This window comes from Melopsittacus undulatus, chromosome 6 (assembly GCF_012275295.1).
Source record: "Melopsittacus undulatus isolate bMelUnd1 chromosome 6, bMelUnd1.mat.Z, whole genome shotgun sequence".
NCBI classification, from domain to species: Eukaryota; Metazoa; Chordata; class Aves; order Psittaciformes; family Psittaculidae; genus Melopsittacus; species Melopsittacus undulatus.
The window spans coordinates 2,385,897-2,457,483 of record NC_047532.1 but is presented as its reverse complement, the minus strand read 5'-3'; the positions used below and the strand labels follow the sequence as shown (position 1 = coordinate 2,457,483).

At 44.0% G+C, this 71,587-nt stretch overlaps 2 protein-coding genes across 2 annotated transcripts; one reads left to right on the top strand and one right to left on the bottom strand.

Annotated features, from left to right (window-relative positions):
* Positions 1-18,941: 18,941 nt before the first annotated feature.
* LOC101872172 (charged multivesicular body protein 1b) lies at positions 18,942-30,000 on the top strand. Its single transcript, XM_034064083.1, has 8 exons — positions 18,942-18,957; positions 21,394-21,491; positions 22,181-22,327; positions 22,976-23,044; positions 23,386-23,493; positions 24,450-24,493; positions 25,289-25,361; positions 26,406-30,000. The coding sequence occupies exons 1-8, from the start codon at positions 18,942-18,944 to the stop codon at positions 26,448-26,450; spliced, it is 600 nt and encodes a 199-aa protein (XP_033919974.1). The 3' UTR covers positions 26,451-30,000.
* Positions 30,001-50,370: 20,370 nt separating this feature from the next.
* Positions 50,371-55,503, bottom strand: TBX22 (T-box transcription factor 22). The gene is made up of 8 exons (XM_034064247.1): positions 55,371-55,503; positions 55,126-55,255; positions 54,725-54,826; positions 54,361-54,535; positions 54,075-54,239; positions 53,885-53,949; positions 53,717-53,802; positions 50,371-50,981 (listed from the first exon to the last, which is right to left on the bottom strand). The coding sequence occupies exons 1-8, from the start codon at positions 55,501-55,503 to the stop codon at positions 50,371-50,373; spliced, it is 1,467 nt and encodes a 488-aa protein (XP_033920138.1).
* Positions 55,504-71,587: the final 16,084 nt, after the last annotated feature.

Genomic DNA, 71,587 nt, shown 5'->3' with positions numbered 1-71,587 from the left:
TAGGAGACACATTCCATACTTTTCTTTATGGGATGTCACAGACGCTGGTTTTGTGGAGCTGATGGAGTGTGGGCACACAAATTATGAGGGGCTGAATAATCCCTGGCTTTGACTCTTATGAAGGCTTGCCCAACCCAGGCTTGAAACTGAGTGAATGACATTGAACTGTTGTTCATAACCACGACACTAGTGATAGAGCAATTGCAGAAATTACAAAGCACTTCACAATTAAGGAATCTCACTCATGAGCCACCTTCAGTTTATGTCATAGACACCGAGGTAGTTTATATTATTTTATATTTCTAGTTGTGAAAAGTATTTGTTTTTAAGTTAATTTATATTACAATACTAGTTTCTTATTTCTTTTCTTAGTTTAGTACTTATTTTCTTAGTTTATTATTATTAATTTATATTCCTAATTGTCAAAACAGAAGAAAAAGAGTGATGAAACTTCTGTACCTTGCAAACCCTCACAAACTCCCAACAGAACCCATCTCAGCTACAGTAAGTGTATTTTCCAGCTGTCTGGTTCCAGGACAGCACCCCGAACAAGCAGCATGCTGGACAGCATGGGAGTGTGCACGCTTGGCCTGTGCCACAATGAATCCCACAGCTCTGCCCAACCATTGTATGTAGCTATTGAGTGATTAACTGGGCAAATGAATTAGTTAATGGCTCGACTGCACTTTCAAAACAGTGATTGCAAAAGCTACATCTCTATCTTCTTTTTATTACCAACACCATGACACAACTGGGTAAGGGAACAGTGTTTCATGTACAGAGAAAAGCTTATGTTTGATGACTGATAAACCTAATTTAATGTCAGGCAGGGAGAGCTGGATTTTCTTGGAATTGTGCCTTTACCTCTCTGCGTATTTTTGAGGAGGCAGATGTAAATCTGTGCCATCATGATGTCACCAGGCTGCTGTGAATGACCACAGGCAGGAAGGCCAGGGACACGGTCACAGGGCTGGCAGCAATCTGTTCTTCAATAAGTCAAAAAGTGGCAGGAGCCTGAATGAAGGAGAAGGATGTCTGTATCCTGGGGCCATCCTGGGGCCACTGAGCTTGCTGGGCTCTTGCTACTCAGTTCAGTAAAGCTGGGATTTCACCCACAGCAGTGTGTTTGTTTTGGAAATGAAGATTTTAAAGGTAACCCTGGAGATCGTGTCTCCTCTTCTGATGTGATGTACAAGAAACACTCTCTAAAGCCTGGATTCTTGCTCCCTCCTCCTACTTTGGCCCTAATTCAAGAAAGCATTTAACATATACATAAATACATTTCTCATCAGCAAAGCTTTTGGGCAAACACCTACTTTAAAGATTCACTTATCTCTGATTCACAGGTTAAGAAGTAAGGTAATACTCAATAGGAGTCAAAAGTAGGATAATCTAGCTGTAAATCTTTATCATTTATATCACTTACAACCACAGCTTAGTCATCTTTTGACCAGTGACGCACAGCACTGATTTCTTGCTGAATAAAATTTTAGACACACAGCCAATTTCTCACAGAAGCTTGGAACTGTGCCCTTTATTGGGTTTTATGAATGCAAAGCTCAATGGCCAGAGCACGTGGTGGATAACCAAATGCAAGGTCATATTTTGCTAGAATAACAGCACCTAAATCTTCACCTGTGATGATGGGGTCCAGCCGTACTTTCAGATTATATAAAGTTTCACAGGGATTTGGATGTGCAGAACAAGTTCTGACAATGATAGCAATAAAGAAAGCTGCAAAATGTTGAAGATTACCAGGCTGGAAACTGTAAAGGTCAGATCCTGATCTACACTTTCTCAATTCTCACGTGTATTTAGATCTGAGATATCCTGCACATTTGGCTCTCTGCTCTGCAGTTCAGCCAGGTGGAAGAAAATAATCTTTACTGTTGGAAATTTCCATCGCAGGATTACATTTTCCTTCCAAAACTCTAGAATTTCATGTCACAAATGATGCATACACTGTCTCAAAGGAAAACATCTGAGGAAACAAAAAATCCTCATGGCCTTGATTTTAAATGCATGCTTCTGAAACAACATGAAGGGGGGGAAGTGCACTTTCCAGGTTAACTGGGTGTTCACTTTTACACACTTTACACACACACACAAAAGGAGAAATACAGCTATAAGAAATACTCCTTTCCAGCCTGCCAGGGTGAACCCAGCAGATCACACACCTGACTGTCAGGGCATGGTAAGCTCTTCTCATCACCAGGCACTTTGGACTGAGAGCTCAGCCAGGTTTCAGAAGGAACTTATTGTGTCTCTGCCTGTTTTTACAATGTAGTAGGCATAGTGGGAAAATCAGATCTGAGTAAAAGTACTGAGAACAACTTGATATGCAAATGTCTCTTAGAGGAAGTGGAAGGAGAGAAGTCCACTGAGGTCAGAGCTTTTATAGCTCCTGCTGAGCTTCATGGAGTTTTATTTTTTAACGTGAAGTTTATGTATTGCCTGAACCTAGAAGTGTAGAACATTTTCATTCACCCAAAAAGGTCTCTCTGAAGACAGAATGTAATTCACCTTCTGCCATTGGTGCTCAGAATGAAAATAAATTAAAACAATCAAACACAAGAGATTAGTCAGAATTAGCTTTTTTCCTGTACTGATGCCCAAGCTCTGGTCTGTATGCAATAATTTCTTGACCTTTGGCCAGAGAGGAAAAAGTTAAAAAGCACAAAATAAGCTATAAAAGTAACCATTAAAACATTTCCTCAGGAAATCTATTTAAATGCTGATCTCATTTTCAACCATAACTACTTCAATTTCGAATAGCTTCTTTTAACTGTAGGAAACTAGAAAGGCACCATCAGAATCATAAGGAGAAGAAGGTTTGCTGATACACTGACAGAGATGTAATGCACATGCAAGGTCCCATGTGAAAGGGATGTGATAAAGATCATGCTCCAAGATGAATAAGGAATCTGAGGAAAGAGGCATCTCCCTCCTCTGCAATTTGAAGTGGATCCTTGGACATTCAGCAAACTTTGCTCCAGTTTTGGATAAGCTCACATAAGCATGGGATTTAAATGGCTATTTAATAGTCCAGTAGGTGAGAGGTTGCAGAAAATCCACTTGATATCATGACTATACATAATGGAGTGGAGAAGAGGCTTCTAATTCAAGACATGGAGTGGTGAATGTCAGTTTACTGAGAAGCCAAAGGAAACAGGACAAGAGGTGTCCTCAAAAACCTGGTTATACATCCAAAAATACAGCGTAGGAACAGTAGATGCTACTGACAACACACATAGTAGGGCTAAGTGCTCAGTGAAGCATCCTAACCTAATTTCATCATTACATGAAAGAAAAAAATCCTGACTCATATTTTATGAAAATGGTTATGGTGAATCAGCAAATTACTTCTGGTTATCTCCTCCAGCGTCAGCACACTGAAGTCTGGAGCAACTTGAGCTGATCTCAGGGTACTTGTAAATAGCATATATTCAGACCAGTTGAAGCTGGGCTAAATGGAATCAAGCAGTAATTGGTCATTGACAGGCAGCTGGGGAGCTCAGAAAAATGCTATTTCTTGACTGTCCTGTCGGAAGAAAAGACAAGCTCTGTGTGTGCCTTTCACCTCCGATTTCCTTATCAGATCCCAAATTAAAATGTTTACACTTAAGAAATGTGTGGCCATTGCAACAAGATCTCCCCATTTGGCAAATGCTGGTGGTTTTATAGATACGATAATTTATATGTATCCCTGTGGCAGCAGGAAGAAAATAAAACTGCACAAGAATCGTATAACCTGATCTGGCTTGTTCAGCCACTAATCCAATCTCCTCTCCTAGTAAAGCTCAAATGATTTGATTGTGTGTGTAGGACATTCTGAAGTACCTGAGGGATGAGAATGAAATCCTGCCTAAATACTGTAGATGATCAGAGAAGCTATTGAAACATCTTCCTGCATCGGTACTCAAACTAAGTGGTAAAACTGAGGTGCTGGGCACCATCTGACCCTGGTGGTGATGGTGTAGGGCTTTTCCAGCCATCCTGGAGACTTTGAGACAACTGCACAAAGCACAACAGCACTACGTCCCTCCACACAGGCTGCTTCTGTGCCGGGGACCCTTCTGCAACCTGAACCATTCCCTTCAGCTACCAGCTGAAAGCAGGAAACATCCCCAGATGTGGTCAACCCTGGCTGCACATCTTGCTGTAGATTCCTTGAACTTGTTGGTGCTGTTGTAACAGCATTAACTGGTGATGTTGTAACAGCATTAACTGGCTGTAAATTCACATTATCCACTGTGAGATTTCTCCTGCGAAAAACAGATCCTTGGGCATCGTGGGATGTCATACTGTCTCAGCCTTTGTCAGTCTTTGACACAAAGATTAGAAGCAAGATTAAAAGTCCCACAGAAGTGCCTCAAGGACCATTCTGAAGCACTGATGGTGACTTCACAGGACCTCTGGGCTCATGACTCTGGAGTCAAGCAGCCTCTTAAACCTTGTATTTCTTGAGAAGGACAGAGGAGGAGAACAGCACACGGTCCTAAAGAGTACCTGTGCAAAGAGGCTGCAGTAAAAGCAGGCAGACAGCTTAGTAAGGCATAGAATTAAATTAGAGGGAGTGAATAGTAAGGAAGGGTTTGCTGATTTAGAAAATGACTTGGAGCAAGATCTCTTCCTCTCTGAGTAATGCAGTCCTAACTGCTGCTTTGTGAGGAAAGGGGAAAAAACATAAAGCCAGTCCTACCCAGCTCTTCACACAGGTAGCATGGGAGCAGGGCAGAGGCCAGGGTCTAGCCCATGTCCCAGCCCCAGAGCAGAGGCTATGTGTGACAGTGGCACTTACAACAAGAGTCCGTGCTATGATGGAGCCAGCAATGGTCAATGGGAGGTGACAGGTATGCAGCTGGGCTGCACGCACTGACTGCAGGGCTGAGCTGCCGCTTCGGAGCATGACGCCAGCAGCGCATGAGTCACCCGGGGTAGACAGGAGCAGCGTTAGTACTTTCCACATTTACAAAGTGGAAAAAGCTTAGATTTGATTTCATGGTATTTTTAACAGGGAAATGGCTTAGCAGAGCTCTTTAGTAATATTCATGTGCTATAAAGGATCCTTTCATGGGCTTTGTATGGAAAGAGTTATATTGGAGCTTCATTTTATTGTTTACTATGTTGTGCAGTATTGTAGCAATCAAAAAGAATGGCAAATATGAGCAAAAGCAATTCCTGTAGAGAATATACCATCCTGACAAACACTGTACAGAGAGCAAAGATTTGGTTTGATCATCATCAAGAAAACATCTTAAATACTCAGTAAAACACAAGCAGGCCTGGTAGCAAAACTCCCTTAATCCGTGGAGCAAGAGAGCAGTCACACAGGCTTCCTAGAGGTACCCTGCCACAGCATCTACACTTACAAACTGCCATCTCCCCTCGGCATCAGAGCTGCAGTGCCAATCACAGCTGTGCCAGCTGTGGCGAGACTCGTTGTGGGACAATGAAAATGCCAGATCAGTCCTAAACTGGGGGGAAGTTTGGTAGCTTCTGCTGAGATCTAAAACATACTGTATGGAGCAGTAAGGATCATATCTGCTGTGCCCTACTGCTCTGCTGGGGAAGCTGGAAGAGGAGAAGGTGAGACTTTTCTAGTCCTCTTGCTTCCCATTGGCTTTTCTCTGCCACAGATGATAATGAAATGAAGGAAAGGGTCTCCTCCCTCCTTGCAGAGATACAACAAGCCTTTTTCTGAGGCTCACATTTATCTCCTCCTTGCACATGAGAGGACCAGGGAACTCAGATCTCTTGCACTGGGGCCAGCCCCTACATAACGCCTTGGGGAGTTATCTCTTTGACAGTTTGGATCATAGAAACTTGGCACTAGGCTAAAAGGGCTGCAAACATTAACTCACACCCCAAAGCAGTGGGGAATAGCTGGGGTTGTCTCTAGCTCAGTGGACCACTCTGAGCTGCAGTACAGGGCAGCTCCAGCACCAATCAGGGTATCCCTTTTTCTTCACTTTCCCTCTCTGCTCTTTCCCAAACCATGACAGGTCTAAGCAGGGTGTCCTGCTCACCACGGCCTCCACATCTGAAATGAATATATCGCACTGTGCAGAAAGGAGAGATGTGTTATATCTGCCAGCCACTTTCACAGCTCTTTCCTTACAGACTGCAACCTGTTGCAGTGAAGCTGACAGAACTGTGAAATAGGTTTATTGCTTCACCCAGTAAGAAAGAATTCAACCATCAAAGAGCTTGAGAGAAGAAAAAAAGTCCACATGCTCTAGCCTTTCATTGCAAGAATTCCTGTATGGTTTCTTAGACTGATCACACTGTAATTGCTTTATGGGGAGCTGGTAAGTTGGTTCAGGATGTTCTCATTTGATTTATCCATGAAGATTCATCGATCCCCACTGATGGCTGTTGGCACACAACAGAAATCTGCAGCTTCTTTTAATAAACAGAAAGATCCTACAAAGAGGCTACAGCAGAAATCTGGGATCAGTAAAAAGAGGATTAACTGACTGTTAAGCCATAATGTTTATTTCTAATGGAAAACGCTGATCATAACCACAAAACCATCATGCCATCTGTGAGGAATTTTAGGAGGTGCTGGCACAAGCCAGGTTGACCTATGCTGTTTTGTTAAGTGGATGTTGTGTGAATCATCACTGATCGGTCAGAATTGCAGTATCACCATGTGCCCCGAGCAGTTCCTGAGCAATATACTGTGTTCTGGTGAGGGGCGTATTTGTTCATTTACTCTTTATTGCTTTCACCCCCATGTTTTCAGAAACTCTTGCAAAAAAACAAGCTCCTTTGGAAGAAAATTACTTTCATCAAAGGAGATGACGGCAGATGATGTGGGCTACATGGTATGAAATACCTGCTTGACTTTTTAATAGCAGTTTTAGTAGCTTGGAGAGTCCAAACAACCTCACAAAGTTCAAGAGGCACAATTGCAATACAACCACATAATCCTTAGGCCATTGAGAAATGGTGATATTTTCTTCTTGCACTGGCTTGTTGAGAGCTTGCACTGGAGGCACCTACCTTGCTAAATCCTGTTCTTGTATCTTTCTCTCCAGCCACAGCTGTGTAACATCTCTGTGCTGTTCCCCAGAGGAGAGAATACAATCATCTACTGAACTCATTTGTTACCTTGTAGTACCACCTTCCAGTTAGAAACCAGATGACCATCGGAAAATGCTTCATAGAAGGCTGAAGCCCTTGGAGTACTGGTTAGGAACCACTTGAAATCAAGGTTTTAAAAACTGTTCTTCAAAAACTAGTAGTAAACACCATCTGGCACATAACTTTATATATAAAAATACATTTGCTTTTTTATTGCCACCATGTATTGGTTTTCAGCTGTAGAGGAAGCAAACATAAAAGTTGCTTAAAAAACAGTCCCACTAAATAGTGCTACATTTATCATAAATCTGCAAAAAGCAGGCTTGGGATTTCTGATGAGTTTATGGTTAGAAATCTCCAGCATTGTTTGAAACTACTCAGTATTTGATAATGGAAGGAACCACTAATATTAACACCAGTCAACATTGTCAAAGCATACCAAGAAGACGGATCACAGTATCACAGAATCATGCTTCATTTTTACACATAGCTATTTTCTTCTATCAGGGAGCTGAAAACAGAAAGGCTGATGAAAGCAGAGATCAAAAGCTTATGCAAACTGGATACGTTGATTTGTTCTATTAGTGTGACAGCAAAGGAAATCTCGTGTGTCACCAGTGTTTTGGGCCATCAGCAATTCTCACTGTTTCAGAGTCCATCTGCTCTAATGGATCTTGCTGCACGTAGAAGAGCAAAGTAGAGAGTGGGCAATGTGTGCAAGTTCCTGTGCCAGTGTTCCTCTATCAGGAAGGATGGAGGATCACCCCAATGGCTAACGCCAGTGAGCTTCCTGTAGCCAATTGCTTTTGCTTCAGAGATGTATAAACGCATCAGGTAGCCAACATCCCATGTTCTGTCATGTCTTTATCGCTTTAATTTCTTCCTGCTATATGTAGACTTTAAATACATGAGTCAAATCCTTGTATGGCTTTTACTTGACATTTGCTAAGAAAACTGCATTTTAATTGCAACAGTGCTCTTCACAGCATTGCTTCTACAGTTCTCAGTGGTGTTTGTATCATAGATGATTTGCTTGTGCCATTATATATCCCCTCACTGTCTTTTTAACATTTACCTTCTTTGCACATCATGTGTGACTGACATTAGGAATGACTAAGGATACAGATCAATTATTGTGATTAAAATTGATCCTCACTACAATGCACTCCTGGCATTAGAGTTCACAAACCAATGCACGTGAGCTCATTTGGTTCAGCCTTACAACCATTACTACAGTGAGAATTTCACTGAGCAGAGCAGAATTATTGCTATGTCGAAATTCCAGTATTTGATCATCAGGAGAAGTAAAAGCAAGACATGTTTATCTACTTTGCACCTAGTGGTAAAGTTGTATTTGGTTCTGAATGCGTTATAAAAATGAGGCATTTTGAAGCAAGAGCCAACGTTTGAGAGGTTTATGCAGTATGGGACCTCAGGTATCAAGAAAATAAGATGTACCTTTGTTTCCTCTTACACAACATGAAGAATAGCACCTTTTTCTGTGGGCTGAGCTGAAAGGCATCAAACAAATTCTACTTGTAACACACTGCACCGATGAGCTCATTATAAGTAACCAATGTGTGACAGGTACTATATTGGTCTACACCTGCACATTAAAGCACATAGGAAAGGGAAAAAAGAGAAAAGGGACACAAGGAAGAGTAAGAACAGCAGAGAGACTGAGCTGAAACACTATGGCCAGAGAAGGAAAACATTGTTTATGTAATGAGTGCTTTAAACCTCATTGCCTCACCCCTATCCTAAAAGCTGTCACCACCTTTAAGTGCATACATTAAAATGGCAAATCCATGTACCTCCAACTGAGTCAGGAAACTGAATTCTACTGTAGTTTTTCAGCACTCTTAGTTAATAATTCTGAATATTTTTTTCCATATTTTCAGTTCACTTCTTTTCTAATTCATCTTCTTGTTTGTCAGTTTTATTTCTCCAAAGTGCTGTGGACGGAGTGACACACAAATCACAAGTCAATAAAATGTAAGGAAAAATAAATGGTTGCTGTATCAAAGATAAGATGGAGATTGTGTGGGAGGGAAGGTGAAGTGAAGAGGCAGAAGGTAGACTTTAAATTGCATCTTTTGGAAGATGTTTGTGAATTGAGAGTTCGTGACTTGGAGTACAAAATGGCTGAGGCTCTAAAATGAACATATCAAAAATTGAAATGCAAAAAGCAGAAGGAAAGCATTTGGAAATAGTGGCTGTGCAGAGGGATTTCAGCCTAAGGAGAAGCAGACAGTACTAGAAAATCATGGGTTGTAGAATCAGAATAGTTAGGGTTGGAAGGGACCTTAAGATAGAATCAGAATAGTTAGTGTTGGGAAGGACCTTAAGTAAGATCATCTAGGTCCAACCCCCCTGCCATGGGCAGGGACACCTCACACTAAACGATGGCACCCAAGGCTTCATCCAACATGGCCTTGAACACTGCCAGGGATGGAGCACTCACTACCTCCCTGGGCAACCCATTCCAGTGCCTCACCACCCTAACAGTAAAGAATTTCTTCCTTATATCCAATCTAAACCTCTGCTGTTTAAGTTTCAACCCATTACCCCTTGTCCTGTCACTACAGTCCCTAATGAACAGTCCCTCCCCAGCATCCCTGTAGCCCCCTTCAGATACTGGAAGGCTGCTATGAGGTCTCCACTCAGCCTTCTCTTCTCCAGGCTGAACAGCCCCAACTTTCTCAGCCTGTCTTCATACAGGAGGTGCTCCAGTCCCTGATCATCCTCATGGCCTCCTCTGGACTTGTTCCAACAGTTCCATGTCCTTTTTATGTTGAGAGCACCAGAACTGCACACAATGCTCCAGGTGAGGTCTCACAAGAGCAGAGCAGAGGGGCAGGATCACCTTCTTTGACCTGCTGGTCACGCTCCTCTTGATGCAGCCCAGGATACAGTTGCTTTCTGGGCTGTAAGCGCACACTGAAGCCGCCTCATGTTCATTTTCTCATTGACCAACACCCCCAAGTCCTTCTCCTTGGGCTGCTCTGAATCTCTTCTCTGCCCAACCTGTAGCTGTGCCTGGGATTGCTCTGACCCAGGTGTAGGACCTTGCACTTGTCATGGTTAAACTTCATGATGTTGGCATCAGCCCACCTCACAAGTGTGTCAAGGTCCCTCTGGATGGCATTTCTTCCCTCCAGCGTATCAACTGAACCACACAGCTTGGTGTCATCGACAAACTTGCTGAGGGCACAAGTAAGGTAAACCAATGTGGTAACAACTTTACTGGCTGAGAAAAGCCAACAATTGCATCTTCATCTTTCAAAAGCACAGATACAGAAAACTCCTCATTTCACAGAGGCAGAAAGTCTGCACTGATAGTTCAGAGATTAGTCAGCAGCTATATTAATTTCCAACAGGAGGTCATTCAGATGCCAAATAACAGTGACTCAAATGTCAAAATTATCACTCTTCCTTTTCCCTAGATGAGACAGGCTAGAGGGTCTTCACATTGAGTTACTGTAAGTAGTGTCTCATCCTGCCTCCAAAATACAGCTTCTGGCCAACTGAGGAGTTACTGAAACAGCCAAACTGGAAAAGCCTGAAGGCAACACTGCTGCAGAGACCAGATATTTTGTTTTGCTATGTTATATACAAGGCATTTACACTGGGCTGGGGGGATGGAGGGGCATTTTCCTTCTATGTCTGTGACAGGACAACAGCTTTGCAGTCAGAAGCAGGCAGAGATTTGCCCTCACATGCTGTGGTTCCAGGGTCCAGCCATAGTTGGTACTCCTGGCATCAGGGATGCTGCTGAGGGAAAAAGGATGGAAGAGAAGCTGCACGTCCTCTTGCAGCAGCCTGCAGTGCAAGCTGCCTGTGCCAAGGGAATAAACTGAACCAAAGTGATAAACCAAGTAAAGGAGTTTGCATTCAAGTAAAGGAGTCTTTCAAGGAAGATGGGGCATTTAAGACACAGTTGCTTCTTCCAGTCCCCTTCCAACCTTTTAATCTGGAAAAGCAGCACCACACTGCTATCCTACAACAAAAAGGTTTTAAATGTCTTCTAAGGACTGGGTTTTTACTTCAATCTCCAATTAATTAAAACCAAAGCAAAATAATTAAAACCTGAAATGGTTACAAAATTCAGAAGCAAATTCTCAGCTCTAGCTTTTGTCCAACCACTCCAACTGCAGTGGCATCGCCTGTGAGTGATAGCACTGCAGGGAGAAACAAAAGTTGTCCCATTTTGGATGTATCCATCTGAGCAGACTGAACCTGGATGGGGATCCCTCCATGTGAGCCAAGAAGGAGCAGAGAAGCAACAGCAGCTGCTGGCAAGAACTCACACCAATCCCTGCACTTGGACCTTTGAAGCATTGGATCAAAATGGTTCAAACTCTGCCTCTCCCCTGGGCAACTTCATGCAGCAGTGCCCAGGTAGAACAGAGGTTGGGGTTATCCCCATGCTCCTAGCAATAGCACTGGGCTGTGTACCTGCAGGTTCCCCTGAGTCAGGGGATCAGCATTTCAAGAGGTTCTGGTCAGTATAATTTGCACTGCAATATTTATTCCCTTCACATAAAATAATAAATTTCAAATGAAAGCATGCAGAGAATATACAGTTTATATATTTTATTGTACTTTCAGTATGCTAAATGAAACAATTACATATATATAAAATACATAAGTTTAATTTCAATCTTTTCTTGGCATGTCTCTACATCAGCACCCACAGCAGACAAAATATTTAACTTAGGTTGCTGAATTACACTTGATACAGTGCTGATTCCAAATTTCTCTGTGTTACGTTTCTCTTTTAGTTATGAAGATTCAGTGATGTTTGCCAGAGAAAAAACCCCAATAAACTGCATTTCCCTAGTAGGGATGCTTGTCTCTTGATCACTGCAATACTGATAGGATTTGATAATAAACAGGTCCATAATCCTTAAAATCTTCTCTTTATCTGTTTAATCTTCTTAAAAGCGACAGGACTTTGTAGAGAATAATCTGCACCTTCTGTCTGCAGATAGGATAAAAGAAAAGAGGTGGATGAAACAGTGAAGACCACCTAAAGCATTCAGTTACATGCTGTGCTCCAGCATAACCGTACTTGAACAAGGTGATGCTTGGGGTGAAATCCATCTCCTGTTGAACGAACAGACATTCTAGCACTTCACGTAATGCCTACAGATATTCAGCCAACCATGCAACTGCAAAGCAATAATATCTATTTTCCTCATGACACAACCGCAACCCCAGTGTTGCCATGGCAATGATTGAGCTTCATTGGCCATATTTCATTTACAATCTTCCAGCCATTTAAATGTTGTTTCTTAAAAAAAAAATAAATATTTAATAGTGTCAGTAAAAAGGAACATTTACTATTTTAATACCCAAAAGCAATAATTTGCACGTTTCCATAGTTTAGCTGGTTAAGCTTATTTGTCAGACTGTTCAACTGACCAGCCCTCTGAACTTGAGAGGTTAAATTTCCCTTGAAGTCACCTCCAGCTCTTAAAGAACCTCTTCTCTATTGGTAATGTCATGCTACCAACATGTTTCTCTGTGAGGATTTCATAGCTTGATTATGTCTTTCTATACTTCCTTTGACTCTTCACCAGGAGCAGCCAGCAATGAAGACAGAGAACAGAATGACTTCCTGGCAGCATACTTAGTCCTCTCCCTCCTGCCTCTGCTTTACCTTCCAATGCCCAGGCAAGACATTAGACAAAGGACATGAAACGGTGCCCATGTTATCTCTGCTGCTGTGAGTAATGTAAGAGAAAATGAAGGAAAGCAGTCACTGTGCATTGGATTGTAACTGCTCAGCTGTGCAGGAGGGTCATGTTCTCAAGAAAATGGGAAAGATGGAAAGGAGTCCATCACCAGAAAGTGTTTTTTCAGCAGCGGAGAAGGAAGAGGGATTGAAACTTAAACAGCAGAGGTTTAGATTGGATATAAAGAAGAAATTCTTTACTGTTAGGGTGGTGAGGTACTGGAATGGGTTGCCCAGGGAGGTTGTGAATGCTCCACCCCTGGCAGTGTTCATGGCCAGGTTGGATGAAGCCTTGGGTGATATGGTTTAGTGTGAGGTGTCCCTGCCCATGGCAGGGGGGTTGGAACTGGATGATCTTAAGGTCCTTTCCAACCCTAACTATTCTATGATTCTATACGTTGGAATTTGGTTCTGTTGGCTTGAGTCCAGTGAGGAGGCTGCAGCCCAGCTGGCTCCCTCCTGTGTCAGCAGCGTGAATCTAATTTGTGCTTTTCCAGGTTTGATTGAGGTAAAACATTCTATGCTCCTATTTCTGAGCAGTGTTTGCTGCTTTCCTCTCCACCGTTGTTGTGGATAAGTAGGTCAGTTTTACTTCTCTTTGACATCACTGAAGTGAATAATTTTTTCCCAGAGTAGATAGTCACTCTAATAGTTCTTATCTAATGTTGCTGCCACCTCCAAATCATGTCCCAGTTAAAGAGTTCCAGTAATATTATAGGAAAAGAAATGTGGATATTCAATGATCTAGAGTCTGTTTCTGATGCTGGAAATCCTTATTCATTTAACTAAGTATTAATCACTAGGATTATTGCACAAGCTTCTAGGAGGCTGGTTTCCTTTGGACTGTTCATGCAGGAGCAGTCTGATCACACTTAGCTCTCTATTAAATCTGTTAAATCTCTGCTACGTCTCTCCACAGATTTGGTTTTAAAACTAGAGGCAGTAATAGTTGCTTCTGGGAACTAGTAATACTGAGAATTATCCATCAACCTGGATCAGATCCAGACAATCACATACTGTAGCTCCATCTTTTCCCACTTCTGAAAAGGTCCTTCCCATAGAGCTCTCCTGTTAAAAGCAGAGTGGTGACACTACTCATCACCCACAGGTATGTCAAAGCTTTTACAGTCAGGGCTCAGCAATCTTTATCCTTATGAATTCAGACTCCTGAGACACAAGATAGAATAATTACTGTTACTAGGTTTGCTCAAACGTGCCTTCTGCCACACTTCCTATAGTTAATTTACTACAAGTTCTACATTATTCCCTTATATGTATGAGACTGTTCATACAGGAATTTCACACAGTGGGGATAAATGAGGAAGCTGCCAGATCAGGTTTATTTATCACTTTATTGGCAAGGTTTTGCCTGAGATGCTTCAGCAGAACACATTAAAAATGCAAGAAGCGAGCTCCCTTCCCAGCTCTGCTGAGCCCTTGCCCCGTCCATGGGGCCACTGCTTTTATGTTGCCATCCTCATGAAGAAGATAACTCAGGGAAGTCCTCTGGACTCTCTGACTCAGTCTCAAGCCTGGTGTTCTGGCCCAAGCACCAGGTAGGAAAGGTTCTCATTTATAACTGCTTTTATATGGAGTTTTCACAAGTAACAAAATGATTTATTCCTGCTGTCTTCCCATAAAAAGCCACAGCTACATAACACAGGCATATCTATGAAATCCTATTCACGACATCAAGAATTTAAAAGGCACAGATTGATCCTAATAAATAAATGCAAACTTGAATTACCATAAAGCAGGATTAAACTTCCCACACTAACACCTTTTCTGACACCCTATTATTAAGAATACAGATGCCCCTGTTTAGGAACTGATAGATATATTCATTCTCATGAAGAAAAAATGTGATTTCAAGTCTGAAAGCCTAGCTAGCTATGAAGTAATACATCAGCATATTTACAGAGCATTCTGGTATCTGAATAAAGCCTCCTCTGATGAACATAGCAAAGATCAATCTTCTTAGCACTGACCAATTTCAACTGCTTCTAACAGCTTCCAATTACCAGCCCTAAGACATTAAAAGACTCTACTCAGTTTGGAAGAAAAATCAGAATCTTAGTATCAATTTGTGTAACAAACAGATGACTTTGCATTAACAAGGACTATTTGTACATTAGAAAGAGTTTTATACATTCAATTCAAGAAATGCAGTTTCTTCCCTATTCTAAAGTCTAATGGCACTCAAAGTGGATCAGTCAATAAATCAGCAAGGATGTTTTTCAGGTTTTAGCAGGATTAATCTGGTTATGTGAGCTAGAATGAGTTGTTCAAGGAAAAAAAGCCCTAGTCTGATGGCTTATTTCACCTAAATGAAATGATGAATGAAACCTAAAACAGAAGAACCGAAACCTCTACAGAAGAATAGGTCTTGAAGAGAAATATATCTTGGCCTAAGCCTATCTGCAAACTATACCCCTCTAAAACATGGTGCATTTAACTCTGGGAACCATCGTTACAGTTACCCTGCAGCAAGCATAGTCTGACCACAAGAATGTGAGGGTCTGTACTGAGCAGAAGGTGTCCATATGAGTAGCAGTGCCTTCAGCTTTTAGGTTGAGTAGCTGTCCCTTTTGGGTATGTCAAGTGTTATCAGAAATTAAGTTTATGACACTTCTCTAATGGGAGATGTCAAGACTGTATCATTTTCAATTGACAGAGAGCTGATTTTTTTCCCTTTGATGCTGCCAGATGAGATGATAGTTGAACTGTAGTGTTGGCAGCTGTTCTTCTGGGGATGGATCCAAGAGGATTATTAACTGCCCCAGTGTTCTTCTGGAACAGAGACAGTCATGGAGGTTTAGCTTATGGTTAGTTCAATTGACTCAACAGAGCTTTGGGTGATATGATCTAGTGTGAGGCATCCTGCCCATGGCAGGGGATTGGAATTAGATGGTCTTAAGGGACTTTCCAACCCAAAACATTCTATGATTTTATGATTCTATGATTCATTTTACCTCATCCTGTTCAAAATAGTTATTTAATAAAAAGTTGGAGGCAATCAGAAATACATTGTCTGACAGTGATGTGAAGGGTGAAGAAAGCCCTTCAGCTAACGATATGCCTGTGGACTTTATCTTTGAAGTTCTGTTCCTATAATTACATTCTATCTTGCAGCAAATTCAAAGGCAGAAGACCTTCTTTTTCCACTCTTTTCTGGGTTTTGAATGCTTTATTAGATATGATGAATACTGCTGACATTTTGTTCTTTCTTGTTTGGAGAGATAGGGTTTGGGGGGGTCGGTTCTCAGAAGGGGTCTGGGCATAAAGTCACGCTGTTGTTAATGTGCAATGCAGTAAATGAGAGTCCTCCTTAGTTCTTTCAGAATTACTGGTTCAGACTCTCAATCTCCTAATAATTATAACATCGCAGCACTTCTGTTAACAGCTCCTGTCTGCGAGATACAGCAATAAGGAAAAACCTGCATCTGGAGATATCAGAGTGACTCAGCAAGGTGACTCAAGAAACCAATTCAACTTGCTGGAGGAATTACCAATTATGAAAGCGACTGTCACGAGCTTCTGAGATGACAGCTCCAGCAATTCAACAGTGAACACAACCCTTGTTTGGTCTTTGTTTCTACGTGACCTGAAGAGAAACGCAGAAATGCTGCACACTTAGTGGGTAAGTTTTACTTCAGTGTACTGAAATATGGGCAATAAATTGCAGAATTTCTCAACTCATCTATAAATATGGTAAAAATACAGTCTGATAACAAATGTTTGCACCAAAGGTTTCATATAGGTCATCCTCAGCTCTCTGAAGAAGATTGAGGTCTCTGATCTTGTTTCTGTGACCATTTGCACTAACTTCAAGCATGTGAAAATTCTTCTAGCAACTGCAGTGGATGTTAAATCACTATCTTCTTTTTTCAGGTTAAATCTCTCTTTTCCCAATGTATTAAAATTCTGCAACTTAGTCCAGTTCTATCTGTCCAGCCTCAAAGGGAAGAGCTGAGATTTCCATGTCCCAGAGCAGCCCTCAGCTGTGGGTAGGACACACTCCATCAAGACACCCTTCCAGTGAAGGGAAACCAACCATGCAGAAATATTGTGTGGGGTTTATAGTTCATTTAATCAGCTTCATGCAATAGCATTCTGCTTCCTTTGAAAGGTAATTCCACTGGTTTCCTACTGGCAGGAAAGAAAGAGTAGCAAGAGAAAAATTGGATGTGACAAGTTATCAAGGCTTTCCTCCGTGAATCAGAATTTGATGTTATTGCTTGTCAAGTTTAAAATGTTTCATCACTTTAAAAAGTCTGACAGTGTATTAATATTGTATTTCTTTATATTTGAAATGAAACTTAACACCGTAACCTGAGAGGGGATCATCTTAAAAACAGAACAGAATGTTTAAACAGAAGTATAAAGGAATTCTAGGAAAGGCCTATAAATAACTTATAGGTAAGGCCAATACAATGTTATCTTTGTGCTATACACATGAAGATTTCATGTATGTTTGTGCATGTATAGAAACAAATACATATATGACCTGTCGTATAATAATTATTCTGTTAATTAGTATATTATTATATAACAATATATACATTTTAATAGAATTAATTTTATATGGTTAACATAATAATTATATTATTCTGTAATTATATATGATTATACTAAATAAGCAGCTGAGGGGCTGAGGCTGCAGCTGCACACCTTGAGCCAGGAGAGGCACCAAGGGAGACCCCCCTGCAGCTCTGCTCCAGCTCTGGGGCAGCAGCACAAGAGGGACCTGGAGCTGTTGGAGTGAGTGCACAGGAGGCCATGGAGCTGCTGCGAGGGCTGGAGCAGCTCTGCTCTGGAGCCAGGCTGAGAGAGCTGGGCTGGGGCAGCCTGGACAAGAGAAGGCTCCTGAAGGGGAGACCTGAGAGTGATACGCGGATAGACTCCACAACTAGTTAAAGGTGTAAAGTAGGTATGCTCTTATTCAGCACTGAGGTGCATGGGGATAGCTCCTGCAAACCATGCACCCCTCAGGGTTGTTCTCCCTTTACATTTATTCTCTTAAGGTATACATAGACATGAGGTTGCTCAATTCGCCTATACATATTTAGTATCTATCCCCGCTTCGTATTATAGTGAGACAGAAGGTCCTTTGCACCTGCGCAGTGCCCCTTCTGGTCATGGGCAGGGGTCTCAGGATGAAGTAAATGAGTCTTCCTCTTGTAGGTAGAGGTCTTCAAGATGAAGTAAATGAGTCTTCCTCTTCTTAAACTTTACACCTTTTAACCTTCAGACATGGCCTTAGGGTCTGGTCGGTGCCCAGTCTGCTTCTCCCCCACTTCTCAGTAGGACCAAACACCTGTGCTTTTGTCATGGTCTTATGGCTTGGTCACCCAGTCTGCCTCCCCCAGGCTTATCAGCAGGACCAATCATCTGCTTTTGTCAGTAGAACTGCATCTGTTTCTCCCCCTCCAGCAGTAATCAATGCCTTGGCAAGGTGGCAATGGCAGGTACTTAGGACAGACAATACTTTTGTTTAAGCAAAGGAATTCCTTTAACTCCCTTGTACAACTTCTCTGTATTACCCCCCTGTACATTGGTTACCCGTGTATCAAGAGCAGCTCCAGTACCTAAAGGGGCTGCAGGAAACCTGGAGAGGGGCTTGGAACAAGGGATGGAGACACGGGACAAGGGGAATGGCTTGAACCTGCCCAAGAGAGGGGAGACTGAGCTGAGCTCTGAGGCAGAAGCTGTTCCCTGTGAGGGTGCTGAGGTGCTGGCACAGGGTGCCCAGAGAAGCTGTGGCTGCCCCATCCCTGGCAGTGCTCAAGGCCAGGTTGGACACAGGGGCTTGGAGCAGCTGCTCCAGTGGAAGGGGTCCCTGGGTTGGAACTGGATGAGCTTTGCAGTCCCTTCCATAGAACACCATTCTCACCCCACCGCTGCAGCACTAACCCCCCCGCGCAGGCGCCTCCGTCCCTATGACCCGCACGTGTTCCCTCACGCAGGCGCCGCCGGGGCCCAGCCCAGCGCGGCTGCGCAGAGCGGGGCGGGGCAGGCGGAAGCAGGAGCCGGGACAGCACCGACCGAGGGCCGTGCTCCGCCGCCGTTTACCCTCTCATCCACCGGGCTACCGGAGCGCCGTGGAGCCGCCATGTCCAACATGGAGAGTATCCTCTGGTCGGAGCCCCCTCAGGGTCCGTACCGCAGCTGGGGCCGGTCCCTGTTGGCCCCCGGCGGCCCTCGGGGAGTAGGGACCGGTGCTTGGGCCCGGCGGAGCGGAGCCGGGAGCCGGCGGCACTGGGCCGGTGCTCACTGTGGAGCGAGCGGTAGAGCAGTGCGAGGCCGGTCCGTCCGGGGAGGAGCCCCCGACATGCGATGGGGAGGGGTGGGAGTGGGGAAACGCTCCTTGTCGGTCATGGGGGCGGTGGGTGTGGGAGTGGGAAGGCCCGATGGGGCCTGGGACCGCCTCAGAGGGGCCTTGGTGGGAGGAGAAGGAGGGTCTGGGCTGTGCCTCGGAACCTCCCTGCTGTAGGGAGAGGCGAAGGGGAGGCTTACCTTGGTTTGGCAAGGCAAGGTCCGCAGGCTTTAGTGGGGGCGAGGAGGCGGTGGCATCTTTCCTAGGCAGCACCAAATGACAGCCCGGTCCCTGTGGCAGAAAAGCGATTTATAGGGCATAGTTGTGCAAATTGTGTACTGGGGCACCTGATTGCTGTAGTGTGTGTATACAGACAGGATAGATGTCTGCTCTAGACAACAGCTGCTGTCGGCTGAACAAATCCTACTGTGCTTCCTGGTGTTGGGAATGAACACACAGGGGAAATCCTTGAGGGTAAATTTAAACGTGCTTGCTGTATAAAACTGGCTTAATGCACAGGGGTTAAAAAAGCTTTAAGGGTTACAGAGGCCTGGTGGGGTTGAGATATGCTGGCAAGTGCTCAGTGTTGCTGTTGTGTTAGGGCCTGATGGAGGCCAGGAGCAGGTGACTGTGAGTCATGGTTAATGGAAGTTAAAGTTCTGTTTCACTTTGGTTATGGCACATTGAGAAAGATGCTTCAAGGAGTGTGCTCTTGTGGGAGGGGGTTTCTGTGGAGGTGACAGGGTGAGCCAAAGCCAAAGGTTGATGGCTCAAGTGAGTAACCAGGAAAGTTATTTGCAGATAAACTGCTCTGAAATGGTGTTTCAGTGTAATCGGTGTAAATAGGTGGTGTCATGTTTTACCTGGTTGTTCCAGTCTCTGACCTGAAGTATGCTTCAATGAACAACCTAAAGATGTTTTCCTGTTTGGTAAATGACTCAATCCATGGCTCAGTGCAGTACATTTACTGCTGCTGAAAGGGGTGGAGACCGAGGTTTTAAAGCAAAGAAACTGAAATGCAAGCAGCAATTCTGGTGCTCCGGGCAGCTACCTTAACAGGTATCCTCAGTGTATGGGCACAGCTGTTACTTTCTGTAGCCTGCTTATGATGTTTATAGGGTAGCAAATACATTCCTAATATATTGCTGTCAGAGCTCCAAGATATGTGGCTGGGCTTTAAAGGGAAAAAACAGTTCTGGATAATTTATATACTTGAAATATTAAAGAAATTGCAAGTATTTCACAATGTTTAGCTTTATGTGCTTCCTCTTAGCTGTTAAGCATTTGATACTTGCTGCATCTTTCAATATATCAAAAGATGGCATGAAAGGAGCCTATAAGGCTTTGTACTTCCTTTTTGTTTGAGGAAAACTGACCTTATTTAGAAGCTTTCAGCAGTAGTATTTCAAGAGTATAGTGTTGTTTATTGTTTTTACAGGAAATAAATTATTCCCTGTCAGCAACAGTTTCATGCTGTCCTTCTAAGACACTAAGAAGTTTTGTTCTATTGTTGTTTTAGACCTTTAAGATTAAGCAGGACCTGAACTTTTTAAAAAGAGAAGTTTCTCTTGCTTTGGTATTCTTTCTTTCCCCAAAAGCCAGATGCCAGAGCTGCTGGGTCCCTGGAATTGCTCACATGACCCATGGCTGGGAGGCTGCTCTGTGAAGGAGCTGCATGAGCAATTTAAACCCGAGATCATACTGTGGCTTCAAAGGGCAGCCCTTCCTCCTGCTTTGTACTTGGGCATGGGTAGCCACCCCAGTTTGTTCTTGCACAGCTATTTTATCTTCTTGTTCCTCAATGGCTTGCTCTTTCAGGTGGGGGTGTTCCAGGCAGGCCAGTGAACTGCAGTTTCATATCTCTGAGAGTCCAGGACTCCAGGTGTGTGAGTGAAAGTACCTTGCAGAGCAAGACTTTCAGTTCCTCTTGTGGGATGTTTGGTTTGTTGTATTGATCAGTAGATTTGACTGTTAAATGGAGCCAGTTGGAGATCTGAACTTACGTTTTATGGCCTTACATTTTAGAACCTAGATGATAAGTGGCATTATAATTGTAAAATAAGTGGCATTATAATTGTAAAATAACTGTGTGAATTTCAGGGGCTTATTTAAGTAATATTTTCCAAGTTCTAATATCACTAACAGTGAAAGACACCATACACTAGGTTTGGTAGCACTTCAAACGTGAGAGCAAAATACCGCGATGAAAGTGTTGATCCTGTTCTTGAACCCTTAACTTGCACTTCAGAGCATCTGTTTAATTTGAAGTTTGCTGCAAAGGAACTCAACAGGAACTCTAAAAAATGTGACAAAGAAGAAAAGGCTGAGAAAGCTAAAATTAAAAAGGTAAGCAGTGAGTCTGAAACAACTCTTTCGATCTGTTTACAGGTTATGGCAGATTTTACCACTTTCCTGGCACACACACTAATAATACCTTGGTAGATGTTTGTGATTTAAAATACATGATTATTAATCTTCCCATACTTAAGAAATATGAGGATACATTCTTGTGTGTCCTCTTGCACAGCTTGTGGCGTTTTCTTCCCGAGAAGATTGTTGTATGTATTTTGTTAGAGACTGTTGTTCTCAAGGTTAAAAATAATCTTATTGTTTATTATCTTGTACTGAAAAGGATTATGAAGAAGAGCTTCAAAATAGTTTTTGAGTCCTTGGAAGTAGTAAAGAGAGAGACTAAACTGTTTTTGACTATTTTTGTCCATGAGGTACAGCTGTGCCAACTGTATATGTGTTTGGGTCTTGATACTGAAAACGTTCTTAGGAATGAGCAAATCATGTTTCTGTAGCTCTGTAAAGCCTCCTACTTGAAGGGCATCCCAGGTGCCATCCTTGAAAAGAAGTTAGGTGTTCACATCTTGGAAAGTTTGAGAACTTACGGGGAGGAAGGAGGGGTTTATTTCCTTTTTTAGTAGAAAAGACACTGTAATGAATTGATGCTTATTTCAAAACTAATATGGTACTCAGGAATCATGCTTACAGGAGCAGGGAAGGTTAAAATGCTTTTTTCTCTTTTCCAGGCAATTCAGAAGGGTAACATGGAAGTCGCACGGATACATGCGGAAAATGCAATCCGACAGAAGAATCAAGCCATCAATTTCTTGCGCATGAGTGCCAGGGTAGATGCTGTAGCAGCAAGAGTTCAGACTGCAGTGACAATGGGCAAGGTAAGTCTTGTTTGCACAAATCTATTGCAAGGATGAGACCTCTGATCTTAGAAGTGATTAATTCTGTCTATAATGAGCTGAGAAGTTCCAGTTTTTGTTTCGGATGTAGTCAGTAGTAAGTCAGGTACTGCTGTTTAGGAATACATTGCTATCCACTATATTTTGTAGCCAGTAACTTTTCTTAGCTGTTATTAAGGAGACAGTGTGTTTTACTGGTTCCACTTCTGATAATTTTGCAAAGATATTGCTCCCCTTCCAAATACATGAAGACGTGTTGTAGGACTTGTGACACCAGAGATTGTTTTTAGCTCAAGTATTTTATGGTAAACGGCTATACTGCCAGAAAGTTTGTTCTGTGATCTGTATACTAAATATATCCCTCAATATTGGTAGGTCTTGAGACCTAACAAGAAGTTAATGCCATATACACATCATTTTCTATTGAGTTTCAGCTCAGAATACGTATTTCAAGTGGTTAATTTATAGAATTTTAAATGTATGAGCTATAAGAAAAGTGGTGTTCTAGATGGCAGTATTGGGTGCCCTGCTACTTGGGACTGTAGAAAGTCTGTGGCTGGAGATAAGAGAGCTTGGTAAGAAACTGCTTATTTTTCTTTCATTGTAATATTTTCATTTACTTCATTTCAGGTAACAAAGTCAATGGCAGGGGTAGTTAAGTCTATGGATGCCACACTGAAGAGCATGAACTTGGAAAAGGTAAATAGACTGACTTTTCTTGGAGCTGCATGTCAGAAGCAGAAAGGGCAACAGACACAAGTTTTAAAAAGGGAATTCCACTCAAGAGAAAAGGTTTTGCAGTGGGGTAGATCCTTCATGTGAAGACTTCATAAATGGAGATGCTCAGAACTTGGCTGAACAGGGCCCTGAACAACCTGCTTGAACTGCAGCATTAGATCAACTTCACACTTGATGTGGGGAGGGGGGCAAGCTTCTGATCTCCAAAAGCTGCCTCCCCTTGTACTGTGGTTCTCTTTTTTCCAGTTGAGAGATATTTCTCTTTTGTTACCTGCAGAAGATTGATTTGAGGTTTTTTATAGATATCTGCACTAATGGATAAATTTGAGCATCAATTTGAAACACTAGATGTTCAGACACAACAGATGGAAGACACAATGAGCAACACTACTACACTAACAACGCCACAAGTAAGTTTTTTTTTAAGGTGATTTTAAATTTTGTGTCTAAATGTATGGAAATATCTGATTCTCTCCTTTCTATCTACTTCAAGACATAGCAGCAGCTGGAGCCTTTTCATTTTTGCTTTGTGCTTTTTTGTGATGAAGAGAATATTGCAGGTTATTGTCACAAGTAGAGAGGATCACATACATGTATTTTGGTCTATTTCAGTCGTATAGCAGGCTTTATTTTATATCTTGAAAACCTTAGCCCTCCTACTAAATAAGCAGAGTTTGGAATCAGAAGATACTGCAGCATTAATTATCAAAACAGAGTATGCTGTGAGAAAATAAATAGTTCTAACTCACTAATGACATGACATTAGTCACCACCAAAGTAGTAGTGGTGTATGCAATGGGAAGGTTGTTAATTACATACTTTCAATTTGTGGGAGTGTGTTTACTAACATAAATCTTTAAATAATGCTTGACATAGTTTAAGAATTCCTAGCAGCTGTTTCCTTTTGCTGTTCTGCAAAGAACTGAATTCTCACAGAAGTTTTGACAGCGAGAGAAATTCACTGGAGATAGTGCTTTGTCAATAAATTAAACCTAAACCCAAATCCACTAAACCAGATCTATTGGAGATGAGCTTTTTTCCATGTTGTGCAAAGCAGTGTTTTAGTAGCTAATAATCCACACTTGCAATATTCAAGTATAAGTTTGAGGGGTTTTATGGATAAGTTTAATTCTTTGAAAGCTAGAGCTCATTATTTTGGAAGCTAGAGCTAAATTAATGGGATTTTAACAGGCTGAGCACCTCTACTCATTATTTTTGAGTTCATACTGGCCCTTCTGGTGTTTTGTAGAAGGCATTTACCTTTAAATCAGTTTTGTTAAAGTAATCCCTATTCTCTCAAGATTTAACAGAAGAGGTTGTCATAAGCTACAGTATGCAACAATCAGCTTTTTCTTTTTTGCTGTAGAACCAGGTGGATATGCTTCTACAGGAAATGGCAGATGAAGCAGGGTAGGTAAAATTTTTACTATTTCTTAATTAAATCTTGGATCCAGCAATCCTTCCTGGTTAACTTCAAGGTCAGATACCCTTGTTTTGTATTGGCCCTGTCTCTTGGAAGAGAAGGCGAATCACTGTTTTTCTTCCATCTCTGGATATAATTCTTGTAATAGTTTAGTTGCTGGTATTTCATTCTGTTCTCAGAGCTGCTGCGAGTGTCAGGATGCAGGGGTTATTGTGCAGAAGCCTAAAATCACATGTCACTTGTCATGTCGTGATAGTGTTTCATTATTTACTTGGATTTGTGTTAGCAATCTTTGCCATGTTTCTCCACAATTTTCTCTTTTTTCCATCCCTCTTACCACATCAAAACTTCCTGTAGTTCTGCTCTTATAAGCCAGATGTTGCAAAACAGGTTGTCATGACATATTTAAGCCTTTAGGGTTATACTGAAATAGTTCAGACTTTTACTTGGCTTCTGGGTGACACAGAAGTTAAAACTGTCAGTATTGGCTTGAGCATCTTTTGTCATTCATAAGTAAGCCTTCTCTGATACACGTCTGTTGAACAGCTATCTTGCTCAGTCTTGATTAAGCAGAATTAATTGAGCTATTTCTACTTATAATATATGACTTCTCTTTGCAATGAGTCAGATTTATTGATGAAGCTGTCTAGCTGGAGTACAGCATTCATGGGATGTGGGTGGCCTCGTGCTCTCTTAGTATTCCTCTGCTTGTCAGTTACTGTGCTTCTTCCTGTAGCCATGTATGCCTGACTTGGGGTTTTTGTTTTGTTTTCTCCTATTAGTCTTGATCTGAACATGGAACTACCTCAAGGACAGACAGGTTCTGTTGGTACAAGCGTTGCTTCCGCAGAGCAGGTAAACATTTGATTCCATTGGAATTGATATTTTCTGGAGAAATGTGGTATTATGAGATCTAATGCTTCACTCAATCAAAACAGGCTTGCTGAAGTGTAATTAGATAGTAGCTGTCCCAAAGAAATAGCATGTAGTTAAAATAATCTTGCAATTAAAATAACTTTAACAATACAGCTTGAACATTAGAAAAGTATACAACTGCTTTGTAAATCCAGAAAGTTTAGATGTTCCAGGTTTATTTTTGAATGGTTATTTCAGAGAGTTTCAAATGGTTGACTCTCCTGCCTACTCCAAAGTTAAGGAATCCAGCCATCTCCTATAGCATACATAAGGAGTTTGGGGTTTTTTCCCCTTAATGTGTGGAAGGTCTTCAGAGACTAGTGGCAAAGTTTCCACATTTGCTGTAGATGAGAGCTTAGAATTTCTCGTGCATAAGCAGATTGTGATGTCAGGGTTGCACAGATCTTCAGGTGAGTTGCTTTTCCCATTCTAGAGGAACACATTTGAGGGAATGAAAAGAGAAAAGTTTATTTCTATCACCCTTCGTGGAAAAGGCCTTAGGGAATTTGTCTTATCTGACCTATCTTTGGGAAGCCCCAGGTATCCCAGGTTCTATGAAAGGTTCAGTTTCACCTTGTACTAGGTCCCCTAAAACATTTAGACCTTCTGCTGTCACGCTGTAGCAGTTCAGTTGCACACCAGCCTTGGTCAGCCAAGGCTACATCCAAATGAGGCATTCTGTAAGAGCTGATTTGCACTTGCAAAGATTATACATATAAAAACCACAAACAAACCCAGCCCTATCTCTGCTTGCTGTGTTCTGAAACTCCTTCCTAGGTGTCTGCCACTGGACATAAAGTATGTATGGACCTCTGGTCTCACCAGGTGCTGTCGTTCTTGAGGTCTTGAGCAAATCTTTAAGTCTTGTGCATTAGAGAATTTCCTATTATCCAGACACGAGATTGCTTGACCATTGCAGAACGTTGCAAAACTGAATGTTCATGTTACTGATAGCTGGTTTCTTTGTGTTTTACCATTCTGCAGGATGAGCTGTCACAGAGACTGGCCCGCCTACGTGATCAAGTTTAAGTCAAACAAAGCTGCGGTTCTTTGTACATGTTTTCAAAGCACCTTTTCTGTAGCTGTTCCTTCACTACACAAGAGAGGTGTATACAGTATGGCTTAAATATTTGAATACTTGTAATATAGGGTTCTTCACTCCTAGCTTGCTAGTGTTTCTAAAATTCATTAAGTAACCCAAATATATCATCTCTTTAATGTCCTTTCCTGTACATTTTGAAGTTGATATATTTTTGCAAGCTTTTTTCACAAAAGCAAGTTGATGTTTTAAGCCAGCTAGTAATGTTGGTACATTTTAGCTAAAGGAAAAGCAGGGTGTCATTGATAAATATTCTAAATTATGAAGTGATTTCTTGTTTTGTTTTAAATTATGAGAACTGTTTATGGTTGGAGAACTGATGTATTCAGTTCAGATGATAGTTGTTGTTAACTTTGTCACACAGCCAAACTCCTGGAACATGCAAAGGTGGACAGTGTGGACTTAATGGAAAATATGCTTGTTAAATACTTTGAGGGTTTTAGTCATTTAAAGCTAGGGTAATTGAGCTGAAATTAATGGTTTAGTTAAAAACTGAATTATGAAAGCTGTTTTCATATAATTGGGAACTTGTACAGTATCATCACTTCAGTACAGGAGGAATAAAATGTATTTTTCAACTCTTTGTCAGTTCTGTTGAATGTTGCAGCTTGCTTGTAGAATAATGTCAAGTGCTATAGGTTCTTCATTTTGCTTTCTTCTCAGTATCCTGGGGTGCAGCCAGTTATGCCACTCACACCTCTTTTCTATGTACATCTAGTTCCTGTTAACAGGGAGCTCATGCTATCTGTTTTTATAGATTTGAGCTCAGAAGCCTTATATGAAATAACTGAAGCCTGCTTTTCTCCATTCCTTCTTACTCTGTCTTTGCTTTTAATCTCATCACTTCTTTATACATAAGGACAAGTGATCATATTTTATGCTTCAGTGCTTTTTCATACGTGAAAGATACGGAAGTGCTCTTCCTCAGGTTGAGATCTTCAGTTCTCCTTCAGCAGTTGGGGTCCAGCCCTGTCTTCTCCGAACAGGAGAAGACCCTTAGATCAGCTTTTCCTCCTCTGCACTTTGTATCAGGTGAGATGTGGGTCAGTTGAAGGGGGTTAGGTTGCTATTATACCTCAGTTTTTGAGGTACAATGTTGCTCTCTGCCAATAAAATAATATCATTTTTAGTATTGTGGTTGTATGTAGAACCTAGTTTGTGTTAATGATACCTTTGTATTTCTGCACAGTTATGAGAATCTACTGGCTTCTTTCAGTAGCTTCCAACACTTGCTGCAGTTGTGAATAAATGGTTGTAGAAACCTGTAGCTGAGACTGCTTGTGATGTGTTGCTAACAGTGATGCTAAAATTACCTTTCTGACTTCTGAGGCTTATTTTCTTGTTTTATCTTTATAGGGGTGAGGGAAGGTGTGAAGCACTAGACTTGGAATTAGTTCTGAATTCGCTGGTGTTCAGGATCACTTGGAATTCCCAGTTTTGGGAAGTATTTAAGAAAAAAACGATACTTTGCTTTTTTTAGTCAGGCAGGATTTTTTCAGTGAAAATGTGCAAAAATGGTGAAACATTTCAGAGCAGTTTCAAACTATGTTTTGAATGTGTTTCTTGAATCACTCTGAAGGTGTAGAGGGATGTTACATGCTGAAGTATTCAAGGCTACTGTATAAAGATAAGGAAACCAAGATAAGACAAAACCAGCCTAAAATGCTGTGGAATTCTCTCTCACACTGGCAGCCTAAACTAAAACAGTTTGTTTCAAATGTGGCCCTTTCACTTGTTTACATTTCCTTTCAATGCAGCTTTCTTTTCAATGCCTTGAATGTTTCTCTTATAAATAGGAGAAACTGTAAGATGTTTAAAAATGTTGTGCTCACAGCTGTGATCTTGGTAAAATCCTTCCAATTTATTAAAAACCATCGTAGGAAAGGGCTACATACTACATATATTTTTTTCCCCAAGCTCCTTCTGAACACTATAACAATACCATAGTGGTGTATCTATGCAACCAGGTTACCCCCAGCTGGGTAACTGCTTGTGTGTGTGCCTTTGCCTTGCTGAATTTAGTTTATATTCTTTTAAACTCAATTACTTCATCTCATTAGAGGATTGGAAACTCATTGTTGTGTAATAACAGCTCCACACCTCAGTTCACTTTGTGGTTGCTTGTGGATTCAGCTGTGCTATGAAGTCCTGAGGTTTTCACTGCTTAATATTAGACAACTTCAGTTCGTTTGTCAGGCTCCTGCTAATGTTAAAGCTTATGCTGCCTTTAGACTGTTCCTGGCCATTCTTAAGCTATGAGGAGGCAAACAGCAAATCTGAGGTTCATTTTCTGAGTATGTTACCTTGCTGTGAGCCTTGGGGCTTGCCTCCGGGGAGTTTAAAAATAGAGGGAGATGAGACAGATCAGACTGCTGCAAGTCAACTATTAAATAAGCTTCATTATCTTACTGGCTATACACAGCCTCTTCTGTGGTTTCAATCTCATTTCAGGCTTCCGAATTCCAGTACCAGAATAAATTTCCAGTATCCTTCAAAGGGATTGACAAGTAAACATACGTGCTAGACTGACACAACTAATGCTACCCCAGCAGACCTATGATGCAAAGAGGTAGGCAGGCTTAGGTGAATGGGGGAAGAAATAACGTCTTTGAAACAATGAATCTGTGCCCTGCTGACTTCACTCCAGACACACTGAGTGTTTCAGCAGAGCCAGGGCTAGCCCCTTCTGTGTGTAGAACTCCTGCCCTCTCCTGGAAGAAACTGTTTCTCTTTAGAAGCACTTGTGTCTGTTGGCATTCAGGAAGTTTTAACAGTTATTTTGTGAATATGTGTATTTTTTCTTTCTCAAGTCTGTTGGAAATGCTTGAAACTGAAAGTTACTCTTAAAGCAGTGTTTGAGTTTCATATCCTTCCTCCATTCAGGCTCTCCTCAAAACAATGGCTCTTTTATGACAGCCCTGGCTTCTCACTCCTGTGTTTCTTGTAAGTTGTCTGTGTTTGTAGAAGTTCATTTCATGTTAAATAAATAATGTGCACTTTTATGTAACCTTGCTACCAGATAATATTTCAATCTTTGTGCTCATGAGCAGACACATCTACAGTGAAACATTGCTTGAAATGTTGAAAGATGGTTTTGCTTGATGTTTTTTTCCTTGATTCCCAATGCTGGTTGTGTAGACCAGCATTAGTCTTCATTCATTTGAATTCCAGAATGAAAAGCCATGAAGAGCTTCAGATGAAAGCAGAAGGGAGGAAAAGAACAACTTGAACTTTCTCAATTGCAGTGGGATAAAATGATCAAGTTGCCTTTGTGGAGATCCTCAGAGCCAAAAAATAGTGACATTTTGTTAAATGTAATAGCAGTTGTGTACAGAGATCAGTTCTGAAGCTGGTGACATGTATAGAGAGGAGAATAATTTTTGTAGCTCTGGTAGACTTCAGTTTGAAAACTGCTTTACTTGTAAGGGACAATTGTAAATGTAACTGCAAGTGGTCAATAAAACTGTACAGACAACTTCAGGTGTGTTCATGGGTTATGTGGCTCTTGGCTGGTGCTTCTTGGTCCCTGGGTAAGCAAGTAGATGCAATCATTGTTTTCCTGTGAGATGATGACTAGAAATGTAAATCTTCCTGGAGAGAAAGTAAGAAGTAGTATGGGTGCTATTGAGAAAGATTTGGGACAACAGTAATTATGTATAACAATATAAAATATCATCTACTTAAAATTGGTTGGGTTTTTTATGTGTAGTGTTACGGAGTGTATCCCTCATACTTAAAAATCTAAGAGGGTTTTCTGCACTTCCCTGCATGTATAAGGGGTCGTGTGGGAAGCTGGCAGGAGCTGGTGTAGGGTTGAGTTAAAACTCTCCTGTCTTTCTTTCCCCCATCCACTATTTTGGAGCCAGCAGAGGGAGCCTGAAGCTTTGTTTTTGCATAGGTCCTACACAAACAGCTATTGTCATTCTCAAAGCAAAGAGGACTTACAGGGAGTCCTCGTCCTGTGGAACCCGTGGCTTTGGGCAGTATCCAGCCTCTGTAGATGTGCCTGTATCAGGGCTTTGATCCTTACCTAAAGGCTGCTCTGTTGCATGAAATACAACACATTGGAGCACGAGGAGCACGCTGCCATGGGCTCATCTGCATCAGCCTCCAGATACCTTCACTAAAGGTGCTGAAAAACGTTTGTTTAATGTCTTTAGGCATTTATTTGGGACTGTGAGATCTACTGTAAGTAGTGAGATGACGAATAACATCATGCTTAAAACTTGTTTGAAATTGTTTAATGTTTAGTTAAATTCTCCTGTGTTTCTTTAGCTGTTGTTCTAGTTTTGTCCTGTGATACTACTTTTACTTCATACAGAAGGGAGCACACGTGCTGTGTATGGATGGAAAATGCACTTTAATACCAAATTCAATTTTCTTGTCAGAAGTGTTGCCCATGCTGAGATTTCATTTGGTGAAGTATTCACCTTGGTTTCAGGATTCTCTGTCCATGCATTGTGCTTTTGGCTTTAGCATTAGCAATCATCCAGTGTGAAGGTCTGGTTTGAACTAACAGCAGCATGCTGCTCAGGACTTCCCTTTTTGTCAAACAATATTATTCCAATGAAATGCCAAGAAGGGTCAGTGGCCTCACTTGTATCGGAAGCAGCTCTCTTCATTACCATTCAATAGAGGAAAAGACTGACGTGAACAATCTGTAACTAATTTCAAGTGCCAATTGAGCCTTTTTAACTTGGAAGAAGATGCAGTGAGTGAAGCTCAGAGGCTCTTGCTTGACCTTTACTACTTTTTATGAAGAAAGTGCTGAATCAGCTGCAATACACAGTTCAAGGTAGAAAATGAATGGGCTGTAGGATTCCAGCTCTTCCCAGGTTTTTGGAAAGCTTTCCAATGTCTTCCAATGGTGCTGGTTGCCTTGCATGCAGTAGGAACAAGACCATCTTGCAGCAGGTAGTCTGCCCTCAAGCTCTTGTCTAGATGAGTGTGATTTGGGGGAATAAAAGTACTTCAGTATCACATATGTCTCATTTAAGACCTGTGCATGTTGCTGAGGATATTCTCAACTTGTTACCTCTGAGTGCAACAGTCTTCTTGCATAAGTCTAAAGCAATAAATGTTACGTACCAGCTACTATGTGTGTCTGATAAGATAACAATCAGCTTAATTTAATTTCCCTACTATCTGATCCATAAGTCTGTATTACAATCCATTTCTGCCAAAATGAGCTGTCGGGGACAGTAAAATGTTTTAAAACTTCCTTTGAGGACACAGGTTTTCCAAGTTCAATTTTTAAAGAACTCTTTCATTTGTTTTTTCAAGGTTAAATTAACATAATCCAGGAATCTTTATAAAAGATATTTCACATTGTTCTTACTACAGGCCTCTGTTTCTCTTGCTGTAAAATGGGTTAATATTGGAACTGTTAAACTCTGTTTCTGTTGCTGGTGATTTTGCAGTTCCAGGTACCAGTGTGAAGCCCCAACATTAGACTTGAAATCCACAGGAGAAGCAGGCAGTCCCATTGAGAGTGTTGTAAATTAGTTCCAGTCTCTGAGAGACTGCTGTAACTAATTGATATGACCTGGAAGTGGATAAAATCCATAGCAGTAAGATCAACTTTTCCTCTAGTAATTTGACAAATAGAACCCTTTTTGTTCAAGTCCTTTGCAGGCTATGTACCCCCTTTGCTCTTTTGTGATGGGCATTGTTTCCACATTGAAGTGATAATGGTTTTCCAGATTTCTGCTGATTTGAATTGCAGGTGCCTTAATTTATTAATGTTGTAAGCAGGGAGAGATTCAACAGCATCAACAACAAAGAAAAGGATGCCTGGCAGCAACTGTCTATCAAAGTCATTCCTTATCCAGTGATGTTGCTGTAAGTATTTGACCACTGCTTAAGATATCTCTATGCAAAATGTATACTTCTGACAGCCTCTTCTGCAGAGAGAATTCTATTTGTAAAGGAAGCAGAAGTACCAATGTATATTTAGTGGTAATTATTACATTTAACAATGATACTGCTTTTTCATCCAAATAGTTAAAAATATACAGTGCACAAAGGTTAATACTTACCAAACCCTGGGTTGTCTTCTGTAAGCATGTTTGAAGCTACAAATAGAGAATGCCCTGGGTCCTCTTTCAAATGTAATGCTTTTGTTGAAGTTGTACCATTTCAGTTAGCCTGTGGTTAGAGTATTAAATGGACCAAATATTCACAAGCTCTTTTGGACGATGTTTAGGAAATCTGGATGTTTTCTCAGGATACTATTTACCAAATGCACACGTGTTCCTCCTCCTGCTCTAAAGGATGTGCAGGGAGGCTGGTGGTTTGTGGAGTCACTGGTTCTCATTCATCGACAACATGGAAATCAGGAGATCCCAGTGGATGTGGGGGCTGACTCTTGCAGAGGAAGCTAATGACATGGGACCTGTGTGGTGGAAGCCATTGGAAACAGTCAGTGCCTAATTAATTGTATAAGAATACTTTTAGGCAGTGACTAAGTAAGTAAATACATGGCACTTCCAAGCCTTCATCCCACCTTATCCTCTCCCATCCCCACCACCAGCAAATCCACTGAGCTCCAGAACAGTCTCTCCATGAATATAAACCCACCAGTAGTAAGTCAAGGGAGTCCAGGCTCCTATTTATCTATGCTCTAGTGGGATGTGAACCTAGGTCTTGGAGGGTGAAAGGTTGAGGGATGTGTGTCTTGTTTACCTGTGCTTTTCAGCTAATGTTTTCCTTTAATCTATTAAGCAGACACACCATTTCGTCCCATGCCGTACAATGGTATCACTAACGATGCGCTTAATTACTACCAAACCACATCTGAGTGACCATGCCAGCAGAGAGAGCAGTCAAAGCCCCGTTTGTCAGCCAGGAATTCAGCAAGGCTTCCCCCACCTTCCCTGTTCAATAGAAACATCTTTCCTCAAGAGTGCTGTGGTGTCTCCCTGATTTATACACAGCTTCAGTGATGGGATAAGGTCCATATTGGATGGCTTTCATATGAACTCTGAGTGATGGCTAAGGGGAAACTAGGTACTTACAAGTAGGAATGAGCAGATTCCAAACTATCAACAGATTTAAAAACTGAAGCTTTATTCTTTTGATAGTTACTAAAAAGAAAATAAAGCCCTATAGATGCATGGAGTTAATTCAACCGTTGTAGCCACTTCTGCCTTTCAACACTTGTAAAGCTCTTCTCTTTGCTGAAGCTATTCCATTTAGACATTTGAATGTCATTGCATACTGAAGAAGGCATTTGGACTTAGTTTCTGGCCCTGCTGCAAAACTGTTGTATAAGTTAATCAGCCAAGGTATATGGCTTGATCACATGCTAGGCTGGGCTGGCTCACAGACACAATGGGATGGAGAAGATACAGCAGCACAGCTGTTAAACATATTTACCATTGAATGGTTAGTCACACTTCTGGAGTTTTAATTGAATTACCTTTGACAGTGAACAGCAAACCTGGTGGGTGATCTACTAAATTCAACTGATGAATGGGCTCCCTAAAATCAATTAGCGTCTAAGGCTGTGAGCATGAACACATCCTGTCGCTCTGCAGGGACCAGCACGGCATCAGAATGACAGCAGCAAATGTGAGACAAAGTGAAAGCATGCATCTCCTGCCGCTGCTGACCTCTGCTACCCACATGAAAGAAAAACAGGAGTCTAACAGGAGCTGAAAGAATCTGACAGTAAATCATTGAAGCTCTGTTTTGCAGAACTGATACAGGAGGCTTCTAAGCTGCTTGATTAATGCTGGGCAGTACATTAAGGGCAAGATGTGGCAGAGAGAGAAGGCTACTGCCAAATGCCTTCTCTGCATTGGTGCACCAAGCTGTAAGAAATACCATCTGGTTGCTTTACTGTTTTTCAGAAGGCAGGGTTGTGTGTAACCAGGAGGAATTAACTATCTTTTCTTTCACTACAGTGACAGGGTTCTGTCTGCAGCCATAGAGAAGCCTTCATTCTTTTGGATGGTTGTTATCTGAATCATCAACTGATGGCAAAATGCAGGCTGGAGGTTCCTCTGACCTTTGCCTCATGGCAACCTGACTCCGTGCACTGCTCAGTTAGAGCATGTAATGAGGTACAGATGCCACAGATAGGATAATTGAATGCACACAAATATTTGAGAGACTTTCAGGTTGCCAAACTGATGAGGGCAGAAAACTCTTGATTGGGGCTGCTAGCTTTGGGTTTGGGGGTGAGTGAGAAGAGGGGAGAAAGAGGAACAAATGATGCATTAACCTGTATTCTTTTTGCCTGGTTTTGTCCACCGACCAGGGAGTGCTTCCTCAGGAGTAAACCTGTGCAGACACTTGATGTATTTGGTTTGAATATTGACTTCAGTGAAGAAAAAGTGTTGAGTTCAGCAATACTCAATGTTTCAATACTGAAACCTGTCCAACAGCCCTTGCAGGCATTGCCATGGTTCAAAACCTGACGGGTTCCTCCCTTGTGGTGCCCTGGGTACCACCTTATCGGATGTTCTGAGGTCAGTGCAGGGCACAGTGAAGCTGTTCTTCCTTTGCCTTTGTAGGTGAATAGCATGGGCAGCATTTTTTCTTTGAAGAATAATGGTATCACATTAATGGAAGAATTCCCAGGGTTTCTGCAGTGAGCATGGAAGCACTGGCAGAGGGGATGCCATGCAGTTGCTACAGATAAATAGGAGCGCTGTTGGGACCATGCTCAGCCACATCCTCCTTTACTCACCCCACGCTTCCCATGGGATGTGGAAGCGTTTCAAGCATTGTTAGCTTTTTGGAGACTTAAAGTCATCCCTTCCCTCAAGGCAGCATCAACTTGCAGTGCTGATACGTTCTACTGGGAAAGGGCAAAGCCAACAGGTATCATTTGATACTCACAGAAAGAGAGCATGGATGTGCCATCAGGAGGATGCAAGGTGGCTGCAGAGTATCTGGGGTGGTCCCAGGTCTGGATGTCAGGAACACATTTCTCCCTAGGCTGCCTTTCCCAGCCTCAGCTTGGTCAATGGTGGCTGGATTGAAACCCACTGGAAAGTTCCCATCAGCTTCTAACAGGCAAGAACTCATCTAAACCCCCAAAGGCGTGAAGGAAGAAGGTGCAGCACCATTGCTGCTGTGAATGAAGTGAGTATGGCCACCACACTGACCTTGTACAGAGAGCAAATCCCGGCAGAGATGCTGGTGTGAAACGTGATTTATCAATCCTTGCCTTGCACAGAGGGTCCAAACCTCATAGGAGACACTTGACTGCACTATCCCACTGCTGTGGGTGCCTTCTGAAGCTGAGCTGGAGATCTTTTGTGAGACTTGGCAAGTCTTGCATCTGACTGTGATGTTGGGAGAAGAGTTTGGTGTTTGGGCCAGACCTGGAACATCCCCAGCCACGGAGATGAGAGGAGATGGGGCAAGCACCATCACGCTGCTCTGGTGCAAGTCCTGGAGCAACATCTGTCTGACTCCAAGTTTCATGACTGCAAATGTGATTCCTTTTGTTCCTGTAAAGCACCAGAAAAACAAGAGGGTGAGATCCAACATGCGCTGGCAATGTGCTCTGAGTTCTGTATGAATTACATTGTGCATAACACAAGCATATTTCTTAATTCAATGAATTTATAAACAAAGGGCTATTGCCCATGCAGAACAGCCCAGAAAGCCCTGTGCTGTGTCTGTGATGCTTTCCCTTCTCCTTGCTTTCCTCCTCTCCTCCTTTCAGGGCTGCCCTAAGGATTCTCTCTGAAGCCTGGCTGCTGGGTCAGCTGCACAGTCCAGGACCATGTTGTGCTGACAGCCACACTACACCATCCAGCTCCAAACACCCCATTTTGTTGCCTATGTGAGTATTTGGCTTCAAGATGAATACATGGGAACGTGGCTCCAAACACCCGTCTCAACCCCCTCAATAAGATCTCATGCATTTTCAAATGGTATCCATCTTGATCTGGAAAATAAAAACCTTTGCAGTGCACAAAGTGAGAAATGTGGCTTTAATTTAGACAACTAATCGCTTCCAGCTGAACCAGCCATTAAAAACAGTTGAAGAATTACAATGTAAATAGATTAATGCAGACAAAGCAACATGTGCGCTATTCCATGTCTTCTTGTTACCTACAAAATACTTGGGCAATGACACACTGTTAGTCTAAGCCACTTGTTAGGCTCTGTGCTAATCAGCTAAAATTAAATAAACATGACTGATAAAAATGACTGTTGTGTTTGAAAATTGATGCACCAACAGAATTTACTCCAGGAGATAATTACAGATGATTAAGTAACAAAGAAGTCATTCCTGCAGCAAAGGAAAGCTCATGGTGCAGGGAAGGGGCACTTTGTGTGCTATCTCTTGCAGGGATGAGCTGAAGCTGCAGGAAGGTCTATGGGTGGCAGAAACCCCAAAGGAGCCTTTCTACCCTGGTATTCTCCAGGGGCAGGCTGGAAAAGGGCTGGAAAATCAGTGTTTTGCTGTTGGAAGAGCACATACTGACATCCCCCTCTTCCCATTCAAGGGATCGATCTCTTCATTCAAGTTTGTCCTTTCAAATACAAAGCATTGCATGGAAGTGCTCACAGGTGAGCCATGAAAGTGATAAATATGATACCTTTCTAAATAACAATGTCAGTTTAAATAATAAAGCTGATTTCCTTCATCATCAGAATGAGAGCAGATTAAGATTCATCTTCTAAAATAGAAAACAGCCTTCAGGTGATCTTTTTAAAGTACTAATTCTTAAAGCAATTTGTTATTAGAGGGGAAGTGTGGACTGGAAGCCTAAGAAAGGGAGTGTTTTCCAAAAGAAAGACTAAATGTGGGGAGGGGTTTATTGTTTTCCCTCTCCACAAGGCCTGTTGGTAGGAGCTTCGTGGTAATAGAGACATCCAAAGGGCTGTCAGGCTGTCAGACATAATGAAAGGCACCGGTTACAAACCATGGGATGGTAGCGATGAGAACAAAAAGGTTCTCATTAGCCTCCAGGGGCCAGCTCATTCCTCAGCAACAAGGATGACAAGAATATCCATTTATTTCTGTCCTAGGACCCAATGTGCATGTGAGTGAGATAAAACGGAGCTGGTGGACTTAGAAAACACAGTCAGAAGAGGTGTCACCCCAGGAGCACAGGCTGGGAGGACTGAATCCTTGGTAGGTAATGGGAGACTTCAATGGGACACATGTTGGTGTCTTCAGGTGTTGCAAAGCTTTCTCCAATGGGAGAAAGCAGGTCCTGCTGTCCAGAGTACAGCAGACATGAAATATGTCATCCCATTTGAAATGGGATGTTTTATTGCAAGGAGCCATGTTATTAAGCAACCATATTATTAAGCTGACTCCTCCACAGCTCTTGACACAGGCATTTCTACTGAACTATTTTCTTTAGCACACTCATATCCTTTAGTATCTCACCAAAACACGTGTTCAAGTAGAGATTAGCCCCTATGAAATGAAAATCGCTCTGGGTGCAGAGGGGGAAGTGGAATATTATTCTTTATGCTGAACTGAAATATTAGAAGCTGACTCCTGAATTATACTCTGGGGTTACTGAGCTATAATTGAGATTGAAATTGGTCCTCTATTTTTGGTACAGAAAGCTCCGAGTCTCATTCCCATTTGTGCTGGTGGAAATCCCCACCCATCATCTCAAATTCTGCTCTGCCCGCACCTTTGGGGTGCAGAGTGCCTCGCTGGCTCCTTCCTCCCCAAAGTAATGGGAAATGACAGCTAATCACAATCGGAGCTGACTGTTGCTCCTTGCCAAAGAGAGGCAAGAGAGAAGAGGCTGAAAGCTGATTGACAGGCAGGGTCAGGACAGGGGAAGCATTTGCTGGACCCTGTCAGATCATGGGGAGCTGCTGACAGCTCACACTGCAGTTTGCTTCCTTCTCTCGCTGGTGAGATTTATGCTGTGGGTTCTCATTAAACTCTGCTTTGCCTCAAGCAACATGGGGGAAAATCCCACCCCAAAAGGACAACGTGGTCCTTTAAACCTCAGGGTTTGTTCTGCAGGTGCTCTCTAGAGGCCGTTGGTTTTCTCTGGAGGGACGATTTGTGATGCTTCCTAACACTGCAGGACTTCAAAGCAAAGCTGATGTGGGTTTGCATCCTGTACATCAGCAAACAGCATTTCTCAGCTTGGGAATTTGTTATTGATATCAGGACAAGCCCAATGTGGGTTGGGTCTCCTGGAGCTCCAGCCTGGCCATAGCAGGAGCCTCATCCAAGTGAATGTAGAGAGTGCCAAAAGGACATAGACCCTCTGCTCTCCCAGCAAGGCAGAATTCCCTGGGAATGCATTCCAGGGGTCTATTACAGACAGTATGGTGCCTGTATGCTGTGGTGGAAAGGACAAAAGAGCTTCCCAAACAGATCAATGGATTAATCAATGGATTAATTGCTGCCTTGTCATTGGCAATGAGAATCAAACAAGAAGTTACTATCAAATGAATAATTCACAGCAGTCAAATATTTTAATCTTCTACTAATTTGGTGCATTAAAAGCTGAAATACTATAGTATGTTGCAAAACAGCAACTTCATATGTAGTAATAGCTACCTCTGATTATCACTATATATGGAACATTATTTGGGGAGAGAAAATCATTTGGTCTAAATCACTGCTGAGCTTAAACATAGTTTGGGCAGGATACTGCAGAGGAGTTGGTGGCTGGTGGGATGTATTTTGTGCTTTAGGATCTTGACTTTAAATCTAGAATGGTTACAACCACCAGAAGCACTTTGTGGTGGCACTGGTCTCGGTTTGGTCTGTACTGGGGGATGGAGATAAATCCTTCGCAGGATGCCATCCATATGGCAGCAGTTCACCAACTCTGCTCTCACCCGCAACTCTGAGGAGGAAATAAGAGCTGATATCACTGAAAAACCCTTTACTGCTTCAGTCCTGTATGATTCTGTTAAGTTATTGGCCATATCCTGGCCAGGATGCACATGCAAACCATCAGCCGTGCCCTGAGCAGGTCTCCCTTCACAGGCTTCTTTGTACCCCTCTCTGTCTGATTGATGCTTCCATGCTGAAGGAAAGGCCAACATCACTGTGGGTTAGCTCTGTTCTGCTTGCCCTGGGCTTGATTTTGGGCAGTGCTGACCATCTACAGCCCAGGAGCAGCTGTAAGGTGGGATATTGTGTCAGCCTGTGGGAGCTGTGTCTGTCCATGCCTGTGATGGGAAGGTGGGGAGGTCCTGCTGCTGCCTTCTGCTGCAGCCCTGCAGCATCAGAACTGTCCAAAGCCAAAAGGAGACAAAAAGGGCTGCAATGAGGCAAAATGAGGCGGTTTGGGGTTTCCCAGAGGAGCATCTTGGTTTGCATTGGAAGCAAAGCAAAATAAAAAGTGAGAGTAAAAAAACAAAATGAATAGGAAAAAACAGGGAGAAAGGATTAAGACACAAGAAAGGCAAGTGGTCCATGATAGGTAAATGTTATCAGTGTCTACAGGTTACTGGGAAAACAAAAGGGACAGATGGCAGGGGGCTCTGCTGGGACAGGGCTGTTTGCTAAGGGCTGTGGGCAGTGGCAGCCCCAGTACTGCCTGGGAGGGAGAGAATTCCTCCTTAAATCTCAATTCCAGGTTTGGGAGGAGGATGGAGGCTCTCGGCCCCTGCACAGAGAGAGGAGGTTTGGAGGCAGCTCTGCTCCCATCCGGCTTTATCTGGTTTGTGCTTTTGATGCTGTTTCTCTGTTATTTCACCCTAAAGTTGCTCATGTGAGTGCTGGCAGCCAATGGGAGGGAAGGCACGAGGTGACCTGGCTGCTTTCAGCAGTCCTTGCTCTCACCTTGATGGTCACTCAGGACTATGGTTTTCTTGCAAAATGCCTCCAAATCTGTCATTGTAAAACACAGAAATCAGAGCAGTATTTACCTCTGGGTTCCTGTGTCACAGAAGGTAAAAATCCTCTATGAAATATCAACGCTCTAAGCCAAAATCAGTGATTTTTAACTTCAAGCCTATATTTCAAAACCAAAGAATCTTCCTCCTGCTTTAACCCTCTGAACAAACAAATCAGCTTCATCTTTTCTTTGTCACTGTGGATAACTGGGGATAGTTATCTCTCAATACCATCAGTGCAATAGAGTATCTTAATAATACATTATTTCCACTGCTTCAGCAAAGAGGTGTGTTAGGAGGTTGGGATCAGGATGCTGGGATCAGGGAAGAAGGCACAGAGCAGGGAATCAAAGTGCACTAAACTGATAATTAGCCAATTAAATGAATATTAACCCATTAATGAAACAGATAATGCACTAAGTGATGACACCACTGTGAAAACTGAACTGCCAGGCAGAGCTGACTGGTTCTGAAGAAGATGTTGAATAATTGTCTTCCATCATCTTAGAGGGAAACAACGTTCTGTGCCTCACAGGTGAAATAAAAGGCTGCCATGGACACTGAAGTGCTTTTTACATAATAATTCCAAACTATCAGAGAATGGGACACTCATCCCAGCAGGAAGATGCCATGAGAGGGTGCTGCTGATGCCTAGGGAGCAGAAACCATGTGCAGAGAGGGTTTCTTCATCAATAAGGGTTTGGGGGTTTCACTGGGGCTTGCTGCAACCCACAGGGACCATCCAAGTGCTGTGACCTCCAGCCCCGCAGTGCTGGGGAAGGGAAGAGCAGGACACAAGGATGGGGACCCACCACTGGGCTGTAGTGGTGGTAACCAAGGAGGAGCAAACCATATTGGTTGCATCAGGAGCATTGGAAACACACAGATTCAGTCCATGCTGTTTGTGACACGGTCTCAGACTGCACCACAGGGACCTGAGGGGACACATGAAACAAATTACCCTTGTGCAGCCCTGCATCCTTTGCTTCTCCCTAGCTCTGCCCTGGGGCTCTCCACATCCCAGGGTTTGATTTGCAGACACATGTCAGTGGGTTGCCTCCATGCAGCCCCAGTGTTTCCCAATGAAGCCACACCATGTGTCTGCTATGGGAGAGGTATCCCCTTGCAAGGAAAACACGGGGCAGGTGCACGTGCTGGGAATAGAGCCCTTCAGGATGAGCAGCCCCAAAGAACCTGATTGAGCTCATTACCGATCAGTGCAAACAAGCAAGGAGTATGTTGGGATGCTGGGTTGAGATGGTTAAATGCGATGGGGTCTCTTTATTATTGAAAGAGTAAAGAATACCAAAGGCATGACCAAGGAATTAGGAATTAATGTGCAGCTCATAAACACGCTGCAGGGAAAAGCCAAGAGGAAGCAAACAAGACCCAAAATAGATTTATCTCCCAAAGTCCTGTGAAGCCAAGGAATCTGCTGATGTAAACACAGGAATTGAAACTGGCCACATGAAACAAAGCTCCACTTTCAGTGGCACCTGGGGATGGCGAGATGGAAGTAATTCCTCTTTAATGAAGATATTGTTGTGTGTCTGAGGCTTTCGGCAGAGCAGCAATCTCCGCTGCCTGGGAAAAGAGGGGATTAAGTTACAGTTGGGCTCTGCTGGAGGAGAAACCCCTGTTTTAAGCAGAGCCTTAGCTGGCGTTATCTGTTTAATGTGTTGCACGCCTTTTGCGGCATAAACATTTCCAGTTCATTTTAATTTCATATCGTAGGAGAATAATAAAGACAGGAGGGTTATTGCTCACAGCTGCGTGAATGTGGTGAATGTAACTTGAAGAATTACTCTGTCAAAGAGACAGAGCCAGATATTATTGTTTCTTTTTCCCCTTACAGTCTTGCCAGCAGTTAAATAGGGGACTTTATTAAAACTATTCATGTAATTAAAATCTATAGTCTTGAAAGGCTTTATAGGAACTGGAGTTCAACCAAAATAACACATTTACAGTCAGATGTTGTAGGTTTCTAACAATACGACGCTGCCTTTGGTTAATAAAGCAAAAAAAGGTCTTTTAACTTACGTCATATGTTCCAAAATTCAGGTAGCTTTGAAACATGCAGCGATTGATGCAGCTTAAAAGGAAAACCTTCCTAGGAAACGTTGGATTTGCTTATAGAAATCCATTAGTAATGATCTGGGGAACTGGTGTGTCCTGAGAGGAAGAAGTTGTATTCAGCACATGTGTAGTTTTAACAACCAGTGCCCAGGTTTTCAGCCATTGTCCATCAGTGTGATGGATTGACCTCTCCTTCTCTCACTTCCCAAATCCCAGCCCTGGCTGGAACAGGGGATATTCCCATAGTGAAGGAAATACCCCCATCAAAAAGCAGACCCAAGAGCTACCCAGAACCGTTCCTTTTTCCTGCCTTTTTCTTCCTCTTTTTGTCCAGTGATAAACAACTGTTCCAATCTGCTGCGCTGATCAAAAGAAAGGTTTTAATCAGTCCCAGGCTAAATATCGTGCTATTATGTTATCACTGGAGCAAATCGTCAAAATACAAAACAAAAATATGGGTTTAATGCGCTCCAGATCAGGAATGTCTTGAAGGAACTTCCCTTCCTCACAGGTGTGTCCTATTTTAAGGCAAAAAAGAGAAGAATTGAAGCTGGGGGCTGGGGTGAATGGGGCTGTCAGGGCAGAACTGCTGAGATCAAACTGACCAAGCCCAATTACTGCAAACAAACTGCTCAAAACACTTTCCCCTTCCCCAAAGATGTTTTGATTCTTGGGTTTTTTCAACTGATGAATGATGTGAAAATCACTCATCTGTGATTTACCTGCTGTAATGGGATCGCTATAGGGACACTGACCTGGTCGCTGCTCCTTCCAAGCCATATCCCTCTCTAGTGGGATGCATCCCCAAGGAGACCCAGAGAATTCCAACTTTTGGAGGTGATTTTCCCACCAGGAGCCTAATCAGGGTCTGGATGTGATGCAGCATTTTGGGAGCCATCAGTGGATGCAGGAGCATCCCTGCCCTGTGAGCCTGATGGTTGGCAGAGGTACTCAATTCCAGCTTGAGCAGAGCTGGATCTCATTTCTATCCTCTGCTCTGTTCTGTGTCCAGGAGACCTACCCAGTGAAATTCCTCCTTTTTATGGCCATGATTCCAGCTGCATGAATGATACTGGAAAACAGTTTAAGAATAAGAGATCTTCCAGTCATTTGGAAAGCTCAAGTTTGGAGCAGGGTGTTGTGGCTCTATTGCCTGCCAGACCTGGCAACCACATCGGCAGCTGATAGGATGCATTCTCAGATGGACCTTTCATACATGTTGGGTTGAAGAAACATAAGGAGAAAGTCAGGACTTTCCATGGAGTCTTCACAGTGGTGAGAGGAGCTGGTCAAAGGGGAGAGGTCCAAAGTCACACATGCAGCTCCCAAACCTATTTGACCAAAAGCCACATCAGAAAGTGGGGATGTTGGCTTGAGAAAGAGGAATGGCAGCAGGGATGGAGCACCCAGACCTGGCCACATCCAGGCGAGCTCTTCCCGTCCTCTCCTTGACAACCATTGCCTCAAGAGCTTCTCATTTGCAATCCCAACATCCAACTTGGCAAGTGTCAGCGCTTTCAAAGCACGAAGGCTTTTAAATGTTAGGTTTTATTTCAGTTGGAAATGAAGTTTGGGGCTTTGGTTTACTTTGATTTGGTTTAATCTCAAAAATCTCCAGGAAACAGAGTTATATTTCTTCTACCAGTCTAAATTCTTCAATTCTGGTAGTACTGAGAAGCAAAGCAAAAGGGGCTGATGTTATCTGTTAGAATAGTCCAGATAGAGACATTATCCTGCTTTTATGAAAGCTAAAGGCTGGATTCATATTTATTTGAGCTGCAGCAGAATCTGGCTTATATCCTGGACATTACAACATACTGTTTCAATCTATATTTTTATTAACAGTATTGATAACGTTAGAGGAGATATGATACAGGAAACACTTTATCAACTTGGATTAATTTTACAGTAAGACTTCTAATGAAGATAAAAGAAGAATTCAGCAACAGGCTGAAGCTAAAACTGTTGTTGGGACATGGAGACATGCAGTGCCTGCACATCCTGAGTGGGGCAAGTGGATAGTCAGCATGGTTTCTACTCTATGGAAGAAAAATAGTGGGTAAGCAATTTATCAACACTTTCATACATAAAGGTTCATTGTAAGACTGTAGAAATTAAGATATTTATGCAAAACTTAATTAGATCCCTTTGTTGTGCACAGGCAGTGATGCCTATAGCTCACTCTTATGTTTAATAACCCAGCAAACGTTCATATGGAAGGACATGTGAAATGCTCTTGTTGCAGGGAGAAAACCCCCTAATTCCAGCCCCTAAACCTCAAATCCTGTGAGAAGTTGTGATCTGACTTGACTCACCTGAAGCTGCCTTTGAGACAGAGGTTTTGTCTTCAAGCAGCCCCTAATGGCAGCCTGTGTAGAGGTCTGGTTGAGGATAAACCAGTCCAGCCTCCTGGATCACTCCATTTGGTCCTGGTGTTGGAGACACTCACAAAACACAATCCCACCCCAAAAATTTACCAAGCTGCCTTAAATATAAAGGGCTTCTTCTGCAGTGCATTTAGCACCCCATCAAAAGAAGAAACTCCAAGGTTTAAAGTAACACATGATGGAAGATGATGGCTAAAACCAGCAGTGTTATTGTGGGCACAGCCAGGGCAGCATCTGACTGCACAGATACTGTGGTCCTTCCCTCAGCAATTCTGACTGGTGTTTAATACCATGTATTTGAAACCTTCCAGGCAAGTACAACAGCAGTGAGCATCTCCTCTCAAACCTGAGTTTAAGAGGAGTATTTCTACTGGTTTTAGGCTGCAGTACAAAGCGAAAGGATGCAGCAGCTTGTTCCAGTGTACTCACAACCAGAGCAGAAGGCAGTATCCACCCCCAGAGCATCATCTGAATAATAGCAAGGGTAACTAAATAACCATGCAAGGCCATTTCTCTTTTCTTCCTTTTAGAGCTGAGACCCGGGTTTATTTGCAGGCCTGACTGGAAGCAGATGGACTTGTCAGGGCTCACTGCAGGTGAGTGGGGCGGATGAGCTGCTAAGTGCTCCCAGCTGCTGGGCAGGGCCCAGAGGAAATAGTTGGAGCTGGGACCCAGCTCAGAGGTGAGATGTGGAGCCAGCGCCAAGAAGGAAAAGGGGATTTCTCCACAAAGCTGTTCTCTGAAAGCCTGAGAGAGGGAGGATTTAAACAGAACATACCCAAAAACCCCTTTGGTGCATCTAATGTATCTTCAGGTTTCAGAGGGTTAGAAACCATCCTGAACCTCTGCCCCCATCTCTGGTTTTGCTCAACATCTACCACCTCAAACACCATTAGTTTCCCTGGGGTTCTCCCTTATCACTGGTGTTTTCCTCCCCAGAAAGGTCTTGAGTTTTGCTTACTGGTTTCTGTCTGATTTATAAGCTCAAGGGGTCCTTTACAAAACCTGGAAGTATATAAGTATACTTCTTACACTTAATTGCTGTCATAAACTGAAAATCCAGTGCTTTAGGATAAGCAGACTGGTGTGAAATTGTTTGATGTATGGAAGTAGATGGTAGGTCCTTCTTGTGAATGTCACCAAAGTGATGGAGAGGAGAAATGGTTTTATAAATAACTATAAAATTCAGAGGTTATGTGTGCTTGGGGAGAGCAAGGCTCTACTAAGCATGAGCAGCTTGCAGTGCAATACTAAACATCTGCAGAAGTCCTTGCAGCCAGTGTAATTCCCAACAGCCTCAATTGCTGCATCCATGCAGACATTGGCTTTAACTGCACAGGGACCAGGAGGCTGTGATTTGCACAGATGCAGCTAAGTGCAGAAAGGGATGCCCAGAGCTTTCATCCTAAAATGCAAATCAACCATTGCAAGAAAGGTGTTTAACAAGTCTCAAGTTCTCACTCACATTGTAAGGAAGGTGTTTGTTCTTTCCCTTTTCAGAATTAATCTGTGCAAAATAACTCTTTTCCTTTTGAAAGCTGTTTTTCCATAGCATTGGCAAAGCACAGAGGCTGCCGAGCCAGTGTGGATGGGGTAGCTGCAATGGTGAGGCAACCTTCTGCCATGGCTCCAGTGCCTCTGAGAGGCACAGTGATAAAGAAGACTGCAATACATGCAGTGTGTAAAGGCTGAGGAAGGAGGTATCATCTGTGGCGCTGCAAAGTGCAACTCCAGCCACCGAGTGTTCTTAGCACAGCCCCTAGAGGAGTCATAGGGGCCAACCCCCTGCTCCCAGTACCCAAAATACACCCAGGGGCCAGCGATCTTAAAATGATGCCATCAGATGCTCTTATTTAGCTTTCTGAGCTGTGTTTTAAGAGAGTCACTACATACTTCTGTGTATTCCAGGAGACAGACACAGCCTAAACTACGAAGAAAGGACACGTAAATACTGTGGAGTCATCTGTTTCCAATAGTGTGTGTTTACATATTAATGTGCAATACAAATTTGTAAACATGAGCATTTGAAACTCTTGTAGGAACCGATACCAGCCTTTCCCCTTGCTGCAGCTTTATTGGAACAGCATGTCCCCCCTGGCCCCAGCCACACATGTACATCGTTTTAATACTGGATGCGTTTCAAATGTTCTGGGTGCCTATTTGTTCTGGTCTATCTTGCTATCCAGTCCTCGTTTGTTTTGCATAATTGTGATACAAATTATCATCTAATTACAGAGCAAACCTCAGAAGATCAAATGTAAACCAAGGCAGTTTGATCGGAAAAAGCTACATCCGACGTTCCCTCTACACATTTGGCTTCCCCAATAGATGTATTGAATTTGGGTGAAACTGGATAGTAAACTTCACTCTAATTAAAAACATTATCGCTGGGGTTTTGTCTCCTTGGGTTTTAAATGAACCTCCTGATGTTTGAGCTCTAAGCCCATCCCATGTCGCAGTGTGGAGCGCAGACATGATACGACCAGTTTTACTTGCTGAGGGCTATAAATGGGATCAGATATTCCCAAGGAATTTCAGACTCCTCTTGAGGAAAGTCAAATGACCAATAGCTAAGATTGCTCTCTAGAAAACAATGGTTATCTTATCGCTGTTCCAACTGAAAAATAACACCATAATACTGTATTTAGGTTTGTATTAACCCATTAATCCAAAGAACTGAATTCTTGCAATTGCCATGGCTTTTCAAATAATGTTAATGGGAAGAAGAACAAAGCAACACATAAGGTATTTGTATTTACAGATGCACGGTCCCAGTTGAAGCAGTGACCTCAGTTACCCCAGTTTCACATATAATATCTAATGACTTATACTGACTGACTCTTGGGTTCTGCTACTCACCTCTCACCAGCAGCACCTCTAGAAAGCAGCGTGCAGGTTATCCATTACTTTGGGCACAGTTTTCCTCCTATAAGCAGAACCATCTATGTTACAGCGTGAGCCATTCAGATGAATTACCATTGTGGGTATAGAAAATATTCCTACACTGGAATGGTCAGGGAGCCTTGGCTGGGTCTGAGGTGACCACAGGGGCATCAGGACAGAGCTATGACTGCCTGAAAATACTACCAACATTATTGTCATTACAGTGATTTTTGAAAGGATAACATCAGAAGACAGAGGCAAACAAAACAGAAAGTAACCTCAGATAACCCAGCTCTGCAGTGTCTCTTATGCCATGCTCCTATAGAGCAAACTGGTATTTATATACCAGCCTCATCCATGATGATGAGTACTGCATCCTCCCCAAAGCTCAGGGCTGACACGCAAGGGACACACACATACCTTGTAGGAGCCAGGCTCTGGCTGTGTCTGTTCTGTGTGGCTATGATTTGGGATGATGGTGAAATCAGGCTTCTGCAGGACCCAAGTAGTGCATTGAAACCCATCCCAAATCCAGGGGATCGGCTAAGCATTGCTTTAGGAGCACATCACCGAAGCGCTGGGTTTGTAGTTTGATGCCAAAAGGCACAGAAGAAGCAGGCAGTCCCGGGAAGCCTTGTGGCTGCTTGCAAACAAACCTGCTCCAAGTAGGAATGAGGAGCATCCCGTCAAACAGAGCCTTTGCTCAGCTGTAGTAGATGGAATTTATCCAATCTCAGGATAAATATTTATCCCTGTAAAATTGTCCGTGCTGAAAGTATCTATTCTAGTCATTGTCAGTTATGATGTTAACTAGACAAATACTGATTTGCTGGATCACCAGCTCATGGTCAGCAACTAAAAAACTCCTTGGAAAATTGGAAGTTACCCATTACATCCACCCACGAATCCATGACTGTTCCACAAAGCCTTCCATCTCCCTAAGTGTTTAACCACATGTGGGGGCCGGTACTCAGCCACTCGGTCCATGGGTAGCCGGGATCTGCAGCACCTCACAGAGCCCGTGCCACCACTGAAGGCAAGGGATGGCTTAGGAATAAGAACTCCCAAATGAGAAATAAAAGGTTCTTTTTTCCCCCTTTTTAATAAAAATAGATAAACTGCTGAGAAACAGCACGAGAAAGCAGGTTGGTTCATTTTACAGTCGTACAGACCATTCAGCAAGGCAAGCAGAGCCCATCGTTTCCTACTGCTATCGCTGGAGCTAAAAGCAATTAGGGAAACCCATGTTGCCTGGTTTTAGCAAAGCCTCATGAAAGTAAGTGTGACTTTTTTGTTATTTAACAGCTTTTGATATTTCTTGTTCTGCTCTTAATTTATCATCTGTTATGGATGAAAATAAAACAAAAACTGTGATACAAATTTCGATTCTTAAACCTGCACTTACCACCTATGTAGTACTTATAATATTATGTTTGTAAATACAGGATTCTTCTATCTTACTACCAATTGTGGCTGGTCCCAGTTCAGCATTATTTGCAGATCTCTGTCCTATATCAGGTAATAAATTTGGTTTTAGGTAGGGAGAGAGCATCAATGAAATAAGAAATAAAACCTATGCCCCAATTTACTGTGAGTTACATCTTGCCCTTGGGAGCTAAATATTTACAGGAATAACAAGGATATCCACAGGTTATAATGAAACAAACAGGACTCTTGGAAGGGATTTAAAACCTCATGTTTTGGGACCTGTGGAGTTGTAATTCTCCAAAGAGGATCTTGTCCACAGGTCAGAGCCAGGAGCATCCCTGCCCCTTCCCTCAGGCTGGTGGATGTGATCCCAAGTGTGTCTCCTAAGTCCCCCATGGCCAAGGTGAAGTGTCCTGCTGGGCTCCCAGGGGTGTTTCATCACATGCAGCTCTCTAAGATGCATCCTCTTCGTCCCTCAGCATGGGTTCATCTCACCATGGGGGAGATGTGTGACCCATACATTCCCTGTTCTTCCCACAATGCTGGTGCCACTCTGCACTACCACTTCCTGGGGATCTCCAGATGGAGGAACATGGAGAGGGGTGTTCTGGGGTACCCCTACCTCAGGCTCCACTTTATCATCCCCACAAGGTAGGAGCACATCCATCTTTCATCCTGTCTTTCTCTTACCTTGGCAGCAAACACCTGACTTTGCATCCCCACCCTGATAACCAAGTCACCTGGGTGAACAGTTTCATGTCATTAAGTAGGACCCATTAAAGCCTAGGGAATTGGAGAATATACTTAAGCACTTGGCCAAATACAGCTCCTGTGCTGCCTCAAGGTCTTGAATAGTCCTGTTGGAATTAGTGGTAAAGCTCCAGTGGGGTGAGCAGAAGCTCACTGGGGCTTTGAGATAACTATAGGCAAGCTGGAGAGTCTGAGGAAAACGTATATGTAGAAATGTATATGTCTATGTTCCCACTTCAGAGTGCAAATATTAAGAAGGTGACTGTACAATTTCCTCCTAACCTACAACTGTGACTTAAATATTACCAAAGGTACCACCTTGCTGTGGATCATCTCAGACCATTTACGCTCCCAGATCCTCCACCTTCCCAACAATACGACACATTTGCCCACATAAAAAGCTAAATGCCTAGACACACCACTCCTGTACCATGCAGTATTTCATAGTCAATAACTAGCAAGCCCTTGGGTATGAAGGAAGGAAAAGCTTGCTTTACATATCAATGCTTAGAAAGATATAATTCCACTAAAGGCAATGGTTAATTGTTGGGTGCCAGTTAGAGTGATTACATCTGCCATCTCTCAAAGAAGCTGGAATGCTGTCACTCACTTTGAAATGGCTTGCTGCATTCATCAGTCTAGATGGCACAGAGAAGTTGTAACCATACAAGCCATATGGAGGATGTAAAGAACAATTAAGTGCTTCCCGAGCAATGGGACTTGATGGGAAAATGTTTCCAGATGCATGTAATCCATACAGCATTTGACTAGCAGAACTGGGTACTTGTAGACATTGCCCGTTTAAGTCTTCAGCCTTAGCGTTCTTCAGGTTGGTTATGCCGAGGGAAGATAGTTTTGGCACATCCACCATGAAGTGGGGTAAAAGATGTGGGTTGGTGCCTCCCAGTTTCTCATGGCTTGGGAAGATGAGCGACTGTTGTCTTAAGAAGCTTGTAGGACAAATCTTGTAGTAGAGGGGCACATTGAGGTTGTGTAGATAGGTCTTGGGGCACGACACACCAATGTTGCTTGCTGACAAGTGAAAGGCAGGAGGAGAACACGATGGAGAGAGCAGGGGGTTGAGAGGAGAGGGTGTCCCACCACTGGAGGTCACCGGCGAAGAGCTGGAGCTCCCACCTGAAAGCAAAAGCAGAAGGTGTCCATGGGCTGGCTGATGTTCACAGCCAAGGGACCCTTGGAGGACCCTGCTTCCCATGTCAGGTCTCCCTCCTGGTGGTGTTCATCCAAGTGCAAATCAGCTCCTGAAAATGGGAAGATCTCTCCATATATTACATGTTGTTACTTGTCTGACAGCAATATTTCTACATCTCTAATCCCATTCGCTTGACTGGGGCAGCTATGAAGCTGAGCTCCACATATGCAGTACCTGCTGGGTCTATGCTTCATTGTATGACCAATAACTCTCTCCTGTTATACACACTCCGTCACTGTTTTAAGTTCCCTATATTTTGTGCAAATTACAGGCAGTTTTTTGCCCCATTCATAAGAACAAAAAAATGTATTCAGCCTGATGGAGATTTTTGTACCTTCCTGCTCACAGGAATTGACTAATTTTACTTGGCTTCCCATGCAATTTGAAACATACCCTTGAATACAGTCGGTGTCTCCAGAAGCTTTAAATACACACGTCATTTTAACATTCTCCTTTCTGAAATGAATCAATGAGCACTTTTGTAGCTTGGTAGGAAAGTGACACAGGTTTACTTCACATGTGTGCATTGCCGAGGCCACTGGTGTGTAACATCAGTGCTCAGCACCAGCTCGTCCTCCTCCAGAGCATCAGCCAGAGCCAAAACTATGGCTGCTCTGCAGTGGGACTGGTGCTCTGGAGCCCTGGTGCTGAGCAGATGGTGGTTTCTCCTAATGCCTTTAAGAGCTGCACATCTCTGCTGCACATTCATCACTGCATTCTTCCAAAGGGTTTTTCCCCCACCCTTTATTTTCCTACCAAAGTCACTAGGAAAGGAAAGAAGGGAATATGGCTCCATTGTTGCTGTGTGTTTTTCCCTATTTACATTTCATTCCAAGCGATACACCGTCTGGATGTGATCTGATCAACTTTATATGCAGTCAGAGGCACGGAGCCAACTGCATAACAGAGCAGTACCTGCTTGTATAGCAAACTTAAAAATACAGAGTTTGGATGTGCTGCAAATGGATTCTACAAACTCCCAGTAAGCAGAATATCTTACAGGTTGGGTCACATATTGGCAGCACCTAGTTGGGATGATGTGGGAATGTTTTAAGGATCAAAGGTCTCACCCTTCCCTGTTAATCCCAGCAGGTATAGCAACACTGACTGATACAGGGCAAGCATCCTGTTCTCTCCTGTTGTTCACAGCCTGATGTCCTCCCAGGACTCAGGGACTTCTGTAAAATGGTGTGATTGAGCTGATAGTGGTGAATGCAAGGCAGTGAATGAATGGCTATGCTACAGCAGAGCAAAGAAGTGTTAGTATTTGCTTCAAGGTATCCTAAGCACTAGTATCACACGACTCCCAGTATAAGTTTGGGAATAGGGATCACAGCAGCTCAAAGAGTAGATGCTTTCTGACATTTCTATTAGGCTTAAAAATCCTAACTTTATTGCCAGTTTCTTTCTTCAGCATATTGTTCATGCTTTCTGTTAATTTACCTGCTGGTTTTAGGGCTTTGGGATTCTTACTTTTCTGCTTTTCTTCATAAATACAGTGGAATTGAAGATTTTGTTATATTTACATCAATCTGGGAAACTGACCCAAAGAAAAATAACAATTACATTCAGAGGAGCAAAAAATAAACATAAAAAAGGAAAAATCCCAGGAAGCCTTAATATTTTAGCAGCTTTACAATGACTGCTGTTGTTGCTGTTCTCTCGTTCCCCACTGCAGCCCATCTGCAAGCTCCTTTCCTCTGCCAGACAGGTTCAAAAACTGCTTTTTGAGTAAGGTCTTTCCTAAATATATATATTTCATATATATATATATATATGAGTAATCCAGTTCTCTTTACAACCCTTAAACCCCTTAATTTCTCCTTACCCTGATTTTTTGTCTCTATGTTTTATGCCTGTGCAGCATGAATTTGCTTTTCTGCAGTATTTCCCTTGCAGAGCCGGGAATGGTTTGTTGTGCCCCAACACTTTGAAGGGTTCCCTGACATAAGTGACAGTTAAACTGGGGACTTTAAGCCCAAACTGGAGCACTCCAGCGTGCCAATGCTCTGCTCCATTTTTCCCTATGGCACTACGAATAATCAGTTTTCAGCTCATACTTCCAAAAAGTGGGTTTTTCGGACAGAGGCTGTAAGGGACCTACGGGTGTTCCTTAGGCAGAGAGAGGTGGTTTTCCCTGGAAAACCTTTCCCCCTTCACTGCATTTCTACGGCGGTGATACAATGTGGGGCTGCTACACCCTAAAAACCTGATAATTGTATTTCCTGGTGTATAAGCCTTCCCTTGCCCAGGAGCCGAAGCTGCAGAAGCCGCCGCCGTCACTGGTACCAATGCTTTTAACTGCATTCAAACGGATTGGAAGCAACTAATTTAACAAGATCGAAGCCGTAAAACCCGATTCCAAGTTCACCTCCTGCAGACCCAGATAACCTTTTCCGCACACCTCAATCTGATTTCTGCCGCGGATGAAGCGGAAGTTTCCCTTCTCTCCCCGAAGCTCCTCAAACGACTTGAACGGGAGTTAGAGCCGCAAACGCTTGGAACCGGCTTCCCAAAGCGTTTCGGTGACCGCCGGTTAGTTTTCCGGACCCACCTCTTTATCTTACCCGTTGAAGACCCCTCGACGGGCCCCCGCGGAGGCTCCGGCAGTGCGGCAATGGGGAGAGACGGGGTAGAAAAGGCATCAAACAGGACTTACCCTGGCTGTCTGCGCCGAAAGCCTTGAAGTCCAGGGCGAGCGGGGACCGCCACGGGTAGGTCTCCAGAAGCCCATCCAGGACCCCCCTGATAGGGGAGACGGGGCTGAGACCCGCTGCGGGGCCAACGAGCGCTCCGAGGCAGGCGGAGGGACAGCCCCGACCCTTACCTGTTCCTACCGGGGTCCCGAAAACCTTTGGCGAAGGGATTCCTGTCGATCTTCAGCTTCGTGATCTGGGGGTGGAAGCGAGAGCGGCTCTTGAGGCTCGGGGCGGGCAGGGACCGGCCGCTGTCGGGGCTCTCCGGCTGCCGGTCCCTGTGCCTCCGGGGCTCTCCGCACCCCCGGCGGTGACCGGTACCTGCTGGTTCTGGTAGGCAGTCACGGTGGTGAACTCGGTCTCCTGGAAGGAGAAGGTCTGCACCCCCTCGGCAGGCAGCGACTGGATCTGCGCTAGGTCGAAGCGTGAGTCCTGGGCTATAACGTGGACTCGGGGCTTGTACTTGTGCATGGACTGCAGGATGATCTGTGCGGGGAGAGGCGGCTGAGCCCCGGAAGGGACAGGGCAGCACAAAACCCCACGCAAGACTCGAGGCCCCAGCCACGGGAGAGATGCTCTGCTCCTCCCGAGGCTGCCCCACACCTACGTGCCCCTTGTCGTCCATCTCGTTGTTGGTGAGCTTCACCCGGTCGAAGCTGATGATCTGCCTCATCCAGGTCTCCCCCGAGCAGGGGGAGTCGGGGTGGATGTAGAGCCGCGGGGTGATGCAGGAGTGGTCCGTGTTCCCTGCCACCATCCACTGCGAGCTGTGATAGACGTACCTGGCCCGGCCGGCTGCGGTCAGATGGCGGCGAGCCCTTCTCGGCCTGCACCTATAGCATCTATAGGTGCAGGGGGCCCGGCAGCACCCCCCATCCGCCTCTGCAGCCCCAGTTCACATAAGCGCACGGAGCGGGGGGGATCCCGCACCGGTGTCGGGGTGTGCGGCTGCCCCGCTGAACCCCTCGTACCTGTATCGTTTGGAGTCCACCGGGACGACGTCGATGGCGATGTAGTACTGCCTGAGCGGCTCCAGCCCCTTCACTTTCACCCTGACAGAGGGGAACATCCTCCTGCGGGCAGAGGGAAAGGTCCTGAGCAAGAGCTGCCGGTTGAACGGCGAAAAAGGGTTGAAAAACTAAAAAGAAACGGATATGGGGTTGAAGAAAAAATTTAAACTCAACAAAATCAGTGAAAGAAAAGCGGAAAGAAAGGAGGAGACCCCAAAAAAACCAAAAATTGTTAAAAAGGGGAAAAGAACAAAAAAGAACATAAGAAAAGGGAGAAGAGGAGGAAGAAGATGAAAACGAAAACACAACGAAAAGGAAACTAAAACCCGACGGCGGCGGCAGAGGAGCAGCGGGGCCGGTACCTGCCGGCTTTGGTGATGATCATCTCGGTGCCGATCTCATGGAACCTCCGCCAGAGCTCGGAGCCCTGCAGCTCCACCTGCACCCCGGCGCCCGCATCCCGGCTCTCGGCACCGGCCTTGGGCCGCTTCTCTGCGGGGGAGACAAACGGAAGGGGCGGCTATGGGGCTGCCGGAGAGGAGGAGGCCTCTTCCCGCAGCCGTCCCGGCCCCGAGGGTCCCCTCCGGGTGGCCCCGTTGCTACCGACCCGTCTCCGGTGCTCTGCGGCTCTGCCTGCGGCCGGCCCCGGGTTCTTCATCCCCATCCGGCATCTTCCTCTTGGCCGAGCGTCCCACCAAGGCTTCCACCGAGAAGGCGTGAGCCCGAGAGCTGAGCGCCATCCCCCCCGGGCCGGGAGTGCCCCCGGGCGGCCTCGGGGCTCAGGCGGGCGGCGGCGGCTCCATCCCGGTCGGTACCCGGCGAGCCTCGCCCGGCCGCCGCACGGCTCCCGTCGGGGGGCAGCGGCCACGGCGAGATCCGCTTGCATCCAACTGAGTCAATAGACGGCTGCAGCCTCCGCTGTTTGTTTTGGAAAGTGGAGGGAGCGTAAGAGACATTGAGTGACATTGCATGGGAGTGCGGGGGGGCGGGTGGAGAGGGAGGGGAGGTGGGGGGGGAAGAGGAGCCGGCCTCGTCTAGGATCAATAAAAGAGTTACTGTTCTCCATTAAATTGTAAAACTCAAAGAAATTTGACATAATTGCACACTAGGGGCCACTTTTCCAACAAAAGTGCAAATAACGTTTAACCAGAACCAGCGCAAAAAGGAAGGGAAAGAAAGAAAGGGGGGAAAAAGAAAGGAAAGGGGAAAAAAGGAAAAAGAAAGAAAATAGAAAAGGAAAAAAGGAAGAAAAAGGGAAAAAAGTGGAATGAAATGAGGGGAGCCCTTCTGGGCTGTCCCGATGAGCTGGTCCAAGGCGGCCTCTCCGGTGTCCCCATCACGGTGTCACCCCGGGCTCTGTGACAGAGCCGGACGCGGATTCCGCCTGTTATCCCGGTTTTCACTCGGGTTTATGGTTGTTTGTTTGCTTGTTGTGTTGCTTGTGTGTGTATTTGTTCTTTAAGGCAGCTCTGGCATCACCCCCAGGGAGTTTCCGCGGCCCCGCAGAGCAGCTGCGCTGCATTAGGGGCAGAAATCCCTGTTTTCCACTCCGGCAGTTCCTGGGAGACATGGAAGAGGGATGCGAAGGAGATGGGGAAGTCGGGGAAATGAGGCCGGACCCGCAGGTGCGCAGGGGAAAGGCTGCGCTGGGTTTGTGCGGCGACTCTCGGGTCCCCACCGGGAACCCTCTGCCCTATGAAGGCTGGAAAACACCCCTTGATTTGTTTTCCATCCGGCACTCTCCGCAGAGCCAGGACCAAGGGGGATTCCGGGACTCAGTCTTACTTGGGGGGGGGTTGGAGGAGCGGTGGTGTTGATGCTGAGCAGGGTGTCTGCATCCCCAACCCCCTGCGCACCCCTCGCCCTGCTGCCTTCCCCTGCAGCAGCGAGGTCAGCTAGGATAGATGAGCCTTAACGGGAAAAAGATGTGGGAAGGGATAAAATCCACAGGCCAGCTGAGAAAGCAGGTTCAGGGTGTGTGGTAGCAGCCATAGGACAGGATATGGGGCTCAGTGCTCCGTGCCCCACTCCCAGGCACTCCCAAATCGTGGGGGAGCACTGTTTTAGTCTTGTATTTATTAGGGTCCCTGTCCTGGTGCACACATTCCTTCCAAGCCTTGGGCTGGCAGCAGCTTGGAAACTGAGCTATGTGGAGACAGCCAAAACCAAAAGTCAGGCAGCTGCTAAATGGCAGAACTGATGGTGAATGTGCACTTTAAATGCCCCAGGCTCATACCCTCAAATTGTCCTCAAATCCCTATTCCAAGAATGCTCCTTACTCAGTTTATGGTGGACTTTACACACTGATATTCATTTATATGTTTATATGCATTAATATGTTGATAACCATTTATACGTTAACACACATCTATACACCAAACTCCTGGCATATATAACTGGGTCAGGAGTTTGCCTAAGGAAAACACTTTGGAGGAAGTGAAGGGGTGCAGATACAGAGCTCAATGTCCAGTCTGGAGCACATGGTTGGAAGATACCCACTTCTCCAGCCGCTGTCTTGTATCCCTGTCTGTAAACGGGCTCTCAAAGATCCAATTGAACTTGAATTGGAGCTAGCCTGGACCCTGGAAAGAGAGAGGCTGATGCTTATTAACTTTAAAGCTTATTGATCATGATGGTACTCCCCATGGTACTTCAAAGCCAGGTTGAACAGGGCTTGGAGCAATTTAGTCCAGAGTAAGGTGTCCCTGCCCATGGCAGAGGGTTGGAACTGGATGAGGTTTAAGATCCCCCCAAACCCAAACAAATCTGTGATTTCATGACTCTCCTCCTGCACCATGTCTCAAAATCTGGGAACCAGCTATATTGCATCATGTGTTTTGTCCCCACATTACTCCACCTTTCTATTGATGTTCATCAGCTTCAGCCCCACAAAGCCTCAAACTGCTGATGTGGTTTTCCTTCACACAAGGCACGTCCAGGTGCTCCTGCCCAAGGCTCCTATGGGACGGGTGCATGACTGCATCAGGGGGCTCTTCTGGGGCATTAGCCCACAGCCATCCCTGTCCATTGCACCAGGAATAGATGGAGAGCAGGGCAGTGGAGGAGGTCCAGCAGGCTCCGGGCAGGATCAGCTCCACATGGGCAGCTCTTTAGCTCTTCTTACAAAGAGAAATGAAACAAACCTTATAAACATGGTCATAATTATAAGAGCATAAGCTCATGATTTAAAAGCCAGGTGAACGGCGGCTCCCTCCCAGAGCCTGGCAGGGGCTGATGCTGCGCTCCCCAGTCCTGATAGAAGCCAGCTGAGGGCACAGAGTGCGAACCTTTATCTCTGCTGACATGACATATTATTAAAGAGTATTTTGAGTAACCTTTTATTTCCTTAGCATTGCAACACATTTCAAGAACTTGGCCAGGGATCAACCAACCCTTTTTAATTTCCTACAATGAAAAATAAAACAAAAAGAAAGCCCAATTGAGATGATATAATCAGGAACATTTTGAGGGTTTAGGTCAAATTAATATGGCAGAGAAGGGTTTTCAGGGGACTTGGAGAGCTTTAATCTGTCAAAGACTGACTCAAACCCTTCTTGGGCTTTGTAATCTTATTGTCTTTACCAAGTTATGTGATGGTATGTCATGATTACCGTCATCAGAAAGTCGTGCAAATAATCATTTGGCATAAAGTTCAGAATAACTAACTTAATTTTAAAGCAAGTGTTATACAATATGCCAGAAATGTTTGCTTAACTTGAAAATGATCTTTTAATACTGCCCATTAATCTGTTAAAGCACACAGGTAAACTCCAATCACAGGCTTGCCTGACTGCTTTAGTGGCAGACTTTGGGCTATTCAGTTGAGTCCAAGCTGTGCTTTATTTTGCCAAGATTTACTTTGCATTTAAGAGAAAAAAACCAAAACAAAACACCCCAAAGCAAACTAAACCTGACTTGTGGCTTAATTATGCAGTTAATGCTTTTCTCTCTTATAATCTCCACCCAAATGTCATAGATTTAGATATGGATAGAAAGCTGCAATTCTAAACATGGTACTAGGACATTTTCAGTTCTAAATTATAAAACTCAAGGGATTTTTTGTTCTGCTTCACAAATCCTTAGTAAGATAATTCTTATTTCCTTTTCTTTTTGCATTTGGAAATGCAAACCTGCAGTTCCTCACCATAGAGATGCAGCACTGCATCCTCATGTACCATTAAACAAGCCCTCACTCCCACAGCACAGCTCCTGCTTCACCACCATGATGCCAAAGCTATACATGGGTGTGGGTGCACCTCTTTCCCCGCTGGGTGTGCGTAAGGTGGGATGCACCCTAAGCAATGTTTTCTGGTGGTGTAACTCCTCTTCTCTCATAGAGACACAGCCAGAGCCAGCAAAGCAGAGAACCCCAGGCTGGTCCCTTATCCCCATCTGCTCTCCTCTCCTTGGCCTCGCTGGTGTGACCACATTTGCTCTCACATCTTCCCTTTCAGAACCTTCCCTCTCCTGTAAAGATGTATTTTAGGATGATTTAACCACGTTTGCACACCTACTAACTCTTTATTCCAGTACTCATAATCCAGTTTGCATTTTCCTTTCCAGTTTCCCAATATAGTTATTATTAGTAAATAAATTAACTACTTCCTTATTTTTCAGGTCTCAACCTATTTCCTTGTCATGTTTTAAATATCAGCAAATGTGCTGCCTCAAATCTAATAGGGATAAATCTGACCCTGAAGAAATGCAAGCCAATACCTAACATTCCAATGTGCAAATACTATAATCTTTATGGGAGAAACAAAGCAACTTATGGATAACACAGTGTGCCACAAACAGCTGCCACTGTCATTGCAGAGAAGGGATGGAAGATTTCCTATGGGAGTATGTTAAAGGGGTAACACAAGTGTCTAAGTTCTCTGGCTAATACACAGTCTGCAACTAGAGTGGATGTGAACTTCAGCTGAATAACCCATCTGTGGGCTGAAATAATGCTGCTTTGGGTTCTATTGAAACTGCAATTTGCAATATTCAACCTAATTTTTGCAACTGAACTACCACTTTCTGCATATAATTAACTGATTACTTATTAACAGATTAACAAATATTTATTTTTCCTATAAAACCACCTTTTAAACAGAAATTCCTGCAGACTAAGTAAATCTTGGCACAAAACCCACGTAGTAGCTTAGAACAGCTCTTAGGAGATTGTTTTCCCTTATATCCTCAAATGCACAGTCCCACAGCAAAGCTTTAATTTCATTCTCCATCCCATTTTGCCCATAATGAACTTTGAAAGACCTCTGCTCTTGTTTCAGAGCACAGTGATAGTGTGGGCTCTCCATTCCCTGTCACACTGCCATCCAGCTGGGACAACCCTGCAATGTCCGGAGCAGGAGTTGATGGCAAGGTTCAGCTTGTCCTTGACCTCAGGAGCATCCTGAGCTAATTTCATGGTAAAAATGACAGGTTTGGGAAAGAAATGGCCATTTTGTGGTGGTGGAGAGCCAGAACTGAAGGTTTTTGGTTGGTTGACCTCCTGAGGAGGCTCTTCACCACCATGTGCACTGCATTAGTTAAAAAGATATTAAAATAAGTCTCTGTTATGTTATTTTATACATAAGCCTCCCCAAAAGGCTGCGCAGGGAATAGGATTAAACTTTAAGGAAATGATTCAGTGAAGTGAAAACAATATATATAGCATTTGTGGAGAGTTAAATCAAATTAGGGGACTCGTATCACTTCATGATGCGAGAAGGATTGGTGGTGCCAGGGAAGTTCAAGAAGGGTCAGTAATGCCCAGTTGCTGGTGCAGTAAGGATGAGACCACTGTGCACATCTCCAGTACTAAGATATGATGTGCTACCATGAGAAGGTTCACCCAGCATCTCTGGCTGCAGTTGTGTGCCCTGTTGAGAGCATTCCTGGGGCTGCCAAGAGCTGTGTAACAGAGGCTTCTATCAGATATCTCACTGATATCAATGGGTAAGCAAGATTTCTTTGCTCTGTGCTGCAAGGAACCTTTTCATGGTCACCCTTCCTAGCCCAGGTCCTGGCTTTTGGCTGGTGGCTGCTCCATCCCTTCTCCCATCACCACCAAGTGAGAAGCCCCTTCCAGCCTAGCCAACACACCAAGCAGCTTTCCCATCACCTTTCCTTCATCCTGGATGAAGGATAAATGATGACTTCTCCAGAGCCAGGACCAAGACCTGGCCCCTTCCCCCTCTAAGTAAAGAGAAGAATTCCTGCTGTGTTGAACTTTTCTCATAATACATAAAGAAAATACTTAAAGAATGTGTAATAATAGGGGATTTAGAGAGAGCAAAATTAACCACATGGACGAAGCAGAAAACCTTTAGAATGGCACCAGAATGTATCCTGGCCTGCTTTACAGAGGGGAAGAGCTCTGGGGGAAGAGAAGGTGACCCCACATGAGCCCCATGACCTGTGGGAACCCAGACAGGGATCCTGGGAAGTCTCACGGTCCAAGGTGATGCCTTTCACTGTGCAGTCAAGAGGCTGCTATAGATGTTGGCTTAAAAAGTCATTCCTGGCAGGGACATTCAGGTTTATGTGTGCAGAAACTGCAGGTTTCCAGGGTTCACTCTTCTACCTCACCAAATCATGATGACTGCAATAAACTTTGCTCCCTCCTTCACCAGGATTAGAGGTGGGTCCAAATAAGAAGTGATGATTGATCCACAGTTCCACTAGTTCTGGTGCAGAGTGCTTTTCCAGCTGCTTGGTTTTGAGCTGTCTCTTCCCACCACCACCATCCCTACACAACCAGCACTTTGCTGGAGGAGTCAACCCCAAGACAGGTTTGAGACTTGTCCATCCTTCTCTGCCTACAAACACAGACTCTGGCCTTAAACTGAGAGACACCTGGGAGAGGTTGATGGACTGCAGAGAAACTCAGCTTTGTTTTGCTATTCCATCCTCAGTTATTGCAGGTCATTATTGCTGTACATGCAAATACAGAGGGATGAGACAAAAGCTTTAAGAGGTGATGCACTGAGGAGAGGGACAATAAGTCAAAAGGCTTACAAAGAAGCTTTCGCTCATCTCCAAAGTACCAATATGGTTTTGAGTTGTTAGCTTGGTTAGGAAACAACTTTTGGAATTAAACAGGAAAGAGGCAATCTTAATATCTCCTAAGATCTGCCAATACAAATATCTGTCGGCAAATATGTAAAATAATAGCTTTAAAAACAAGAGACTCACATGGAATTTTCTGATTAGGGTGATGTCACCCCCCCAACCAAACCATATATTCTTTGTATTTGAAATTAAAACCTCATGAACTCTCCATGCAAAGCTGGGTGAAATTCTCATTTTCCAAGTATCCCCTTAGGGATGGTGAATATTATCTTCTGGGTTTAATTTCAAAGTAATAAATAACTGTGATTGACTTACCACCCAATAGCACCAAGCTGTGCAGAATAAGTAAATACAATCTGTGCATGTTAATGTCCAGGTAGTTGCTCTATAAGTTCTACCAAAGAAGTCTATCTGTGGCTAGTGTTGCTGGAGCAGAAGGAAATCAGTGTTAGCTGAACTGGTCAATGAGCTTCAGCTTCACAAGGAACTATAGCTCAGAGAAGAGGCAAATCTGTCTCCATGGTATTATCTCCCATTCCAAAGCTTCCTCCTGGCTGCACTGGGTCACAGGCTGTGGACTGTAAATTATACAGCCAAAAGTCAAGTGATCTTTTTCAATAAGGGGAGAAGAAAACCATGCAGTGTTTTAACATATGAAACAGTTCAACCTATGGCTTTCTTTTGCTGCAAATGTGGACGGTTCTGTTGAGATCCAAACCCTCGGAATTAGCGAATAACCATCTGGCTCAGTGGTGCAACACCTCCTGTGGCCATAAATTCAAATCCCAGCAACATTAGCAGTGGATTTGCTCTGAAGGGTCCTCGGGTAATGTAAAAACAAGGTGAGATGGAGAGGTCTTATGGGAGAGCTCTCAGTGGAGCCAGTTCCAGCCAAGCACCCATTGGCTTTCAGAGAGAAATAGGGCTCTTGGCTTGCTAGGAGCATCCCTCCTTGACTCTCATTGCCCCATCCACCCCCAGCCCCTCCATGGGGTCTGCCACCCTCACTCAGCACAGTCCCTGTGCTGTTTCTCCATCACCCCACTTGGTCCCAGCTCCAAGACTCAGTGAACACTCTTGGGGTTCACCAGGGCCATTGAGGACATGGGTCAGTGCTTACCAGGTACCATATTCTATCTGAAGTCTCCAGGACCAAAGCAAGGTAAGTGTGGAGATGCTAGAGGAAAGATATTCCTATCTGAGATGTTAAATCCTCTGCTCCGGCTTGGATTGCTATGGTCTGCAAAGAGTTTTCCATCACTGACTGGAGCTCACACTGCAGAATGGGAAAACTTGGAGGAAGAAAAAGGTTTTTGTTGTTCTGAGCAATATGCTGATCTTAGCTGTGTGCCTTCCATTTTAATTTAGATAAGCTGCAATTTAAACCTATGGGTTATAGCTATAATATCCCTGAGAAGCCTTCTCAGGAGGCAAAAGAGACACTGATAGAAGCTCTGAAATCCATCACTACTATGCCTTTGGACAGCACGGTCCTGGAACACGAATCAGGCCCTTCATCCGAAGCATGCACCTCAATACTCTGCCCTGCCAGCCTTGGCCAGAAGGCTGAGCTATGATTGTAGCTCACACACAGATATTTGCCTCTTCTGAACCCCCAAGACCTGGAACCAGCAGCTGAGTCTGATTTTGGCTCTGCAGCAAGTTTTATCCATCGAAATATTGTGTATTTTTTGCACATCTGGTTGTATTTGGGGTGATATTACCTTTCAGTGCTGCTCAAGTCTGTCTGTGCCCATTAGTCACCAGAGTAAATAGCCACTCCATCTGCAGAAGTGCACTGGGGGGAACCTGGTGGACATTTTAACTTGAAATGTAATTGGTAATTCATTAGCAAGCCTGTGTTTGAAGGCTTAGGACTGAGCATGGCATTAAGACAAGTGGCAGGGCAGGTTTTGCTTCTCCTGTGGTAGGGCCACCTGAGGGCAGAAGGTTGGATGGCTCCTATGGAGCCTGAAAAAGTAGTTTAGGTTGAAGAAAAAGCCCTTTAAAAGTATATATTATCCCAGAACATACATTTTCCTTGCCCTGTGCCACTGACCATGACTGGAGCTGAAACTCACCCTATTTTTGTCGGAGCACCAAAGCCCCACAGAGGTTCCCCAGAGCTGATGACCACAAGAGATGGTCACCACCTGGTGCAGTGTGGCAGGAACTGCAGCCCCTTGAGGATCACCTGTGGGCTCCTGTGCGTCTGGGCTTCACTCTTCCTTCCTCTTTCCCTTCCTCCTTATGGTGGACACTGTAGCAGATCACACGTGTAGGGGATGGAGAGTCTCTGTAATCTGCATTCACTGTCTTTTATTGTCCCACATTCCATAACCTTAAAGCACTTCCGTACTGAAGAGAATTAATACAGTTCACTGAAAAACCTGATAAAGCTCAGCACCAATGATACCAAATGCTTTTGCTTTGCACATTCTCATATTCTCAATCCTGATCTACCCCAGAAACAGCAAATTCAGTGAACCACCGAGGAGCCATGAAAGCTTGGCTGCAGCACTGCTTTGATGTTAAGGGCAGGGAAGGAATCATGTCCTTTATGTAATGTACTTTCATGATGGGCTTTGTTAGCATCACTCATATGGCACTACCCAGCACTAGGACAGAGCAGAGCTGTGGGGTGGGAAGCTTGTGGGGAGCTGCATGTGTGCCACTGCTATCCTCTGAGCATGGCAGGGTGAGGGGTGCTCAGAGCAGGAGCATCCCACCTGGAGACAGGATCAGGAGATGCTGCCAGTGCTCTCTGCCTGATGGAGAGAGGCAGCAGATGGGAACTCTCCTACTCACCAGGTATCTCTCATTAGGGCTCAATCAACTGGGGATGATAAATCCCAGTTGCCTCAGAGTGATGGTTTCCCCATCTGAAAGACCAGCCATGGCTTTGAGGCTGCTTGCAGACATGCAGCTATGCCTGCCATGGCATTGCCTGGCCAGGCTCAATGTGGTTTGTATTACCCTGTCTGGGCAGCTGGAGTTTGGAGGTAAGAAAACAGCAAAATGTGTTTTCCTCTAATTATTATAATGTGGGTTATACCATGAGATAAGGAGTGTATCTATACTCCACTGAACTGTTGAGAATATTTAAAATGCAGCACTGAGGGTTTTTTCTCATAATTTATATAAAGAATAAAATGAAAGTAGGAGGATTAGTATCAAATTAGTACCATCAAAATCTTGTCTCCATGGCTGGCAGATATAGATGAATGATAGACAAAGGGGTATCAGCTCTGTGGGGTAGTCACTGGGCTCAGCTGTGGAACCACGGAGCCTATTGCTTGCCCTTGGGAAGGGTTTCCTCACAACCCAGCCTGCAAACTTCTGCCAGTTACTGTATGTACGAACAAGCCCCAGTTTCAAAACTATCTCAGTTTCTTTACTGTCATCAAAATCAAGAACACAGTGAGAATAATTTCCAAGACAAAAAGAAAAGCCTTCATTTATCAATGACTCCATTCCACAAATAACATTAAATACCTTCACTGGGAAGCCTGCAAGCCTCATGCTGGGATTTCACACACGCTGCTGCGAGAAGCCCTTGGACAGTTTCTCCATCGTAAAGTTGTGTAAAGCTTTAAATTCAAAGGAAGAAAGTTAAATCAAAGCCCTGTAATGCTTTCTGGCTTGGTCTCTGTGCCTGCAATTGCCTCTCAGATCACTGCAATCAAGTGTGATTGAAGGAAAGCAGTATCTTTTACTTTCAGCAGTTTGTTTCCTTTCTCGTGCATCTCGGCTTTTGCTCTGCGTCTGTCAGCCAGGTCCTTCCTCCCTCCCACTGGAAGCTTAAAAGCAAGGAAGGAAGAATATGATTGTTATTTCTATTAAAGGCAAAAAAAAGTGGGAATAAATCAAGATGCATAATGACTGCATTACTTTCAAGTAAGGTTTTTATATGTATTTTTATGTATTTTTAATGTATTTTTACATGTAATTTTTTAAGTTAAAACAAATAGAATTGAACCAAGCCTGCCCGTGAGCCTCCTGCCTCGTGTAATCAGAACAGTGGCACTCACATCTTATGAAAATAGAGTACAAAATATACTTGGCGATAGTCTCACTATTGAACATCATTTGTTCAATATTTGCCTTCGTTAGTTCAGCTCTGGTTGCAGTTTGTGCCAAACCTGCACTGGTGCAACCCTTGCAACAGTCCAGCTCTAGAAAGACAGATGGCAAAGCCAATAACCAGTCCTAATGACTATGTATCATTAAGGGAGGGGGTTTCCCTTAGCTCTGCAAGGAAAAGTCGTGGTTGTCATCACCCAGCTGTTTTGCATAGTTCTGCAAATAATTCAGAGAAAAGGTTAAAACCTGTAAATTGTCCCAAATAACTGTGAAAAACCCTTTTTGCTCTCATATTGAATTAGAAATCAGTTTTGCAAATGGCTGGTGGGTGAGGAGGCAAGTGAGTGTCATTCAGCATCAGTCCTTATATCCAGCCCCATCCTCTGATGAGGCTTACAGGCAGGGGGAGAAACCAGTACCAGGGCCCAGCAGCGTGGGCCATGATGCTGGGGACAGTTTTCAGGCTTCCTGAGTGTTTCCTCTCTCTTAGAGTGTGAATCTCTGGTCATTGCATAGACCAACCCTGGCAGGGAGATTTGGGAAGGATCTGATAGGGGCAATACAGGATATCCTGACTTTACAGCATGGGATGCACAAATTCACTCAAGTATCCACTGAAACCAGCATGTGTTTCTGAGGGCTGCTGAACGTGAGGAGATGGACTTGCTTAGGTTTAAGCAGCAAAAAGCATCAGAAAAGGACATAAATCCAAGGCTCATCATGTAACACTTTGTGTTAAATCATACTGCATTGCATGTAATACATTTATAATAGCATTATAAACAGGTTCTTATGACAGCTTCTTGTCTCATCCTCTGAAATCCAGGAGATTACTCCAGAAAAACACCTAAATTATCCCTAATGTCCTGGTCCCTTTGAAATCCATGGGAGCTCTGGCACTCGTTTCTGGGCAATCAGGAGTTTGAATCACATGAAGAAAGGTATCAAAGCCTGGCTCGTGTGCAGAACACCAAACACAAATGATGCAGCAGTAATTTGCTTGAGGATAAAGTATTTCTTACCCCACTTGAATAAAGCCCTACAGCAACAGAAGGGGAAGAAGAAAGCCTTTGCAATTAACCCCAGCTTAAAAAGCCTGCTGCAAATGAAGGATTTTAAATTCTATTTGGATCCTTTCTAAAACCCCCCCAAAAAATGGGTATCAGTTTACATTTATAACGTTGGTATCAAGCAGTACTTTAAATCAAATTATAGCTGTATCAGGCTGTTTAGCAATGTTTCTTTTTAATTACATTTACTAGTCCCACATGCATTTTTTTTTAGACAAATTAAACAAACTTAATTAAATTACATGACACGGGTTAGGTAAGACAGCAAAAAGCCCAGAAAGAACACAAGGACTGATAAATCCTTTTGGATGTGCTCCTATTTTGCACTTCTAAACCCCACAGCCTTCCAGACTGCATGATGAAGGTGGCATCCCCAGCACCCGCAGTGCCATGAACCCACTGCAGTGCCCAGACCCCTCTCACTATAAGGCATTTACCTTTATATATGTTCTTGAATCCTGCTTTCACAGAGAGTTTAAACATCTCAAAGAGCTGCTTATAAAGCTGAGCATTGCTGAATTTCCCTGCATTAGAGGCATAGTGCATCAGGCCTAGGTAAAGACCTGCCTGACCTAGGGACTCTCATACTGGCCAAGCCCCAGTGGTGGGAGATGCTGGTGGTCACTGGGTCATCCCTACCTCCAGTCTCTGGTAGCAGTCATGGTGCAAAGGAGAGCGTGGGGATTTCAGCTGCCTTCCAAGGGAGTCAGAACCCATCCCTGGAGGGTTTCAGTTTTATTGGATTGAAGAAACCCACCAAAATCAGGGGCTTTGTGGTGGTGGTCACTTGCTGGGATGAGTTCCCGGAAGGCACTTCTGGCCAGGGCATCCCATTGCTTCCATTTATTTGTGGTCCAAATAGCACAAAACATATCCAGAGTCTATCTTTATAAGGTAAAAAGGCTGCCACAACGATGGCAGCTGGGATTTATTGCAGTTGGGAAAGCCCCTGTGCTTGTGCAGCCCTGCTCCAAGGAAGCACAAGGTACAGCTGATAACATCGGCCTGAATTTGCACCCTGAGGAACCCATGGTCACGGTAAGGTTACCAGGGGGACTTATGGGGACTTATGGGGACTAAAATGGAATAATCTCATCGAGGGAGAGCAAAGAAGCAAACCCCCCTGTCTCCAGCCCTGCAGGAAGCACAGTGATGGGGAAAGATGAGTGCAAGTCCATTGAGAAGCCGGAGCTGTGGGGTCTGGATTGTCCCTAAGACAAACCTGACATCGCCACGAACAGGAACAGCCATCACCATGCACAGAGAACAGCCTTTCGGTCCTCTCTGTAATTTCCCCTACTCCAAACGCTCTGCATCTGGGGCTGCAAGGATGAAGTCAGCCCCGGAGCTGCTACGGGCTGGAAATGATTTCACCGAGCTGCAATGCAGATGGATTAATTCCAGTACTGTAAAGTCAACATGGTTGAACACTGGCTACATCACAGTCTTCATTACTGTGGTCTGGATCGGGTTTTGATGAAGTAATTTCCCTTGGGTTTAGCACTTAGAAAACATATAGGGCGTCCTTCTTGGATTTGCCTGGAGAACAGTGCCCCCCCCCCCCATCCACCCCAAATTGGCCTTTATCAGTTGCACATGGACCTCTGTGATTCGAAGGGGTTTCAAACGAGGCCCATATGGTCTGTGGCACATGATGCCCAAACAGTCGGACACATGAAATGAGATGCAGTTTGTGTGCGTACGATGGATGTTATTAATAACAAATGATATAACACTCCAAGGCTGTATCTTCAAATGCGAGGAGACATGGGATGAGTGTGGATTAGCAATTCCTCCATCCTCCATAACGAAATCAACTCCCAGATTGCTCAGCATTGGGTTCTTGGATACAAGGAAGCCAATGCTCATCATCCTGCTCAATTTACAGTGTCTGAGACTTGAAGAGAGCCCTTCATGCAACATAGATGTTTAGTTTGTCCTTTTTTCCCCCCTTTTCTTTCTTAGCTATAAACTGTAATTGAATACTTGTCATGTGCAGTTTGCTTCCTCGGGAAGCAGTTGTGCAAATGTGACCCTAATGGTTCTGCCTCCCTTGTGTGACATCAGGGCCTGGGTGAAAGATGCTTTTAAGGGATAATAATGGGCTCTCACTGATCTGATGTTAATTCATTCATTTCCATAGATCTCTTCCTGCCACAACTTGATGTTTAATGTCAATGTCCAGGTCCTGGTTTCCTAGAAGAGGGAAGAAAATGCTTGTGATCAGGTAACATTAAACCTGCTCTATTGCAAATAGTAATGAATACATCAGTGAGTTTTACTTTGCATCTTGCAAGTCACAAAATCATAGAAGTGCTTGGATTGGAAAGGACCTTAGATTACCTAGTGCCACCCCTTTCTAACTCATGGGTAGGGAAGGATGAGGTGTGTGGTACATCAGTGATGTCCATGCAAGGAGATAAGCTGCATCAGTTCAGCAAATACCTTTCCTCTCTCTCAGCTTGCAGTAGAGGTTGCATTGAGCCCTCTGACATGCTCAGCCTACAGCTTTAGCCCATAGGCCTTTCTGAATACACTTTGCAACACTATAAATATCTGTAATGAGCTGGCAACAATAAACAGAACTGTGAAAACACAGCAAATGCTAAAAAGCCTGATGTAAAGTGCTGTGTGCATGTCCATGTGCCATTACCTCTCCACAGGCAGCATCGCAGGGGTAGAAACTTGTGGGGAAGCTGCACCAAGGGTCCCCCAGCCGATGGATCTTGGCCAGGCAAACTGGGGTGGAAACTTGCTTTTTTGGCACTAAAAATAAAAGGTATATATAGTTAAACTGAAGCAAAAGCAGGTAATTTGTGCATGGTCAAAACCTAAGCAGTTTGAAAGGCTCAGCATCATTCTTGTTGAATTATTTTCCTGCACAAATAACATTTTGGAGAGGACATTGTGGGTGGCAGGCAGGTAAGTGGGAAAACAAAAGCTCATTTGGGCTGAAATCAGCGTATTTTAATTCCTTCTAACCTTTTAAGCCAGGACTTCAACCCTGCATATTACTCCACTAAATAAGCTTGGTACAAAGCACCTCACCGGCTGCTCTCAGGGCTCACTGTGCTGGTTGGTGTAGCTCTGTGCCATTGAGAGAGGGCATGACAAGGCTTTTGTTACCTCTCTGTGCCTCGTGGGTGAGGAGGGATGGATCCAGCCTCTTGCCCACGTTCACAGTGCTGCTGTTTCACACACAGCAGGTCCATGCACACTGCATCTACCATCTGCACCATGGTTGATGCTCCGGTTTTGCTGTGGGGCTGAATTAAAGCCCCTCAAAAAGCACAGGCTGCTGTTGCCGTTTATTTGCTGCCTGTGCACAGCCAAGGAACAGAAAGCTGGAACACCAGACGGCTGCAGCCACTACAGGCTGTCCCCAGGAAGCGCATCCTTGCCGCAGGAGCTGCTTCTTTCATCCCTAACGAGAAGCAGAGGCAGAAGCTGCTCCGTGGGTCCATACAGCCGCAGGTCTGTTTGCGAGCTCCATCCCAAGAGCTCTGCTTCCACCGGGTCTTTGCTGTGAGTTCAGTCCTTCCAGTTCACCCGTCACCATCACCTTCAGGGGTGGCAATGGGTGCCAGGACCACCCACTGCAGCATGGGACTGGTGACAGCCACGGTGTCACCGGCATCAGCTCCAGGCTGAAGGGATGCTAGCATGGGACTGGGGATGCTGACACTGGGGTCTAGGGGTACTAACACTGGAGTTTGGGGGTCCTGACACTGGGGTCTGAGGGTACTAACACTGGGGTTTGGGGGTACTAACACTGGAGTTTGGGGGTCCTGACACTGGGGTCTGGGGGTACTAACACTGGGTTTTGGGGATGCTGACACTGGGGTCTGAGGGTACTAACACTGGGGTTTAGGGATGCTGGCACTGGCGTCTGGGGGTACTAACACTGGGGTTTGGGGATGCTGACACTGGGTTCTGGGGGTACTAACACTGGGGTTTGGGGGTGCTGACACAAGGTTGCTGCTGTTGCCAGCATGCACATTTTGGGACAGTCAAGGTTTTATCACACACCTCATAAAGCACAGCTGAGATCCAAGTCCCCTGTCTGCCATCTTGAGGCAAGACGGTGCCTTTCTTCAGCCACCAAAGCAAGAAGACAACTTCCCTGCAGCATCATATATGTTTGGTGGACTGAAACTTGCTCTGCAGCCCCGTTTTCTTGCGGTGCTCATTGCTTGTGAAGCTTAGCATGAGTTCTTCCCGGCATGGGCACTTGGGCAAGAGAATGGGAAGACAGCGCAGCGGATGGAAATAGCTCTGCTTTATTGCTTTCTAGTGAATCCTATTATCTAGTGAATCCCAAAGACAGCATGTGTGGTTATCCTGTGCAGATGAGAGGAAGCAGCATCACAGTCAGGTTATTCTTATGATTGGAAAACAAGGTTTCTTTCTCTCTGTTTCCTTTGTGGGTGCTCTCTGGAGTGATAATGTGGAATTTCCTCTGAAACGTGAGCAGGGTGAAGGAAATTAATGTTCTCCCTTTTTTTCCCTCTATAGAAGTTATTTCATATGCCTCAGACAAAGTGTTTTACTAAGTAGACCTGCAAGGTTTGTATTTAAACATAATGACTCTCAGCGGTGCCGTTGCCATTGA

Excerpts from the sequence above, each read along its gene's own strand:
- LOC101872172 (XM_034064083.1), top strand. Across the intron at positions 23,045-23,385 it reads AGAGCATGAACTTGGAAAAG|ATATCTGCACTAATGGATAA; the intron begins GTAAATAGACTG and ends GGTTTTTTATAG. Across the intron at positions 24,494-25,288 it reads GAAATGGCAGATGAAGCAGG|TCTTGATCTGAACATGGAAC; the intron begins GTAGGTAAAATT and ends TTCTCCTATTAG.
- TBX22 (XM_034064247.1), bottom strand. The coding sequence starts at position 55,503 with ATGGCGCTCAGCTCTCGGGCTCACGCCTTCTCGGTGGAAGCCTTGGTG. Across the intron at positions 54,536-54,724 it reads GTGGACTCCAAACGATACAG|GTACGTCTATCACAGCTCGC; the intron begins GTACGAGGGGTT and ends CGGCCGGGCCAG. Across the intron at positions 53,803-53,884 it reads CGGGACCCCGGTAGGAACAG|GGGGGTCCTGGATGGGCTTC; the intron begins GTAAGGGTCGGG and ends CTCCCCTATCAG.